The sequence below is a fragment of the Enhydra lutris genome, unplaced genomic scaffold, assembly GCF_002288905.1.
Source record: "Enhydra lutris kenyoni isolate GAN:26980312 unplaced genomic scaffold, ASM228890v2 scaffoldscaffold32, whole genome shotgun sequence".
Classification (NCBI taxonomy): Eukaryota; Metazoa; Chordata; class Mammalia; order Carnivora; family Mustelidae; genus Enhydra; species Enhydra lutris.
This window is the reverse complement of record NW_019154116.1, coordinates 4,874,948-4,945,366: the sequence shown is the minus strand read 5'-3', so window position 1 is coordinate 4,945,366 and position 70,419 is coordinate 4,874,948. Positions and strand designations below refer to the sequence as shown.

Here is a 70,419-nt window from a genome sequence, read left to right as displayed (position 1 = left end):
AGAGGTGGCTGGGAGTCTGTTCAAGCTCGGCTCTTCTCGCAGCAGGACACGCCCCCAGGGGAGTGCAGGGAATTGGGGGGGGGGTTTCTAACCCTGCCTGGAGCACATGCTCTAGCTAGTGGCAGCCCCTCCCCAAGAGAGGGGTCTGTAGCCTACCACGTGGCCTGTAGCAGTGCCCAAGGCCAGCTCCAGGACAGGGGGTGGCCTGTGACCCTTTGGAGGGAGGCTTTACCCTGCCTGGGGGAGGAAGACTAAATATGCAAACATGCCCCCAAGTGCACACACCAACTCAGGGGCCAAGCACGCCCAGCTCCACGGACTGGTCCTCTCCTTTTACTGTTTTAAAACAAATGAGCTATAATATCTCATCAGGTTAAAAATGTTCCCCACCTCTTATCATCTTTATTGGAAATTCCAGTTTCTAAAACCAACACAGTAAATTTAACAAGGGATAAAAATATTTAAAAGAAATTCAAAAGCAATTTCCTTGGGAAAGCACGGAATTACTTATTCCCTGAGAACCATTGCTGTTTAATTTACTGTGAGTATCCTGCATTCTAATTCACCTTATAATAAAATATGTCTTCCATGTCTTTTAAAATCCTTTTAGAAACGAAAAGTAAATTGAAGTTTTCCACTTAAGTGCAGGTATGAAATAATTCATAGTGAATTGATGCTTCAGACATATTATTAAATCCCAAAGTGGTTTTTAATTTTCTCTGAATGGTTATGGAGGGTCTGTGATGGCCAGTGAGTCATCTCATTTGTCGTTAATTTCATAGTCTGTCTACCATAGATCGGGGGTCAAAAGCTTTGGCCCTTGCCAGTTCCAGCCCTCTCTCTTTACAAATAAAGTTTTATTAATCCATGTCTATTTGGTCCATACTGTTTCTGGCTGCTTTTGAGTTATCACATCAGAGTTGAGTCATTGTGACTGAGACCCTAGGGCCCACAAAGCTGAAAATATTTACTATCTTGCTAGAAAAATCTTGCCAAACCCTGCTGTAGACAGAGTGTTCCTCTTTTCCCTCCATTTCATCTTCCTCTTTCATAATTATGCCAAACATCTCTTTGTATTTAATTTTCAGGGAATGCTCTCACTATTATCATGCATTACTCATCCTAAGATTGTCTTAGTATTATGCATAATATTTTAATATTTAATTATCACTTCTAAAACTCAGTGTTCTCAGCTATATAAATATTGCTGAGATTTGACTAGAGAAAAAAGTTTATTTCGGGCTTCAGTTCTGGTGGGTTTCTAGGTTTCAAATATACAGGCACACTGTTCAGGAATGAGCTGCACATAGACTTCAAGCATCGTGCGCACAGCAGGTAGTGTATAAAACACCAGACAAAGAGGAGGGTAAAAACCTGGAACCCTGCTTCTTCCTGGTGACTTCTCGGTTGTGCTTAAAGAAGAAACACCGTCGTTAAGATGCAGTGGCTGTTTGGTCAGTGATAGTCTTACATTCACTGACCAGGCAATGTATTTGCAGGAATCTGCATTTTACTCCTGGGGGACTTAAACCACTTTTCACTATGAATAGAAACTTGGATTGCATGAACCTTCGTACTTTTTCTGAACTGCTCTTCCTAAGATGGCGGAAGGGGGGGTTTCTTTTCACTGCTTTCTATCTTTTGAAGACATTGATTTGTTCTTCTCAAAAAGTGGAAAAAAATAACAAAAACTTCATTATTTACTTTTATGCTTAGAAGTGTTTGTCTTTAGTGACAGTTGACAAACGAAACACCATCTGACCTTCAAAATAAAATTCTTGCTCTCACAGATCCTGAGCTTTAGTGTTTGCTCTTAAGGCCTTCATCTGATTAGATGAGGCCCACCCACATTATCAAGGGTTCTCTCTTTGGCTTAAAAGTCAATTGACGATAAACACTCATGATATGTACAAAATATCTTCCTGTGAAGATATTTTGGGTGGGTAGGAACCCACCTGGAGGGATGGTGGGTAGAACCCACCGGAAGGGTTGGTGAAGGTAGCTGCAGAGCTGGGCCGAGGCGGGCAACGCCATGCATCGGCTTCCCTGGCTCTCCAGCGCCTGCCACCCATCTCCAGTCAGCCAGCACGGTTCCCGTGGGGCCTGAGGGCGCTGGGTGGGTTCTACACAGCACATGACGACCCTGGGATTGACACAAGATGGAAGTTTCTGAGACTTGTGATCCCTGACATCAGTTTTCTCAGCCCTGTCTGCGGACGCCGCCACAGTAATGGGTGAGCTGGAGGTGGCGTGTGGGGGCGTATAGATGTCTGTCTCCTGGTCTTGGCATCTGTCTGTGGCGGCCTCCTGACCCCTCCCCATCTCACACACAGGTAAATTTCACATATATGGACACACACACACACAAGTCGATCCTCCTTACACAAGGATTCCATATCGGTGATTCACCTGCTTGCTCAAATGTGTATTCTACCCCCACCCCAAAGTCTGCACCGGCAACACGGCCACGGTCAATCTCGGACACGTGCGGAGTCAGGGCAAAAGGAGTCACCCGGTGTGCACTTTCATTTCCAGCTGAGAGAGAACAAAGCAGCGCTCTGCCTTCTCGTTTCAAACCCCCTCCCCACCCCCACCACAACCAAGTCTCCTTTATGCAGTCTACAGAGTCCCATGTTTTCCTCGCTTTGGTGCCTTCTGTGGATTTCTCTGTCTCAAGTGGCCCCGACACAGTGCCCACACGCCGTCTAGCGATCCTGAGGGCAAGAAGGCTGTGATGGGCCCTGCAAAGAGGGTGCGGGTTTGGGCGCTCGCTGTGGCACTACTGACGGTGAATCAATGTTAACCGATCCACTATATACATATAAAATAAGGTGTCTTCAATAGTTGATTAATTAACAAGGAAACAGAATTATGTATTGATTGGTTGATAGAAACGTTATGACGAGAGGCTCAGAGGAAACTAACCCTGTATCTTCTTTAGGAGCCGTGGTCCATGCTTCGCTAATTTGGTGTGTGCTGCCGCTTTGCCAATGTAAACTGAGTATCGAGAACCGGCTGTATCTGATGTCACAGAAACCCGATGTGTATCATGTTCTGGACGTAGTTGGGCGTGGTGGTCCTGCTCCGGTGATAATGGGGGACATTGCCCAGCATCCTCTGCTCACCTGAATTCTCAACCTCAATTTTTGGAGCCCAAAATGAAGGGACTTAAACATTTCTCCTTTCATCTCTCATTTTTCATTTGTCCCGATTTGTTGGGAAATGCAGGATCATGGCAGGTCTCTAACACTCATTTTGTTCCATTTATTTTTGTAATTTACAAGTGTCCCAAGGTTGGAGTTAAGCCAAAGGACATGCATGGTTTGGTCTGTGCAGTGTTTTTTGAAACTTCCGAATCAGTTACATTTGGAAATCCAAAGATGCCACATAAAATGCTAAGAGTCCGAGCATGTACCTCTCCCTCCACCTCCTTGTTACCAATCTCCCAACCCTTCGCTTCTACGTCTCTGAGCAATGCCCACACCAGCAGCTGCACCTGTCCGTGAGGGCAGATCCGTCTGGTCCTTCTTAGTCCGGACAGAGTGGACGAGCTAGTGAACTCCTTGGCCCTCTGGCTTTTGTGGAGCTCTTCCTCCAGTATGGTCTTCCTGGATCTTTCTTGATGGGGTTGATATGCTACAGCAGACCACCTCCAGCTGGCTCCTCCACGTGATTCAAGACCACCCATAAAGCACACATGAGGCTTTTCTTCCCCAGTCAAGGAGACATGAAGAAACCCCCACAAGGAAAAAGAGGCAACACAGGGGGCACAGATGTCACACTCTGAACCACGTATTTATGCTACCCACTGGGGGCCAGTGATACAGACATAAGCCCCACCTGATGACGAATGGGGACACACTCACCCCAAGGTGGTTGGTCAGGCCGCACCACATCCATAATGGAAAGTTTGTGTTCTAGGTATTAGAATAGTGAATCTTGACCATATCTCAACTGGATACAGCCTTTTTTATTTCCCAACTTACCTCATTGTTCTCTACTTCTAGGCATATCCATGTCTCAGCTCCAAGGATGAATCTTGGCTGAGCACAGCAAGGATGGAAGGAGCACTACCAGCTCAATATCTGAGACGAGCATCAAGTCACTCTTGACATCCATTTGAGTCAGGACCCATGTGCCATCCACGGTCATGGGCATCTGGTATCAGAGTCCGAGGTGTTGAAATAATAACCCATGTGTGGCTGGCTGGGGGGTTCCATTTGCCTCCTTTGCCTACCTTACGTCCCTTACCAGCCCTCCTACCCCCACCACCTCTTGCCAGAGGCCCTTTAGACAGAACTCCTGAATTCCTGCTTAGCTGTTCAATCTGACACCATGTCTTACAATGTATTTTTTCATTCTTTCACTTTGTCATAGGTTTAGATGATCATAAAAAAGTTGCAAAACAGTAGAGTGTTCCCATACGCCCTTCATGCAATCATGAAACCACGAAATCAACACTGAACTACAGATCTTGTATAATTGTACCAGCTTTTCCTCGAAAGTCCTTTTACGGTCCAGGATCCCACATCATGGTTAATTTGTTGTGACCTTCGTCTCCTCAGCCTATGATGGATCCTCAGTCATGTCTTTCATGACCTCCGGCCTAGGCACCCTTCGGTGAACACACTTCAGCCTCTGTTCTCACTACAGCTGAACGCCCTGTTTCCTTCCCCTCACCTACCATGTGAACTCCTGATCAGTGTTCCAGACAGGATTATTTAGGCAAGTAATGCTAAGCCTCAGTCCCTCAACACAATGGCAGCTCACTCTCACTTACCCGAATCCACGTGGGTGTCCGCGGTTGGTTGGGTGGCTCTCCTGAGAAGCCCTCCTCCATGTGGTGGGAACATCTTAGGACACAGAAAAGAAGAAAGACAAGTGTGTATGGAAGCTTTCATCGTTTCTTTAAACAGCACAAGCCGACACAGGCTCGCATCATTTCTGCCCATATTACATGGGTCAGAGCAAATCTGGTTGTCCCCAGATGCAAGAGAAAGGGAAATGTCATTTACTGTAACCCAGGAGGGAAATGAAGCAGGGAAATCAAGTTAGAACATCATCTCTGCTTCTGGCCACTCTTCTAGTCACCAAACTGCTTTCATTTTCTCCCCATAGGATAGAGCTTGCTCACACTCTTCCTAAGAGAGAATGCACACAGCCGTTCAGCTACAGTAACCAACTCAGGGCCCAGGATCTCTGAGTGGATCTGGCCTCTCCGTGGAGAGCAGGAACAGGCCTTTTGGTCTGGTCCCCTGTGACCTGAGAAATACTTGACTTTCCACTGGTTTCCCTGATTTCCAATCCATAGTGGTGGATCGGGGTCTGGGAACACATGGAACCCGCCCTCTTGGAGAAAGGGAGTAGGGAAGGCTCACACCCATCACAGATGCACTTGAGTCCTACAGGACAGCTGTAGTGACCTTCTCTGCTCTGGAGGCTGACATCCTGCAGAGACCACCCAGACTTCACCTTCTGGGGGCTCCTCCTTGGTCCTTATTATGCATGGCCACAGGGGAATGGGCTTTGGGGTGTGTGTTCTCCTGGTGGCAATACAGCTTTGGGAGCTCACTTCCTGTTTAGCAAAGACTGGAGACTCAAAGTTTGTTTTTATGTCCCAAACAACTGAAGGATTTTTGGGGTCCAACTCATGGTATTCTTGGCAGTACAGTGGTCTCAAAAACTTAGTGGCTTCTGATCTAATTGTACCAGTAACCTCACCCCTTTCTTGGATGTCATTCTGGAACCTACTTCGTTTCACCACTTCCTCACTGCTCTGAATCTGTCTCAGCTCTCTGAGGCCACCGGGATGAGTGGGAAGTCCATGCACTTATTCACACCTTGGCCCTCAGTCACTTTAGGAACCTTAACTTAGGAGGTTCACCAGTACTTAACGAGGTCAAAATAGTTTTTATTCCATTACTTACTGGTTGGGGGCTAGACGCAAGTTACCTTTTACAACCCTACATGGCCCTGAATTGCTGGATCCTATTACCTTTCATTTTCTGCTTACAAAATAGCCAATTACTCCTTGAGCTCATCTCTTTCTTGCATTGCCTTTCCAAACAGATCCACTTCCAATTAAAACACATTTCTAATATTCCATTTTCCAGCAACTCCTCCTATGATCCTACAGTGATGAGGTCTGCCTTCCAAGTCTCTGCAGGCAGCCATCTTGCCATGTTTTGTCAAAACCTAAGCAGATGTTCAGCCATCCAATAAGCCAAGTGTCTTCCTTGCCTCCTGTCCAACTGCTAAGAGAATGGCTACATAGTTTTGTTACAGTAGCAACCTCCTCAAATTACCACTTTCCACACTACTCAATAAATCATGCTATCATGTTGCAATCATGTTGCAAACAACTCACAATTCCCCTGGCTCTACAAAATAAATTCATTTGCCACCTTCCCCACATCCACTGGGGATTTCCCAGGTAGGGCACTCTCCTTCAGACAATGACTCAGTGATCCAGTGCCTTCCATCTTGGGATGCTGCTGTTTCCAACATGGGGCTCCAACTTGCCATAGGAGAAGAGAGGAAAGATCAGGTGTCCAAGACTTTATGGGCCAACCTGGATGTTTCGTACATCACATCTGCCCACATTCCGTCAGTCAGAATTAGTTTTATGGCCCCACTCAGGTACAAAGGGATGTTTAATGTCATCTTCCTGGGCGTCCAGGAAGATAATTAAATGGTTGACAATAATTAGATTCCCGGCACAAAGACCGGTCTGAAATGTCACCTGGTATCTCTGCAGAATCAGGCATTTCTCCTCCACTGACACTGTGTCTTGTACATAATTTGCACCAGCCACTTCGATTAAAAATTATTTTATTGTCTGTAGAACTGGCAGGTAAGGAGTGCCTTGAGGTGAAGAACTGCCCCGGAGTGCTCGCTTTGGCAACACACGTACTAAAACAGGAATGATACAGAGAAGATGAGCAGAGCAAGGATGGCATAGAAATTCATGAAGTGCTCCACGTTAAAAAAGAAAAAGAAGAAAGAACTGTCCTGTATACATCTCCGTAGAACCTGAGCTTGGCACGTGCAGGTGCTGAGTGTTTGTCAAGAAAACAAGGAGCCCAGACGGAGGCCAGACTAGAGAAAATGTTGACTGTTCCTCCTTGCAGAGCAGAATGGGGTTTTTCTAGTAGAAAGGAAACAACTGGAGGCTATCATAAGACATGTTTTCTAATAAAAGTGAAAGTAACATCATGCTCCTTTTTATTTTTTCAAGTGGGCAACTTGTTTCCCCTTCTCTTTCTTGGTGTTTACTTGGTAATTTTGCATTTCCCACTGGACTAGTCCCGGCACAATGAAGCTCCCAGCAGGGGCTGTTATTCATATTTCTTTGAATAGTATCTCTTGTCCTGAACTAAACTGTTACTTACGATAGAAAAAAAAAAAAAAAAGTCCGTAAGATACAGGCATTGGATGTTCTTAGGATTTAAGTTGCCACTCAGTACTGGAGGGAGATGTGTGGGGAGGCTGTCCCCTGAAGACTTAGGACTGTGACCCAAGACTTCACTATTCAAGGAGCTCAGGACAGAAAACCTTCCCAGTCAGGCAGAACTGAATCCAATTAACTGACTGAAATACACACAAATGCGGAACAACAGCTCATTTGTTTGGTATTAATCTGAGAAACAAAGGGCGCCTGACGAGGCCACACAAAGGAATTCTGCCCATTATCTGAAATGTCTCTGGCTCCTAAGCTGGGGTGTGTGAGTGTGAGCCTGGGAGGAGGCTCCTCAGGGCCCTGGTCTGTCTTCAGGGAGCCCGTCACTAGGAGGGATGGGCCAGGAGCTGATGGGTGGTGGCTGTGTTGGGGTGCCACATTTAGGGGACGCCCTCAGGGGTGTGAATAGTACAGGTTTGTATTTCTCTAAACAGTTTTCTAGCAGATGGACGTGTCTTGTTCTGAAACGGTCAGCACCTAGTGACAATTTTATGACAGGTAGATGAGAAGAAGGGCACCTTTTTATAACTTGCCCCAAAGTGCCACCTGAGCTAGCTGTGGCCACATGGGGCAGGCTCGTCCCACCTGTCCTTAACTCTCCCTCCACAGTGTCTGGTTTGCAGAAGGGACTAGCTGTGCAAACAGGTGGCACACTTGTCCTGAAATCGACTGCTGGGAAGTTGGCCCCTGTTTGGGGTTTACACACCTGCCTTTGAGAAGTCCATCCAGCACGAGGGCTCTCTGGAGAGCTCAGAGTCACCCGTCCACTCTCCTGGGCGCCTTTTAACAGGAGGGCACTGGAGCACAGCCCCGTGAAAATCAGAGCATCAGAAATTGAGTGGACAGTAGAGTTCCCATCTACCTTTCTCTCTCCAGACATGGTTTCCTTATTATTAACATCTTCCATTAGTATGGTGCATTTGTAATAACTGGAGATATTAATAATACAGTAATAATTCAAATAGAGCAAAATGTAAACAGCATTTAAACTGAATAACTAAAATAGATGAACATTTAAATGACAAATACAAATGATTATAATGAAATAATATTATAATAATACATCATGATTAATTGAAGTCCACGGTTGACATTAAGTGGTCACTCTTGGCGTTGTACCCTCTATGGGTTTTGACAAATGCATAATAACGTGTAGCCATCGTTACAGTATCATACAGAGTAGTTTCGCTGTCCTAGAAATCCTTTGTGCTCCACCTGTCATCCCTTCCCCCACCCTGACAACCTCTGATCTTTTCACTATCTTCAAAGTTCGGCCTCTTCCAGAATGTCACATAGTTGGAATCATACAGCATGTGGACTTTTTGAATCCGTTCCTTCCACTGAGTGCTCTGCCTTCAAGTTTCTTCCTGGTCTGTTTGTGACTCCATAGCTCATTTCTTTTTAGCTCAGAATAATATCACACTGTCGGGATGGGCCACTGTTTCTTCACCCACTCGGCTATTGGAAGACACCTTGGTTGTGTCTAAGTTTTGGCGATTGTAAGTAAAGCTGCTACACACATTCATGTGCATGTTTTTGTGTGGACATAAATAAATGTTCAACTCATTTCAACCAGGTGAGCACACGTGTTAGATCATTTGGTTAAAAGTGAGTTTAACTCTGGGGCGCCTGGGTGGCTCAGTGGGTTAAGCCGCTGCCTTCGGCTCAGGTCATGATCTCAGGGTCCTGGGATCGAGTCCCACATCGGGCTCTCTTCTCAGCAAGAAGCCTGCTTCCCTCTCTCTCTCTCTGCCTGCCTCTCCGTCTACTTGTGATCTCTCTCTGTCAAATAAATAAAATCTTAAAAAAAAAAAAAGTGAGTTTAACTCTGTAAGAAACTGTCATGCTGCCTCCCAAAGTGACCACATTGCCCTCCACCCAGCGATGGAGGAGAGTTCCTTCTGCCCCACACCCTCACCAGTGTCTGGAGTCCTCAGTGTTCTGGATTTGACTACTCTGATAGGGGTGTGCCAGCATCTCATGGTGGTTTTAATTGGCGAGTCCCTGATGACATATGATACTGAGCATTTTCTCATATGCCTGTCGCATAGGTGTTTTTTCCCTCATGGGCCTAACACAGACATTTCTTCCTCCAAGCAAAAAGAACTGGCTTATGGTGACAAAGGAAACATGTTTCTAGATTGGTTGGGCTGAACATTCCTTCACCACATCTTTCAAAAGTGATGGATAAGGATACTCCTACCAAGTAACATTCCTTTTTTTTTTTTTTAATTTTTTTTTAAAGAATTTATTTATTTATTTATTTATTTATTTGACAGAGAGAGATCACAAGTAGGCAGAGAGGCAGGCAGAGAGAGAGAGAGGGAGAAGCAGGCTCCCTGCCGAGCAGAGAGCCTGACGTGGGACTCGATCCCAGGACCCTGAGATCATGACCCGAGCCGAAGGCAGAGGCTCAACCCACTGAGCCACCCAGGCGCCCCACATTCCTTTTTTTAAGGTGCTTTCAAATTTGGCAATCAGCGCTAAAATAGGGAATAAGTGGGGCCCTCCTTAGGGAATCCTGGTTGGGGATGGAGATTTCTCAGCCCCACAGATCCTTGGAGAACAGATTTTGCTGCTTTGCAATGGAGGGAAAGTAACCAATCCAGACTGTTGAATACTTTGCAAAGAGTAAGATACCAATAGATTTGAGATGTTTCTACATTCCTGCCTCCCACGTATGTATTTTAGGCCAGGGCCGCTGGATTTTACGAGAGAAAGAAAAGCATTATCTCTTTGACTCTTGCTTTTAATTCTATCAAACCGAAGATGTTTAGTGTCTGAGCTTGCCCTTGCACATTCTCCCTAGGCCGCTATTTCCTAGGACAGCAATACTGAAGACCACCCAGTCCGCTACAGTGCGGGAGGCACAGAGGGGCAGGCCTGTCCTCACCATCATGGGAACACATCAATAACATGCAGACATCAAGAGGGATAGCGAGCAGCTACAGATGAGAACGTGACGGCTGGGAGTATCGGTGTCCACCTTGACCATGACGCTTGGGCTCGTGCCAAGATTTCTAGGGGGACATTGGTGGTTGACACTGTCTGCTCTCAGGTGTGTCCCTTGAGATGGGACTGCCTGACAGCAGAGTGGCTGTTGGTCCAAGATGCTTAATGGGATCCTTCAACAGTCGGTGTGCAGACAGCCCTGGTCCTAGAGACTTCGATTATTTTCCTCCTTAAGCACTGGGAATAAATGAAGGCTTAGCTTTCTGAAATGCCTCTTTAATTCACGATGCCCAGGAGTCCAGGCTGACTATTCCTGGCTCCTCAGCACTTGGGCAGCTTGGCCATGACCTTCCTGGTCCTCAGCTCCATCCTGGCCAAGCTCTGATGAGCCTCACTCTGAGAAGCAAGATGAGGAAGTGGCAGGTCTTTTCACATCATCTGGGGTTTGTGTCTGGCCCACGGACAGTGCCTCCCAATCAGCTCTGAGCATCACACAAAGCTTTCCTACATATTCTCTTCAGAACACAGAGTTTTAACAATCTCAGTCATTCTTTCTCAACCAGCTCTATTGTAGGTGATGAAGACCCATTCTTCCAGTGTGACCCATAAAGCAACCCCGTTTCCGGCATCTTCCTAAACGAACTGTCAAGTTAGAGAGGTACCCTGGCAAAGGGCCGTCTGACGGCAGGGCTCCTCTCCTACTGGGAGGCCTGCATCAGCCTTTGAAGGATGTAAGGTCCGCCTCCCCTTTCCCACTTGGGGCAGAAACAATGCTCATCACAGGACCAGCTGTGCAGACAGTGTGGACGCACTGTCTCCCCAAGATGCTCCCTTAAACATCGAGGCTCCAAGCCAGGTGGGCAGTCTTGTCTCCTCCCTGGTGGAAGAAGGAGGCCCACCACCCTTCCAGAATGCAGGAGAATGGTGCCGAAGCCTTTATGCTCTGCCCCCGAGACAGGTACCCGTCCATCTGGCCGTAGACATCTAGACACAGCCCTGCGGAAGCACCGCTGTCCTGCCCCATTAGACATCTGCTCACTTCACAGACAGCTGACCGCTCTAGCAGAAGCAGGCATTGAAGAAGTAACAACATAGTATCTGGTTTACATTTGGATGCATTGAGGCTTTTATAATGAAAGGAGAATACTCTGAAGTAATGTTTTTGACGTCCATTGGTCGGAGGTGATAGAAACTGACGTTCCAGCCCTGCTTTCTTCAAGGAAAAGGGGAGAATGTCCAAAATAAATAAATAAGCCGGCCCCGGGAAAGCGGTCTACTTCCAGCCGATCCTCAGCTGGAGCACAGCTGACTGTGTTCATGAGGTCCTGGCCTTCAGGTGAGGCCCTGGGAGGACCGGGACATGGTTTTCCTGACTTAGCATTCCATTTATTTTCTTCTGACACTTCAGGTGTGGAAATGACCCCAAAGGCGCGCCTGGGTGGCTCCATCAGTTACACGGCTGCCTTTCACTCAGGTCCTGATCCCAGCCTCCTGGGATCCAGTCCCACACTGGGCTCCCTTCTCAGTGGGGACCCTGCTTTTCCCTCTCTCTCTGCCTCTCCCCTGCTTGTGCTCTCTCTCTCTCACTCTCTCTGTCAAGTAAATAAATAAAATCTTTGAAAAAAAAAGAAAAGAAAGAAATGACCCAAAACAGCTGGAAGAGGAAGCTCCTCTGACCGTGTTTGGTGCCCTCTGCCCTCAGTCCATAGTGCGGAAGGCACTCCTGACCCTGGGAAGCATCCTTTGAGGAAGGTGCAAGAAGTTTCTGCCTCAGCGCGCTTCCACTCTGAGCTGGATGGCCAGCGGGGAGAGTCTGCCCGCCGCCGGCTGCCCGCGAGTGTTCCCAGATCTCAAGTGAAGGAGGCTGTACCTGGCGGCCTTGCTGAGGGAGAAGCTGGGACGCAGATGGTTTGGGGAGAAAGCAAGTAGAAGGTGGGAGGGAAGTCACCGCCAGGAAGAGCGCCAGACGCCAGGAAGTCAAGTGGGGAGAAGCTTCAGCTCTGAGCCCTGGGGGTGCTGGAGGGGATTCTGAGCCCGTGGAGGAGAGGCTGTAGGGCCAGATGGAAACAACCTGCTGCTGGTGATGGTTAAGACGGTGACAGCCTCTGGAATGCCCCCTGAATTCAACCCCTTCCTGCCAGGCCAGCCCCTCCGTCTGCCCTGCAGCCTACGTGACACCCAAATCCCAAGGCTGAGGCCAGAGACAGGCGGGGGCAGGGGACAAGCATGGGAACCGCCTCTTCCAATGCGGGCGCCGCTGAAGTGGGGAAGGAGGTGCTCTCAGACCCTGGCTCCAAGTAGGGAGAGGGGCAGACGGGCCAGGAGAGCGCTGTGGGCAAGGGCTTTTGCCTCTGGCCCCAGCGTGGGGGCAGCTGCGAGAGGGTAACTGCAGCCACGGGAGGAGCTCACAAGGGACTCCGGACCTGAAGAGGTGGCTCCAAAGGGAGCAGTGAGCAGGGTGTCTGCACGTACCTGCTTCTCCGGGGATCCCCAGTTACAAGGGAGGGCCGCGGCCAGGCAGAGAGGGCCAGGGGCTACCCCCCTGACCAGTGACGGCCGGGACACGGGTTCCCCGAGGAGAGGCTGCGGCCCCAGCAGCAGATCTGTCTCCCTGCAGAGAGGCCACCTGCCCGGCAGGCACGGGCGGACGGGGCCGGGGTCCCAAGTTGAACCCTAGCTAAGAGCTGCCCACAGTGAGGTGGGGGACCCGTGTTCACACATGGGAAAAAACAGGCGGTGGGCGCTCCCCAGGAGCGCAGGAGGCTGGAGGGACCAGCATCCACAGACTGACACTTACCACAGCTTTTAAAGTCACGATTTGTTTGGCAATCTCGGACTTCGTGGTAGCCCAAGGACTCCCCAAAGCTCATCGTTGGTGAAGCTAGTCAGGGTTGAGTCAGGTCAAGTAACAGCCCAGAGGCAGATATAGGGGCTCGCACTGGCCTAGGGAGGGGCTGTAGTTTCTAGACGTTACTCCTGCCCTGCGACGGCCACCCCCTCTCCCTGTAGGTACCACTAACTTGCTTCCAAGGAGACAGGCTTCCAAGACTGAAAATACACGAGCCAGTGGTGTTTGGCAGCAGACTTGAAGGCCTCTAGCCAGGGGCAGTGCCAGGCACAGTACTCCAGACCGTCCTCCTGAGAGCCACCATCCCCCTGCACAACTCTTACTTAGGGATCCAGACCCCCGGGCTTCGGTGCGCTTCCCGGCTTCCACCGAAGCACGGGGCTCTCGTACCGTGACTTTCTGGCTCTGGTGAGAAGCAAAGTGAAAGTCGTTTTCTGTATTTAACAAGCGTTTTGAGCCCTATTATTCCAGGCTCCCTACTAGGTCTTCACGTTGGACTGCGGTGGACAGTGGGATGTGGTGTGAACCACCAAGGTCATGTGGTGCTCATCAGGGATCCTGCTGACCAACCCTAGTGAATGGAACACTCTGGGGTGTCTACCATTCAGGACGGCCGCTAGCAATAGCTTGGGGAAGTGGCAATGTTTTAGGTAAATAACTAGCATAAAACCAGTCAAAACTGGAACAATCTAACACGCTAACAACCAACCGGCTGCTTCTGTTGAATTTGTGTCTGATGGTCTCACACAGTGTTGTCACCGTAGCGCATCCCGCAGACGTGGGGCTGGTGCGTTACAGCGATGTTGTGAGGAACCCTAAGGCAGATAGTAGAAAAGAAAAGAGGAATCACTCATGTCTCTTTCACTGTGATTGGGCAAAGGTGCATCTTTATAGGATGAGGCCACTTTTGGACTAGTTGTTTGTTTTTTTTTAAGTGAGAAAATCAGGTTAAAATTTTGTGAATAAAAATGACATTTTTAGTTAATAATATTCACTTTTTTTCTGGTCCAACCAGTTTGCACTGTACCTGGAGAAACTCCACTTTGAGCAAACCTGTAGTTTTTATTTTTATTTTTTATTATTATTATTTTTTTAAGATTTTATTTATTTGACAGAGATCACAAGTAGGCAGAAAGGCAGGCAGAGAGAGAGGAAGGGAAGCAGGCTCCCTGCTGAGCAGAGAGCCCAATGCAGGGCTTGATCCCAGGACCCTGAGATCATGACCTGAGCCGAAGGCAAAGGCTTTGACCTACTGAGCCACCCAGGCGCCCCAAACCTGTAGTTTTTAAATATTTGATGTAAATGTGAAAATATTTAATAAAGTATTGTAACTCAGCATTGTATATATAACTAGCTACTGTATGTATATATATATATACAGGGTATAGTTGTATAACTTAGAGCATATATAGAACATATGTGCTATATACACAGTATAGTAGTATAACTTTATGACTCTTGAGTGTTACTGGGAAAATGTTCCTATTTTGGTGACTACCGTACTTCGAGTGAATTTTTATAGGCTTCAGCTTTTCACGTCGAAGAGCTCCGTGCAGCGCCGGCTGGTGTAGGCGCCTGTGAACTCTCGGGTTATGAATCATCCCGTGTCTTCAGGGCCTGATGTCTCCAGAGAGAGCCAAGTGGGGTAATAGTGTAGGAAGGTTCTCAGGTGTGCATTCCATTCTTTGCAGGGCTGAACCTTTGAAAATGAAATTATTATTTTATGAATGAAATTATTATGTGTTCACAAATGAATTTGGAAATGAAAATATTCATAGATATTTTCAAATGTATTTCAAATGTTTCAAAAATATTTTCAAATGTATCTCAAAAATATTACTCATAAATATGATATTCATGAAATATATGATGAATGAAAATATTTATTCGTGACTGAAATTATTATTTATTCAAATTGAAATTTTATGTGCTTTTTAAAGACAGAACTCTTAAGCCTGAATTATATTTTGCCTGCCAGCTGGAACTGGAATTTCTTACGGTATTACAGTCCACACTTAGTGTGTGATGAAGTGTCTCCAGATCCCCCAATAGCACACTTGTATTTCAGTCCATGGGATAAATACTTCTGAGCTTTGACAATAAAGCAAAGCTTTCAGTAATTTCAGTCCAGCGATGATGAATATCAGAAATGTAATTACTAAAATTTGCAATCATTCACGGATTAAACTCATACTGAATGTTCTTCAAGAGACATGTAAAAAAATTTTTTTTAATTCAATGTTTATGGCTAAAACTTCCTAAGTTTCGAGAGAAACTCAGCTAAACTTTGAAACTCACAGTTAAAAGATTAAGAAAATGCTGTGTTCTTGGGTGCAGGTAGATGACCCTTTGGAGACCAGCAGCGTTTGTGGTTCGTGATCAAGTCATGGTGAACTGTAAGACCGTGAGTTACTAGGGCTTTGATCAGCATTAAATATCCGATAATCAAAAAAAAAAAAAAAAGGTGAGAGGGAGAGAGAATAAGAGAATGAAAGGATGGGAAAGAGAAAAGAAGAATAAAGAAGGAAGTTGGAATCTGGAGATTGCCCCAAGCGGCCTCATGGCTTCACCCCCACCCCAGCCCCTCACTCCCCCTCCCCCTTGGCTTCCTCCACCCCCTCCACCCCTCCACCTCACCCCTGCAATGCAGGGTGAGAGTTCCCGGCCCTGGACGCCCTTGCCAGCACTTAGGTCGGGCCTTTTGATGCTGCCGTTCTGTCTGTGGTGTACGTCATGGTTTTAATTTGTGCCTCCCTGTGACTGAAGAGGTTAAACACCTTCCCACGTGCTTCTCTGTCTCCCGTGGAGCTTCTTTAGTATATGTCTCTTTGAATCTTACGCTTATTGAAAAGTCCAGCCTCGACTCCCGCTCCCAAATGCCGTTACTACTCTCCCCATCCTGTACTTCGTCCGTTCTGATCCTCATTTCCTCTTCTCCGAACTCCCTGCCTACCCCGCAGCCCCTCCCCGGCCCCACACGGCTCTCCACATCACTGCCCCAGAGTGATGGGGTCCTCCTGTCGTCCTGCAGTGGCCACGGGGCACCTTCTTGCTCTGCTCCTTCCCTGTCCGTCTCATCCTGCCCCGTCCCCCAACGCCCCACTCCCTCTTCTCACCTTATTTTCACCCACACCGGCCTAACTGGTGAGCCTCCTTGCTCCTCCACACGTCTGGTCCTACAGGTATGACTTGTGCCCAGGCTGTTTCTCCCCAAATCATACAAATACTGTCCTCCTTGAGCAGACTCGTGGGGCCCTCTGTCCTTTTAAGTTCCCATAATGCAAACATCAAGTTGTATTTTCATGGTACATCGGTCTCCACCCTGGCACACAGATCTCCTGAGGACGAAACTGTATTTTGCCTTTGATCCACCTTGTGTCATGCAGAGCTTGGCACAGTGGGCCGCAGGCGGCTTCAGGGACCACAGACTGAGTGACCTGTCCCTGCCATTCTCCCTCGGGCCCCAGGCCTCAGGGGATGTATATTTAACCTGTGAAACACCTCCCCACTCCCCTGCCCTGGCCAGTCTGCAGAGGGGTTCAAGAACTCCTTGTGTGGCCTTGAACCCCAAATTCTAACAACTAAGACAACAAAGCCATGTTGAAGACTCTGTCCTACGGATACGGAGGCAGCCGCAGGCCTGCGTGGGGCTCTCCAGGGTCCTGCCTGCCTTGTTGCCCCACATCTCCCTCCTGATTTACATACCCTGGCTTCACTCTCCTCACAATCTGGGCTCCATGGCCCTTTTCTATGTTCTCTTTTTTAAAATTAAGAAATAAACAATACATAAAGCTACAAAGTATAACATCACCCCCAGTATAACTAGTCATATTACATCACCCCAGTATAATAGTCACATCACATAACACCCCAGTGTAACTATCACATCACATAACCCACCAGTATAACTAGTCACATCACATAACCCCGCAGTATAACTAGTCACATCACATAACCCTGCAGTATAACTAGTCACATCAGAAAAAGTAGATTTGATATATTTGCTTTCGATTTCTCAAACCAGCAGGAAGAATTGCCTATCGCACAGCACTGTCGTCACCTAGACTCCCGCCTCAGCCCCCGTCTTCGAAGATAATCACAGTCATGGGCTTAACATGTGTCCAGCTCACATCTTCATACTTCTATTACACACGTGCTCCCCACAGATAGTGAGTTTGTTTTGTTTCCTCTCAAACCGCTAACACTGTGCTATTCTCTAGCGAACCACTCTGCCACTTGCTTCCTCCCTTCACCAGAAGGGTAACCGGGTCTGGCGGTTCTTTGTCTCATGGGTCACTGTGAAGCAAACCTCCGATCAGCTTTTGTGGAGAAAGTATCCAAAATCATCCCCATCACAGAAGTATGGAGAGAGCTTTTCTGTAACACCCACCAGCCAGACATCGGACCTCTTAACTGATCTTGTGTTTTTTGGTTCTTGGCCTTCTGTTATATTTCCTAGGATCTACTTGATTGTACCCTCTACCTCTTCTACCACATTTTTGTTTTCTTATTTCCTAGATTCACTGTTCTTGGGTAATTTTGTTTTCATGGCATCCTATTGCTGTATGGGTACGATAAACTCAGGTCTTTAAAACATCGAGGTGTGACGGACATTCAATGAACTGCATATATTTACGGTATAATTTGATGCAGACAGATGGGAAACCATCCCACTAGCAAGATAATGAGCATCAATCCCAAATGTTTCCTCTGGCCCTTCTGTAAACTGCCCCCTTGCCCCCGCCCACACGCAAACACTTACCTTACACAGTAGTCTGTGCTCTCTTCTGTCTAGCTTCTTTTGGCCGGCATGGCGCTCCGAGATGCTGTCACTTTGTTACTGCTGCTGAGTGTCCCTCTCACGGTGTGTTCCACTGTATGGACACAAGCAGCAAACGGTTAGTCATTCACCTGCTAAAGGACAGCAGGATTGTTTCTGGTTTGGGGCTGTTGCAAATAAAGCTGCTATGAACATTCATGTAAAAGTCTTTAATTAGATACATGCTTTCGCTCCTCCTGGGTAACTAATTACCTAGGATTGACATACTTGGGTCACCGCGGCGCTTCCCGCTGGCAGGGTGCATGTCTCAGAGCCTCTGCGTCCTCGCCAAGCCTCTGTTGGTCGTTTTCTTCAATGGAAGTTATTCCGAGAGGCCGATAGCTAGCGGTGTCCCCCTGCGGTTTGATGGGCGCTTCCCTCATGACCAAACAGAGCGAGCTTCTGCCTGTGCTTACTTGCCACGTGTGTGTATTCTGTAGGGAAGGATCCGTTCAAATCTTTTGTCCGTTAAAAAGATTGTTTTAAAATTTTTATTGTTGGAATTCGAGAGTTCCTTATGTATTCGGATGCAATTTGTCCGTCTTACGAGGGGCCCATTGCTGCACATTGCGGAAGCCCGTTCTGGGGCGCATGATGCTCTGCCCACACACCTACTGATGCCCAAGCTCCTCTACTTTTTTCCTAAAATATTTCCCTTTTGCTTCGGGAGTGATGTTTCTCCAGGGGCCTAGGCTTTCCTTTCATGACGTAGACTTCACTAGCTGGTGGTCCTTGGTCGTCAGTCCCATATTTGAAAAGGCTCCAGGAAAGCTGGGTAGAAACCTGTACCTGAGGAGACCCTGCCTGCCCGGGGCCCTGGTGCGACATGAGGCAGAAGGGGACCAGCTCCTACACCGGTGGCTCCCCAGGAACCCAAGGTGGGGAATGTTTCTTTCTGGGATGCCAACTTTGGTTCTTCTCAAATAGCTCATTTTTATTTATGAAAGGACCCGGCTCCCACTGTGTGTTTCCCAGAAGTGGGTGTGTACATAGCTTCTGGGTTTTCTGGGCTGTTGGTGGGGTGCTTGAGTGGAGGGGGCGCTGTTGTCTGCTCTGAGGAAGTCCAGTTGGCTTGCACCTTGCTGTGTGTGGCCCCTCCCTCTTCCATCAGCCCTGGCATTAGGACCTGCCATTTCCCCAGGGCAGACTGTGGGCCACTGTCGCCACAGCCCCCTCCCCGCCTGATCAGCGCCAGCCCTGTGCCCTTCAGTTCCCTCACAGTGATTCCAGCCGGTCGGGATCAGGAGGGGGAGTTCATCATAATGAATTGGGGACTTTTAAGTGTACTTCTAAAAAACATAAAAATCATTCCTAATGTGGCTTTTTTTTTTTTAAAGAAAATACCTTTCTAAATCACTGTAGAAAATGTAAAAAAGAAAGGAAGTTGCAAACAAATAATAAAAACAGAAAATATGATAAACGGCATCTCAGTATAGCAGTTAGAGAATTTGAGCCAACATATTCAATGGCAAAGTCTGCTTATCGTGTTGTTAAAGATAACCACACAAATGACATCTGAAGGCTTGGAAGGGCCAGGAAATGCTGGATGAATTTGCCAATAAGAGCAGCAGAGTGGTAGTTCCCACATGAGAGCTGGATCCCAGGCAAGCAGCATTCAGCAGGAAGATCACCTTACGCTGTTAGCAGGGAGAGAGAAAGTTTTGCAGAATGCCCGCATCAAAACACAAAGCACTGGGTGTTTCACACAACTGAGGAATTAGTGAACACTACTGCTGAAACTAATGATGTACTCTATGTAGGCTAATTGGATTTAAATAAAAAAAAAACACAAAGCAAAAAAAAAAAAAACTCTTAGAAATACAAGGAAAATCTGACACGGAAGAAAAATAAGGTTGCAGAGAATTTTAACAATATGATCAATATTCCTGAATAAACAAACTACAGAACAAACAGCATCAACTACAGAGAACGGCCTTATTCTCACTATAAAAGGCTCGAGGCTGCAAAAGGAGAGACTTCATAGCAAACAATCTCCACCACATCCACAAGTGTGAAAAAGAAAAAAGCCTTTCAATGAAATCTCCCAAATGACTGAAAAGGAAAAAAAAAAGCACCATTTCCAATAAACATTTCCTAGAAACACTGAGATCCACGTAAACCTAGGAAGTACAGCAGGAGACCATTGAGGATCCTAACTCTAGGAAAATGTGGTTGGTGTCACTTCGCAACACACAGGCTTAAAGGCTGAAAACAGCGCTGGGAAAGCAGCTGAACGAGGCACTCACCTAAGCAGTCACGAGCCCAATGACAAGATCTCCTCCTAGAACAGTGAACACAAGAGAAAAGCAGATACGAAGTTAGAAGATACAGGGGAAATCACCATAACACAAATTAGGTTAGAGTAAAACAAGATAAACGGAGACTGACTAATGAAGAAAACCACCCACCAGATCAGTGTCCAAGTGGACATGTTCCCAGGTCCTGCCCCCTCGCACCTGCTGGCAAGCCCTCCTCCTCATTTCTGATCTACGGAGTACCTGTGCAAATCTCAAAAGAAAGCCCACAGATTTTTTTAAGCAAAGAAATGATCCCATTGGCTAAAGGAGAAAACAGACCAATAAGTGTGCAAGAAAATAAAAGAATGCTCCAAATAGTTATCTCAAAGAAAAGCATTCCTGTTAAAATCCCACGTGAATCCTGATAATCCCTGCTTTTATTCAGTATTGTCTTCAAATGTCCTGCTACTGTAAGAAGGAGACAACAAAAGCAATAGCTTCAAATACTCCCAAACAAGAACGTGACATGTCTGCAAATGACTTGACTGCAAAGCAAGGGAACTGGGAGTAACCAAAGAAAATCGCTGGAACTCATAAAATACCTCCAGCAGCATGGCTGGATGGGGCAAATATGCAACCGTGGATAGCTCTGACTTATCCTAGTTACAGAATGTATATGGGGATGCACACGATGAACAAAACATCCAACACCTAGGAATGACCTTCCCGGAAGTGCAGGGATTCACACAGAAACTGTCTGTTGCACAGCTCTGCCAAGGCCTGGGAGTACGTGATGCTGCGAAATTGTTAACATTAGTGGAAAGCAGGTTTCAGGGCTCAAGATGCTGTTCTCGTCTGAACTTCTAGAGTGCAGCCGTGTGGATACACTGGAGTCATACTGAAGACAAAATGACTGGACTTTATATCATTTTATTAATCTACTTGTTGTAATTAACACAGTAATTGATGACAGTTTAGTAAGTTACAGTTTTTAGGAAATGGAGGGCAGGGAACCAAGATAGAACAGGGAACCTTCCTATTAATCGTGGACGCAGGGGGCCCGGCGAAACCAGGAAGGATGCATCAATCCTGAGTGAAGGCAGAGGTCCAGTGCCCCGGGGCAGCTCACACGAAGAAGGATACTCACGGAAGCTCCCCAGCTCTCAGACCAGCATCCCGCTCCCGCCCCGGGCACCTTCCGGAAGAACCTGGCGGCCCCGATCAATCCTAATGTGCTCAGCATTTTGTGGTCCTGAGGAGATCCAGAATACTTATTGCTTCATGTTTTCAAGTAATTGGAAAATGGTCAGAAAAAGGAATGGTGTTTTTTTTTTTTTTTAAATTTTATTTATTTGACAGAGAGAGATCACAAGTAGGCAGAGAGGCAGGCAGAGAGAGAGGGGAGAAAGCAGGCTCCCTGCGGAGCAGAGAGCCCAACGTGGGGCTCAATCCCAGGACCCTGGGATCATGACCTGAGCCGAAGGCAGAGGCTTTAACCCACTGAGCCACCCAGGTGCCCCGGAATGGTGTTCTTTTAATAACAAAGTTTCTCTTCAAAAATGTGCTCTTTCCAGTGAAAATGAAGCACAGTAGCATCGGGCAAGTTTTCTGTGAATTCTGAAGCCACAAGAGACTCTCAAAATCACAAACCCTGAGAACACGGCTTCTACATAAAACCTCGTGAGGACACCGACCCTGGTTGGGAAGGCCAGCCAGGAGAGGGTGCGGGGGCCCAGCCCTCTGGGTGCTCGGGACACCCACGCCCACAACCAGCAAACAGTGTCAGCGGGCCAGAGTGAACAGCCTGCTCTTTTCCCTGCTCCCGCGGTTTCTTGCTCTGTGGAGGTGGCCACCCCGGCACCGCTGTCCCAGGCCTGGAGGACACCACCGTTGGACCATCAGAGCTTCACAGAGTGTCTTCTAGGAGGTTTCTTTCCGGCAATGCGCAGTAAATATCATCACTGCCATTTATCTCCATGGGCCTTTCAAGTACATCTAGAGTAAGAAATTCTGTTTCAAGGTACCATTTTGTAATATTGAGGGCACTTTAAAAAGAGTGCCTTATAACATCCTCATTCTACCCAGAAGGAAAAAAAATCATCTTAGACCACAGACTACTGATGCCCCTGGCAATCAGCATAAGGAGGAACATAATCACGGGGCCTCTAAGAAGTCATCTGAGTGGAGGACAGAGCGGCCTACCCTTATGAGCACATCTGGCACCGTGCCCTGCAGTGCAGTCAGCTGGGGTGCCAGGCTGTAGAAAGTGCCAGATGACTTACGTCCAGGCATCAGCCAGGTCTCCTATGTCTCTTTCTCTGCCCCAAGTTCCCTGCCCAACAGCACGCACAGTGAGGGCTCAGGCATTTCCCTGGGTCTGTAACCCACCATGGGTGCCTCAGCCTCTCTGACCCAGTGGGATGAGAGGAACCAGAGAGGCAGTCCTGCCTTTATCAGGGGAGGGAGCAACGTCGCCTTTGGCCTTGAATTGATGGCTGGAATGGGTTGTATGAGGGGCAGTGATGGGTTTCAGCCCACAGAGGCCACCAGATACGGCTTGTCATTCTGGTCTTATGCACACTTAGCTGTAAGTAGTCAACAGGAGGCTCCGAAAGCAGATAAATGGTCCGCTGGGATGACCTGGAGTTCCAGATTCTCCACTCGGTATGCAGCCCAGTCTGTCAACCTGCATTTCAGTCTGATTAGTCTGTTATTAGGTAGCTTATAGACTCATAGGGAATAATTCCTACAGCAAATCTTGAAAAAGATCCAGTAGCAGGAAAATGACAGAGACATAATTCATTTATATAGTCATGAAATGCTTCAAGTCAAAGATCATTCCGTGGACAATGGACTTAAAACAAAAATGGGATTATAATTTTTCTGAATTTTGGATAATCTTCAAATTTCTCAAGATACCACCTAAAATAAGACAAAAAAGGAACAGTAAGAAAAAGAAATAATTTTGCTGCTTAAACATTTAGATGCTGACAAAATGGACAACACTTCATTATGCAGAAATACGGAGGTTTTTAGGAGTAACACTAAAAACTGTGGCATTTCAGATATGTAGTTTGATTTTGTCTCTATAATGAATAACTAAATATATTTTATTCTAAAGCATGATTCATAGGAAGAAACCCATTTAATTCACTCAGGAGGAGTGTCTCGAAGGTCTTCTTCTGGATGTTTTCTGGTTTTCCGCAGTCCCCAGGAGAGCTACGGCTCCAGCCCCCAGTCTGTGGAACAGTCACCTGGGTGCGTGCCAGGGGCTCTCAGACAAATCTGGGAAGACGCAGCCGGGCCTGGCATTCAGAACAAACACGCATTTTCCACTTTGATATAAATGACAAGTCCCCTCCATTCGTTTTGGGGTAGAGGCTAGCTGGGGAGGGAGGCAGCTACGTGGATGGAATGAACACTTACAATGACCTGACAAGATGGAGAAATTGCCCGAAACAAGGAGTTTCCATCAGCACAAAAGATAAACAGACGAAGCATCATGATGGGAAGCGACTATGAGCTCACATGGCAGAAACGCATCATGAAGGCAACCTGACAGGGAACTGACAAAATTTGTTGGTTTCTGCCATGTTTCACCCTGCGCTGGCGGACCCGACGGCGAACAGCAGCCCCTCAGATGGCTGTGGGTGCCTCCGCGCACTGCCCTGTCCTGAGCCTCCAGAGAACGCACATGCTGTCCTGGTCCCCTGGGGGGCCACACGCTGTCCTGTGCCCCCGGGGAGGCCACGCGCTGTCCTGAGCCCCTGGGGAGGGCATATGCTGTCCTGTGCCCTTGGGGGGGCCACGCGCTCTGAAGCTGGGCTGCGGGCCTCGGGTGCAAACATTACTTCCGATGCGGGGCTGTTCTCTTCCAGACTGTGAGGAGCCCGGACAGCGGAGCGCCCCCGTTGAGGTGGCTGCTGTGCCAGCAGCGTGGAGCAGATTGGCCAGTGCCACACTCAGCTCCTCTCTGCTCACAGAAAGTTCTTGAAGGCTGGCCCTAGTGTTCCCCCTGAGTAACCGCCCCAGATTCCTAGGCTAAGAACTTGATGCCTGAGGGGGTGGCGCTAGGAGGCAGAGCCTCTGGGAGGGGATTGGGTCATGGGGCGAAGCCTTCAGGAATGGGATCTGTGTCCTGATCCTCCAGAGCTCCATGGCCCTTCATCTCTGAGGGCAGTGCAGGAGGGGACTGGACTGTACAGCCAGCGGGGGCTGTCACTGGAGCTCCACCACACTGGCCCCTGACCTCAGACTTCTGCCCGCCACCCCCATCTACATGTTTCTGCTGCAGCCACCGGAAGGCACTCAGCCTGCTGGCACTGAGGACCTGGACCACAAGCAGGTTTCTCAGAGGCCGGGCACCAGCCCAGAAGCCAACGATACCTTCAGACCAGCAAGACCAGGCCGGTGATGCCCACACACCCCTCTGCGATGGTCAGAAGCAGCACAGGGCAGCACGGCTGGCCCCTCATGATGTCAGAGCGAGCCTGTATCAGATCGAAATGTTCTCACCCAATACAGAGGTTGGCCAAATACATTCGATTCATTTCACAGACACCATTCTATAGGAATAAAACTTTGCTAAAATGATGAAACTACTTTTCTCATCCATGTACATCATGACGTTTGTCGATCCAGCTCGAGAAATCATATCTCAAAATTTATAAATATGTGTATGTATATTATATACACACACACACACACACATTTTTAATAGGGCAGGCAGATTTTTCTCACGTGTTCTATCCCTAGAATCAAAGCTGTCACTTATGTGACACTGACCAGAGCTGGATACGGATTTTTTTGTCTTGATTTTATCACTGTGGAGCCCGAACTGAGGTCGAAACTAAGGCAACCCGTCACTGAAGGCTGCCCATGTCATCGCATGCGGTTTAGGCTGAATCGGACAGAGTTCTTCGAATTCTTCTTCAAAGCACCAGTGGTCTTTCCGGCCCACGAGCAGGTTCAGTGCCCTGTGCTCCTCTCCTGCGTGTCTCGTTCCTTCCAAGCGCTCACAGACCCCGCGCTCTGCTGTGAGAACAAGGATGTCCTTCACAGACTCGTTCTGGTGGGTCTTTATCTGTCTAGGTCATGACGCCATCTGTCATTGTGTCCCAAAGACACACGGACATCAGTTTTCTAAGTGACATTACACACAATTTTTTATTTCGACAGAGCCCCTCCTCCAAGGCTGTCCCCGAAGGCTGGCCTCACCTGCAGGACCCTGGTGTGAACAAGCACGCACCTGGGCTCAGACGACCCCTTGGCCAGGTGCCGCAGGAGCGCACCCAAGCCAGGGCAGCTCCCTTATGTGAGCGCGCGGCTTGAGGCTGGCAGTGGAGAGAACAGTCCGAAAACATTCCTCTTTCCTATTCCTTGACATTTTGGCCTCAAACCACTGTATCTGTTAGCAACTTGGCACAGCTGACCCAATGTTTCCGACCTAGCGCTTCATGGTCAGTATAATTCTCAACGAATTTAAACATTTCACATTCGGTTATGGAAATAAACTGAGTGTAATAAAACATTGGTTTGAGAACATCATAATACACCAAAAAGAGGGCTAGGAATAGCCCCATGGATTGTTTTCTGTAATCAGCTGGGTTTGTGGGATTAGTTAAAAAAAAAAAAAAAAAAAGATAGCTTTTCCTTTGTCCTCAGCTGGTAAATCAACATTTCCGAACATACTTCCACTAAGCTGAATTCATTAAATTTCCAGCAATTAAAATTGGTTTTGCAGTGACATCAGTATAAATAGCAAATGAATGAAAAAGAATCCTTTCAACTCGTGAAGCTTTCTGCAAAGAATACCTTTGGGTTTTTATTAACAGAGACGTTTATTCAAATTCAAATTTCAAAATGAAATTATTTATTTCTATTTCCTGTTCCAATGATAGAATTTGAATATTTCCCATTAGAAATTTGAATATCTCCTACTCAAATGTCAAGAGAGACTTTCCCATGCTCATTTGAGGAAGCGTCTTTACCACCGACTCGGCTCTTGTTCAATCTTCCTGTGATCCAACTTCTCAGCTACCAGTACCGTCTCGTTTCTCCATTACTAGAAACCAGCCAACAGCTGCTTCCTACTCCCTCACGGAACTAACGCACAAGAGTAGCTTGTTCCTCAGAGGCGATGTGATCGATGGGAAGGCGGTCTTGGTGGGGAGGCCCTGCCTGGGAAGGAGGAGGGAAGAGTGGATGGAAGGGAGGAATGGGGGCAGGAGGGGTCCCCAGGAACACAGGACAGCTGGGCTGGACCAAGATGCACTGGTATTGCTGTCACTGTTATTTTTTTCTCCAAAAGGCTTGGTCCCCACCCGGGCAGACGCATCCTGCAGCAGCATGAGCTCTGGGGACAGGCCGGCATGGTGTCATCCGGCAGGAGGAAGCGCAGGGCTCCAGAACTCACACATGTTGCCTTTGTCTTTCCTTACAGCCCAGCGGATTCTGGGTGGCTCAAAGGCCAGTGTCTTGGCTTCCTGGGGCTTCTGCAACAAAGGCCCACACGCTAGGGGCTTCCAAAGAGGCAGGAATTTATTCTCTCCCAGTTCCGGGGGTCAGAGGCCTGACCGTGCTGCCTCCTAAGCTCTCAGCGAGGCTCCTTCTCTGCCTCTCTCAGCTGCTGGCAGCCTCGGGGGTATGTGGCAGCGTCACCACATGGTCTGCCTCCGCACTTAACACGGCCATCTCTGTGTGTGTGTCTGCACGTGGTCTTCTTGTCCTTGTGTGCACATGTGCAGTTTCCCTCCTAAGAAAGTCACCAGTCCTGCTGGGTCAGAGGCTTGCTTACTCTAGCGTGACCTCCCTAACTAATTACATCTGCGATGGCGATAACCCCTATTGCCAAATAAGGTCACATTTGCAGGGTCAAGACTGCAACATCTTTTTTGGGGGGTGGGGGGAGAACGCAATTCAACCCATCATAGCAAATCGTCTCGTTTCCTGTCACCTTTGACGCTGTAACCTGTTTCCTGAGCCTTTCTTGGTGTGAGCTTTCCTTACCTCTGTCCCCCTCCGCAGCTCCGGCATAGGGACAGGTCCCAGCTCTCAGATCCCCCACTGTCTGGAGCAGAGTGGGGCACCTTAAAGCATGGAGCGCTGGAGGGTTCTTCTCCTGTGATCTCAATAATCTCGGGCTTTTGGCATATGGTCTACAAAACCTAGCTAACGAGACCTTCCAGCTCTGCCCGTTCTCCACAGTGTCTCTGGTAATAATCTTCTGCATCTTAAAATACATGGTGAGCCCAGAAAGAAACCTAGGAATTCTGACTCTGAAAAGTCTGTGTGCGTCCCACGATGCCATGACATCAGTCTGTCCTTCTGGGGGCTTCTCTCTGCCCCATTTCAAGAGATGACAGGCGCCGTGGAGTCAGATGATGCTCTGTGTCTATGTGTGCCTCCGAGAGTATGGGCGGCATTGGAGAGCTTCACGAAATGTGTTTGGGGCAATGCAGCCAGGGAAGGGGGGCAGCAGCGCCCTTTCTAGCTCAGGGGACACAAATGATCCCCATGGGCACTGGCGTGAGCCGCCCGCCCGGTTTCCATCATTGCTGTGGCCTCGGGGGACGGCCCGAGACCTCTCCCATCTGAAAAGCTAGGACTTTGTTCCCTGAGCCTCAGTCCCTTCATGCGTCGGACTGGGAGGGCGCTACCCTAGGTTCGCTTCAGCTTTGACAGCCTTGGATTGGTTTTTATGAGTTTGTACTGGTCTTCGAGATCACAGGCTGTTTGGAGGATCTGACACAGGCCGAGGCCCCTCGCCTTGGGAAACAATGTGATTTCGACAGTGCGCACAGCCTGGGAGTCCAGACAGTACCGCAGGTCTGCAGGGGTGCGGGGCGCTCATTTGCAGGGGCTGCGTGAGGGTCCAGCTGGGCTTCTTCCGCACTTGGCGTGCGCCTCCGGGCCCAGCTGTGGGCACTCGGCATCCTGCCGACGGCGTGCTCCTGGCCAGACCACGAGTCCCCTGCCCGAAGCTTCACGGGACCGTGGGCTCCAGCTGCGAACGTCTGAAGGGCTCAGACTCGGGTGCAGCAAATGACGACGCTGACGTGCACCCGGCGGTTCTCAGAGCAGGTTCCTCTCTGGACGTCTGCGCGGTTGTGGACTCGGTTAGCTAATGCCCGGTGTACCCTGCGATCCGGCAGTTCCAACAAATGTGAACATTTCGAGAATGGAACCTGAGAATGGTTATAGTAAGGCCAGAGCACAGAGCCAACATGTGGAGGGTGTTCGTGAACTTACTGGTGATGCTGCTGGGCCCGGGTGAAGAGGAAGCAGGCGGTGAAGAGCGCGAAGGCCCCGCCCTGGACGGACCAGCTGGCCAGGCCATAGCCGCTCCACTCCACCACCTCCCCGAAGTAGTTGGCTGCCGTCACGTACTCAAACAAGCCTCCTGCAAGGAAACACAGGCAAGGGGTGCATTTCCTACAGACGACACCTGGGAAACACTGACCGACGAGACAGCCGTGGGCGCTTACTTGGAGAGCACCAGCTCAGCCCTGGGAAACATGACTGGTCCAGAATTGTAATCAATGAAACATACCCAACGGTACTAGTTCTACCATTTCGTCTTACGATTTCTGGGAGTAACTACGTACCGTTCATCTGAATATAAAATGCTACAATTTTCGTGTACTTTACTATGTCACTTGACTAATCAGTGAATCCCACAGATGGAACCTAAGTAGGGACAGAGACCACAGAGTAACAGTGAAGGACTAGCTTAATCAGACGGACCTGCACAGAGGCCTAGACCCAAACTGGAAGAAAATAGTAATTTTCAAGGGCAGATTCATTCATTCAGTCATCCATTTTCACAGATCCTTCAAGTCCACATGACAGGAGGCCCTGCTCTAGGCACTGGGAGTGCACCGTGGACAACACCATGTCCCCTTCTGGAACACTAAACCCCGATGCAGCCCTTGAGGAAAGCACGGATCCCAGCACGTGGTGGGGAGTGCTGTGGAGCAGAGCATGGGGGAGGGCCCAGAAGTCGGGCTGTGGGCGGAGGGAGGGCTGGTGGTGGCCGTGGCTGGAAGGGGCCTCACTGGTAGGTGAGGTTTGGGTTGGTGTTGGGGTCTCCAGGCAGCAAAGGCTCTGAGGCTGGAGGGCAGAGGGGCGCGCTCTAAGGACCACCTTAGAGCCACAGTTTAAACAACCTGAGATTTGTAGGCTTTTTCCCATCCTTTGCTTGTCATGTTGTGTTTTCCCCTTGTAGGGTTCCCAGGACGATAAGGATCCATCTAAGCCCGGCCAAGTGATTTCCCGTTCCACTGATGTTTTAGTTCTACCCACTGAGTCTTAAATTTTTTTTTTTTTTTTAGTTTGAGGATCTCCCTTGCTTTCTATCTTGCATCTATTTAGTTCTTTCTATGGTATGTTACTCTTTTTTTCATAATTTCATCCCTTTTAATTATTTAAACAACTAGATATTCACTTCATGATCTGTTTCTATTAACTCTAAGATCTAAAATTTCCCAAGTTTAATTAGCTCTCACTCAAGGCACCATATGTCCTCGTGGGTTTTGTGGCTCTTATTTTGTGGCGTGTGGCCTGCTAGGCTCTCAGAGCCTAGAGTTGAAGACAGGTTTCTTTGGGGATCTGGGTCTGTGCGGACTGGATGCAGGAGGGCACTCCCTCCCTAGGACCACACGGATCCTAACTCGTGACTTGAGGTTTTCGGACTGTCCACGGTTGGCAAACATTTGGGCTACAAAGCTGAGGCAATGAGGGCAGCTAGCGGTTACGGACTCTTACGAGTTGGGTCCTGGACTCAAGCATTCACCCAGCCCTTGCTCTCTGATGACTGACTTCATTTCTGGACATCACACAGATGCATTTTAAAAGATAAAAACAACAACATGTATCCAACATTTTTAACTGTTTTCAGACAGAGGACCAGTCGTCTATTCCTGCTATGGCCAGAAATGAGGTATTGGGCACCCCTGGTAAACCATAAGTTGTTCCTCGTATTCTCTTTCCAAACAGATACAACTAGTTTCCTTTTTGCTTAATAGCCACTCAGTTAGCCAGAATCAGCTCTTCTGTCATTCTAAGAAAACAATAACCACAGTGATTGCTATCGTAATTGTGACTCACATCGAAAATTTGTGGCTGTGACTAGATATTAGTTATTGGATCGGATAAAACTGAAAGAGCAAGGCGTCCTGCCGATAGTGTGGCATCAAGTCTCCTGTTTTCAGTACATACCCCTCGGTATCTTATACCCAGTCTCCCCTGGTCTCCGGAGATTCCTCAGGATGTGGTCTGAATGGATGTTTACCAGCATGCCCATTAACCACAGGCAGAATCCTACAGAAAAGGCGATACAGAGCAGCATTAAGTCCATAAACCAGGAAACCCCCAGGCCCAAGCCGGAATGAATGGGATGACCCCAATCCGCCCTATTATAGTTACTAAGGAGCCAGGTCACCACAACTGATAATGAAGATCATTGTAATAAATATAATGCTTCCCTTAGAGACGTAAGTGCTGCACTCAGGTCTGCGAAAGAGGGCTTTGTTTTTCTAATAATACCAGTAAATCAACTAGTCTGCTCCAAATGTTCTGATGGGATGACTGGTGTGCTCGGAAGTAGGACTTAAGACTTCGCCCAGGCTCCTTTCCAGGAAGCACTAAACCAAGAGCCAAAGAGCCACGGGACTCTCTGAAACTCAGAAGAAACTTCCTCATCACCAGGAGACTTGAGGGGGTGTATTTTCTTTTTTTTACACTCTTGCATATATTTTTGACTACTGATGTTTTATTTTCATTTTTCCTCAGAACTTATAAGGCTTTAGTTAGAACTCAAAAATAATAAAGATTTTAAAAAAATCAAAAACTTCACAAGACCTAATAGCTTCTGCAAGTTAGCATAATCAGGAAACTCTAATGGCCTTGTTGGAAGGTGACCCAGTTGGACTTTTTCTCATTTTCCATTAGGAACAGTGGGAGCTTAATGACGGTCTTAGATTACACGGTTAGTAACAGAGCTCCTCAGTCTCCCTCTGTCGTCCGCTCTGCCGGAACCTGCTGCTACTCTGAGGTCTGCTTCAGGAACAGGTATTCATGCTTTCTGGGCCAAGTCAGGGGTGATGGCAGGCATGTGCGTCATATGCTGCTGCTGGGGCCGCGTGCCTCTCCCTCTGGTGCTCGGCCTGCTGCCACGAGGTCATGGACCAGCACCGCCTCCTCTCTCTCTCTCGAGGAGCATGGGCTTTCTAACCAGGAACTGTGGGGACCTGAAAACCCAGGTTCTGATGAGAACAACGGAGTGCATCCTTAGGGGGACACTCACCTACTAGAAATCGGGGATCTGTGACCCAATCGTCAGCATACATGGCGTACTGGCTCAGGTATCTGCTTTGCAAGTAGCCATTGTAGCCACAGAACATGAAGGCCGACGCAAACGTGTACAAGGGCATGGGCTTTCCGCTTCGGATCAGGAATGGGAAAATCAAGGACCTGAGGAAACATGAAACGGAAACACATTTAAATAAAACATAGATCAATGCTAAGGAATCTCATTTTTGCCATTCTGTTTCAAGTCTTGGGGTTTTAATCTTGTTTCCTTGTTCAGAAATCATTCTCAGTAATGCTCGTACTGATATACTCTGTTCAAAGCAGAATTTCTAGATAAAGAATTAACCATGTTTCAGTAATGTTCACCACAGTGCATAAACTCAGGATTCTAATTATATCAAATGTGAGACACACATGGAGAGAAAACTAAAGGCTTCAAGAGGCTCTCAATATTATCCTCCCTCGCTCTCGTCTGAGCAACATGACGTGGGGGACACCGTATAACATCCATCAACAAGGCAGCTGTGCTGGCTGAGCACTCAACACCCCACTTGTGGTACCTGGAGACACCCGCACAGGACGCCCCACGACACGTGCAGGACAGAGCACGAGATGGACTCGTGTGGGGAAGCCATCTGCTCAGCTCATGGCTGAGCTTTGGTGTAAAACCGGGTATCTCAAGGCTCACATTCTGTTCCACCACACGAGTGAAAGTTTAGGGAGAGAAAACAGAAGGACAAGAAAGTGGATCTTATGAAGAAAAGAGGACGTGACGTCGTACTCTGAATTTCCTCTGTAAAATCAGTACATGACACGCTGAGAGAGGGCTATCGCTACGTAGCCTATGGACCTTAAGGGGATAGTAAGGAATCACCATCTACAACTTCATGCCAATAAAGGTGACCCTGTGGACAACACGAACAAAAGCCTTAAGACACAGGTGACCAAAACTGACCCACAAGGAAATCGACAACTTGAACAGCCCTCTATGAATGAAAGTGACTGAAGCGACTTTTAACGTTCTAGAGAAGCTGCAGCTGGAGTTGGGGGAGGGGACTAGCTGCACAGAGGCATAGGGACATTTTAGGGGATGCAACCGTTCTGTATCTTGATTGTGGTGATGATTATATGCTGTAGGCAATCATCAACACTGACCAAACCACATTCTTAACAATGAGTGCATTTCATCCTCGTAAGTTATATCTTAAAACAGGGAAAATATAAAAGCTTGTTATTTGTTTCCATTCTGGCCATCTACCCAAGGGCAAAAACAGAACTGATCTTAGCAGCAGTAGTGAGAGCCTAACGCTGGCTACGTGTCCTCAAGGCATTCTCTTTCAACAGGCTCACTCAGGTCGTGGGAATAACATTCTTGCAATCAAAGGCAGTCTTCAAGGTTCTCTCTTATCCAGGCCAGCTCCCCCGAAGCAGACTTCATGTGGGTTTAGGGCAAAGCACCAGCTGAATGTAAGCCTGCGTCTGGCCCCAATGTGTGTCATCAGTGAGGTTAGTTGCTTGCCTGGAAACCAGTGTTGAGACGCACCTCAAAGAGAACAGAGAATTGCAGCCTTTTCTGCTTCGCGGAAGCACGGCTCATGCCTGAGCAGAGCTGGGACAGTGAGCAGGCATCTGGGATACAGGCCCACTGTGCACGTCCGTACCACAAGAGGCAGATCTGGGTGACTGGGTAACTGTGTCTTGGACCAGTGGGGGAGCCTTTAGAAACAAGCAGAAATTTTGACTCGCTGCGATCCAGCATCATGGTGATGGTGTTTGTTCCCCACCCCCATCCTGCTCCTTGGCAGGAGAGCCAGAAGCAAACAATCAGTTCTCACTCTCTCCCTGAGCGTCAAGGAAGCTGCCCCTTGTCTGCCGTCGCCTCAAAGGATGATTCTTTAGGCAGGGGAAAGCAGAAAAGGGCCAGAGGATGAGGAATTGAGAGAAAGCCTCCCTGGGAGTTACGGTCTCAGGGAATTTTCCAGGGGGCAAACCACAGGACAAAGCTGACAAAGTGTTAGAATTCTAAGTTTGAAGAACTAGGGGAAAAAAGAGCAGAAAGAACCACGGGAGGCGTGAAGGCTGGACTCAGTTAGAAAGAAGGCTGCGAACGTGTGGAGTGCTCAGCTCCCCAGAGCCCGAAACTGGGGACCTGAACAAACCCACGTAAATTCAACACAGGATAATAGGGACCCAGGGTCAGGAAGGGGAAAGGACAAAGTGTGAAAGCTTGAAATACACAGAATCGTTACTGAAGGACAGTGGTATGGGAAGATGTCTGGGCGAGATGTCACAAATGTCTACATCATAGATGAAAGACGTCTTCTAGAAGCAACACTGAGCAAACCAGTCTGCAAACACGGTAGACATTTCCCTCCAGAATGTACAAAAAAAAAAAAAAAGTTGTAGACTTTCCAAATGAGAATCATGCCCAGCAAACTTTTGATTCGTTTCTCCCAATTCAGTTTCAAGTTCAGGGCTGAATTGTGAACGACTGGCAAACAGGGGCTGGCACCTTCTCGAGGTGAAACCCAAACCTGTCCCATGTGGTAGTCACGCTCCCTCCTCATCTGTCACCAGTACCCGTGACACCAGTGCACGTGCCCGTGATGGCAGAGGCATCTTGATCGGGAGTCCGCAAACATGGCCCCTGGCCCAATTCCAGTTCACCACTGGAATTGTACATTGTACCACATCGTACAGCCTGAGAATAAGAACAGTTTTTACCTTTTCAAACAGTAGGGGACACGATCAAAAGGATATTGCAGGACGCATGGGAATCACACGAAGTGCAAATGTCCGCGTCCACAAATAGAGTAGCGCTGTGACATGGCCCCGGTCACTCATTTGGGTCCGTTCTGTGGCTGCTCGGGAGCTGGGGCTGAGCTGCGCAGGAGTGACACGGCGCGTGGTGTGGTGGTCTAATGTGTCCACGTCCCTGTGCGGTGTGCACACATCCGTGGCAAGCAGCGTTCTGAGTGCACGTCACTCTGTTCTCTCCTCAGTGCACATGTGTCCCGTGAAGACGGGGAACGCAGGCTCCGTGTGCTCTGCAGACCCAGTGGGGTGTGGCTCACTCTCCATCCTGGCAGGTGGCTCAGCACTCTGGGATGCAAGGTCACCGCGGCTGTGTCGCAAGACTGGGCTAGAGGTCGATGTTACCAGACAAGCAGTTCTTGTGATGTTGTCCCCCACTTGCAGGAAAGCAACGGTCAGGGCAAAGCAAGAATTTCAACAGAATCCAGTTCTAGAATTTTACAAAAGAAAGGAAAAGAAGGCTACAACCACTGGAAGTTCCTGGGGGCCGCCTCCTGTTACACCCAGCAAGGAGGGCCATCTGCCAACGGTGAGCTCACTCCCTGTAGCAAACATCCAGAGGATAGAAGCTCGTGGAACACGATGAGCCCCTCGGGGAGGACGGCTGCTCGTGGAGTCAGGATGCCAAAAGCGAAGTCCGCGGACAGTTGAAAAGCAAGGCCAGCGTCTGAGTGAGAAGTCTTCTGGGCTCCTGGGTCACCGAGGTCCCTGACATGGAACTAAGCTGGGACCGAGTTTGAAGTGGCAGAGAAATCAGGCTCCAACGGGTCCTCACACAACAAGCAGCGGCGACAGCGTGTGCACAGAAGCTGAGGAGACACTAACGCAGTACAACCCGAGGGGAGACCCGCTAAGATCGTGTAAATGCTGGTGGTAAACACACACACATGACAGATTTACACAGCCTGTGAGATAGAAGGTGTTTAAAGCTCTTCTCCATATGGCAGGTACTTTGCCAAAAAACAAAATGAAACAAAACAAAACAAACCAAACCACAACACCACCAAATTGATTATTGCCTGTGACTGAACCGTGTCAACAGTGAACTTGACCTTCTGTCCATGGACTTAACCACTGCTCTGAGTTCAAAGCCAAGACTGAAATTTTTCTTTATAAGAAAAAGTACCTCAACCACTATTACTGAGGTTTAAAGGGCTCTGGAAATTAGCTTTTGCTGCAGACTTGATAATGTTTCTCAGTGAATTCAACCTAAAATTATAGGCAAAAATATCCCCTATGTGCAAAACATACACGGCGTTAGCCTCCTCAGCAACAAGTGACATTGTCAGAACCACAAGTCACATCAAACTCCTTCCCTGGCTTTCCGTGCGGTTAGAATCAAGAGCAGCAGCGAGATCTGCCTTCTCACGTAAACTTGCACTGGTACGATTTCTAAGCTCCAGAAGGAGTTCCTCCAGTGGTGTCTGAACTGTTCAAGACCTATTTAACTGTAACTGAGGAGCCTCCACCTGTCAACCAGAAGACACTCATCTACACTGCAGGAACATACTAAAGGACAAATACCAACAGAAGAATCCAACAGAATTCCATAAATGTCTTCCAAGTAATGAACATGTTAAACTACAATCAGAAACTTGTGGACTGAAACCAAAATCTGGCAGTACCAATGCATATGAAAAGATACTTTCAAAGAGAAAATCTTGATGTGCCTGGGGGTTCAGTCGGTGAACGTCTGCCTTCAGCTGAGGTCATGATCCAAGAGTGCTGGGATCGAGTCCCACCTCGGGCTTCCTGCTCAGCGGGGAGTCTGCTTCTTTTCCCCCACTCTGCCCCGCTACCCCCTTGCTTATGCTCCCTCTCTCTCAAATAAATAAAATCTTTAAAATTAAAAAAAAAGAGAGAAAAATCTCATTGCCCATCAATCAGCATCAAGGGGTGAACACTTGCCATGGATCTTGGTCATGGGGAACGCTGACTCTGAAGCCCAATGAAGTGAATGCTCTCCCCACCAAATAAAGAATTCTACTCTTCTTGTTACATCTGTTACAGAAATTACGGTATTAGAATTAGAATTTTCTCAATAGAAATCTTTGTGAAATATCTCTTTCACTACATCGCTAATTTCGTCCCTTGTACCACAGAGCTTAAAAGAAGCACTATATGGCCCTTTCCAAAAAGTTTTGACCCTTGACCTAGGTTAAAATAGGAGTTACACTCTGGAAACCTCTTTGTGACTTTCTTAGCAAATGCCCTTGCTCAAGGCCCCAGTACTTAGGTTGCAGGAGGTCTCTCGGGACAGGGGTGCACCTGGTCTGCCGGATGGGGTCTGTGCATCTGGGTCCTCAGCTAGGCATGGAACAGAGAATCACAGTGATCTGCTCCAGGGTATGCCCTGTGAGAGCCTGGAAAAGACATGCCTAGAGGAGCCGGGAAAAGATGCACTTCTCTCTGGTCTCACATGAACGTCAGAAGTGAGGCAAGGACTGGAAACAGGGCTTTAGAAAGGTGGATGCAGACCTCTTCTGTTCCTTTCTTATCTCGACCCCTGAAAGGACAGCCATGCCCCTGACGTCCACAGGCCTAGACATAAAGTCACTGAGGGCAGGAGGGGATCAAGCTGGCTCAGGCAATGTCACTTATGACTTTAGACCCTGACGACGGCTCCTGGGGGAGTCCTTATTCCCCAGCTGCTCCTTCCCCACAAGCTGAGGGCACCGATATGAACCAAGCCCTCCTGGCTCTGGGGTCTTCAGCAAGCCAGATGGCCAGATGCAATGCACCTTCCAGGGGGGAGCACTCTGCTCCCTCTTGCTATTTTGGGGATTGCCTTTCTTCTTTTAAGTTATTCCCTTCAGCTTTACTTCTTTTCCTTGGAAGTCCATGCCACAGTTGGGGAAAGGGCTTCCTTTGAATTGGGCCAATTAGGAACCAAAATGGGGCAGATGCGGCTTCTGGGCGTGACTTTCATCTGAGCCTTCATCTAGACACTAGAGGGACAAGGGGACCCAAGGGTTACAGTGGACCCAGGCTGCTTATGGTGAAAGATCTACTTCAAGACACGAGGCCAGGCTCTGTGAGGAAGGTAGACTCGGCCGCTGGACCCACACAGCACTAGTCCCGACCTGGGGGACCCAGGCCGTCTCAGTTCAAAAGCCTTTCTCACGTGGTGTCTCATCTGCGCTAACAAACACCCTTCCACATGGAACTGTGGGAAATGGGTATTATCCCTCTTTGAGAAAACGTATGAAGCTGGAAGTTGAATATCCCTTAATGTGGAAATCATCTGTAAGGTAAACCATGACGAGCTTGCATTTAAAAATACCTTATTGGGGTGCCCAGGTGGCTCAGTGGGTTAAGCCTCTGCCTTTAGCTCGGGTCATGATCTCAGGGTCCTGGGATCGAGCCCCGAGTCAGGCTCTCTGCTCAGCAGGGAGTCTGCTTCCCTTCCTCTCTCTGCCTGCCTCTCTGCCTGCTTGTGATCTCTGTCTGTCAAATAAATAAATAAAATCTTAAAAAAAATACATTATTTAGGTAATGAGTTATATAAATCTATGCTCGGTTCCGATAATGAGCTAAAGGACATCCAACTGTCAGGACCCAGGCAGCTACAAAGGGATTCTGTTTTCTACCTCCTCAGATGGAGTGTGGGACTGAATTTGACACTTTGTTTTCTACCATGTTACAATATCCCATTTCCCCCACTTCTCTTCCCCTTAAAGAAACAGAACTTACTTTTCATCAAGTCGTTACTACTCGCGAAACTTGCCCATCTCTGTGGCTGTGAAGCACCCAGGACTGCGGGACACACTGATGAGGGGCTGAACTGAAGCTTTCAGAACCTGAATCTCTGGGACCTTCGATGGCCGGGCAGCCTGCTGTCTGCCTCCTGCACGCATCAGTGTACAAGCCTGGGGACGGTGTGAGTGTTTCTTACAGTTCCTGATGTAATGTGTCCAGTAATTCCTAATCCTATATAACATGCCTTTTTTTTTTTTTTTAAACATTTCACAACTGTTACTATTAACCTATGTAACAGATGGGGACCGGAGGCTCAGAGGAGCCTGATGACAGAGGCTCAGAAGTGGCAGCTCCAGGGCCATGTCCTCATCCCACAGGTTCTCCCAACAAACTGGAACAACATCCAGTAATTTTACAATGAGAAACTGCATATTCATTCAACAAATGATTTGGCACTCAAAATAAAACCAATTGGAAATAGTGTCCCAGGTACAATGAAACATCCAATCTGGTGAATTGGCAGCAAATCTAACAGTAGAGTTAATCATTTTTAAACATTTAAAACTGAAAGTGGTTGTTATAATTTTAATAACTATATTACTTTTTCTCAACAATTTGACATCTTTGGAATCTATAGCACTTCCAAGATGTCGATTAGTTCCTGTTACTTTTTTTCCCTTCTGAAATGTTCTTTTGCAACAAAGGCACAGATTATTATAAAGCCACACACTTACATAAGCTCTGTGTGCTTTTAAGGCAAGGTTACCAATGCAATGAATATTTTACTACATGTCACTCTATACTTTTGAATGAAAGTTTTTTTTTTTTCCAAATTATTTGAATCCACAAGGCAAGGGTCAAGGGTTTAGAGTGGCCTTCACCTTCTCCAGTTCCCTGATGTGTTTTAATATTACACATGCCCTATGGCACATTTAAAAGTGGGGCTAGGGCCAGGCTCTCCCCATGGGACCACAAGTAAAAGAGAGCAGGAGAAACGAGGAATCCAGGCAGGTATGATTCTTTGAGGATCACCATCAGGGGTAACAACAGAATCAAGGTCCTGCAAGCTCAGGGAGCTGGCTGAGCCCTGCCCTTGGGGAGGGTGTTAGGAAGAGGAGGCCCTGTGGGCATGTCAAAGTCTGCATTCAGCACTCTCCCTCTGCTTCATGGTCAAGGTGGTCCCTGGGGCCCCGGTGGTAATTAGGACCATGTGCTTAAGGGGGACTTTGTAACAACTGCTAAATGGACAAGCAAACTGAATAAGCCCAATGACTCATTCACTAACCTACCAAGTGGCAAGAGAAAATTCATGAGCAAAGGCAGCCTGCGCTCAGTGAATACTGAAAAAAAATTGGTTGGCAAGAGAGAAAGCAGCAGAACAGGAGGTCCGACTTGAGTTTAGGGGCCCATTAGAAGGGCCTCTGACACATGCAGAACGGCTCTGCACCGATGCTGGGGACCACAGGAAACTACCCCCCACAGTTAACGTGCACTCGCCTGAGGGAGGTCAGATGCTGCTCCACGCATAGCAAAATCGAAGGTGGCAAGACAAGACACCTGAGCCCTCTAGAACTCAGAAGCCCTCATGAGACACTCCAGTGCAGACAGGATTCAGGCAAACACTGTAACTGTCGAGGGCTGCGGAAGACTATGTTGTTTGTCGTGGATTACAAACGTTCCTACAAATGTCCTTCACTACCTAAGGGGGAGCCACCTGACTCCTTGGGATGTTCTCTCCCATAGCTATCCCTTCTTCCCTTCCATGACAGCCTTCCCTACTTTATCAGACTCTTCTGCCAGAAAGATCCTGCACGTGTTTTGGTCTTGCATTTCTGCATTCCTTAAGAGAGTATCTTTTTTTATTTTTTTAAAGATTTTCATTCATTTCAGAGAGAGAGAGAGAATGCAGTGAGAAGAGTAGAGGGAGAGAGAGAAACTCAAGTAGACCATTTAATAAATAAGCTATTTGGGTAGAATGGAAAATGTTTATCTCTTCTATATGGAAAATGTTGAGTCCCAAAACCATATAGGCTATGTGTGTGGTCACAAGTACAACCTGAAACAGAATAGCCCAGCAGGTTGAAAAGCTACACCTGACCTAGCCAATCCTCTGGAGTATGTTTCTAAAGCCTCTGCTCTTGGAATCAGGGGTTTAGTCCCAACCACCCCATTGAATAGCCTTGGGTAAAACACCTGAATTCTGAGTCTCAGAGGCCTCCCCAATGTGAAGGGTCAAATTCTGGCACTCTCCAGGGGACTCTGGCCCAGGGGGTGCTGTATTCACCAGTGAATTCCCCACAGTGAGTGGAAACAATGAAACAGAATGTTTTAAGTTAAAAGGCTAAACTCAGGCTTTCCAAGCTCAGCGGACTGTTCCCGTTACACATTTCCAATGTCACCTGTAAGAAGTTTCTTACTGGCACTTGAGACCGTCAGCAGTGTGTTAACTACCTTCGGGGCACATACGTGGCTGTGCCCCCCTGCACAGTGACCTAGAATGGTCTTGGTCATCATCTCCCGAACATTTGGATTTGCCAGCCCTGTGCAAGCATTTTATGGAGTTATCTTTATTTTTTTTTCAAGATTTTATTTGTCAGAGAGAGAGAGAGAGAGAGAGAGAGACGCAGGCAGAGCAGGCAGAGGGACAAGCAAACTCTGCTGAGCAAGGAGTCTGAGGCAGGACTCCATCCCCCGCGATCATGCCCCATGCTTAACAGACTGAGCCACCCAGGCCTCCCTGCAACTGTCTTTTTTTAAATGCACGCTATCCTGTGGGCTGGCGCCACCACGGTACCCATCCCACTGCTGTGGAAACATGCTGCACAGCAGCTCAGGAACTGACCCCATGTCCTTAGTGACGTGGCTGGGATGCCACCTAGCAGTCTGACTGCAGAGCTTGCTTTTGGCCACTAGAGAAACAGAGAGACACAGGTTCTAGCATATTTATGAAGAAATGTACACAGACATGAAAATTCTACTGACATTCAAATTACATCAATGCTTGACAACGTTACAAAATACAAAAACAAAAAACCAAAACCAGCAAAACGCTAGCAGCCTGACAACAATTTTGTTCACTGGAATAATCTTGAAGAGTCAGGAATACAGGATCCGGAAAACCTTTGTTGAGCATTTGACTGTGCCTGTTTAATGTGCCTGCATACTGCTCCAACGGATTCTGTATTTTCTTTTTTAAGATTTTGTTTATTTTAGAAAGAAAGAGCACAAGAGGAGAGGGGGAAGAAGAGGGAGGGGGAAAGAAGCTCAAGCAGAGTCTGCACTGAGCAGGGAGCCCTACTCAAGCCTCAGTCTCACAACCCAAGATCATGACCCGAGCCATAATCAAGAGTTACACTTAACCCAGCCACCCAGGTGCCCCTGATTCTGTGTTCCCAGTGTCCCCCGTGCTCGAGTAGACTCTTGGCCCACATGCTAACCCTTTCACTGCTTGTCCTGGAGGCATCCTGTGGGTTATTTGCTTCTCAGGAGTCAGTTCAAGTTTCATTCCAGTGAGGGCAGTCCCACATGTCCTGTAAAACACCTGGACTACTCAAACACAAACTATAGAGGCCCCAAGCCCTGGGTTAATTTATAAACTTAAAAATCATTAAAGTGAACTGTTACAGTTCCACATTTCAGATGATCAACTCTGAGGCACTGAGAGTTCTCACAACACAAGGATTTTAAATGATCACTATAAAAAGGTGAATTTAACCAGCACTTTCTGAAAACTCTTTTGAGATTTTGGTTATTCACGTGTATGATACTCTCTTTCCTTTCCAGATGCCCTTTGGTGGTCACAAACCAAGGTCAGGTTTTTCATTAATCATGAGTTATAGCTTTGCTTTTCTTTCTACCATCAGTCATTTGGATTTTCAGCGGCCCCATCACAGAGCTACACAGCATACCCATTCTGAGTAGAGGCTGAATGGCCAAATGCTAAAGTCAGTGTTCAGCTGAGCTCAAGAGCAGACGTCACCATAGTAAAACACATTTCTGGGATACAAGAATAAATCCACAATTTTCAGCCCCCCAAAATTGCACAATGGTTTATCAGACATTTTAGTCAGATTGTCAAAGCTGCACATTCTGATGGAGGGAGGGCACTCAGGTGGTTACCGATCGCACGCCCACTGTATGGAGGTCACTAAGAATGGAAATGTTTTTCTCGCTGCTGTACCTCTGACAGCGCTGAGCGAGCGAGCCTTCGCATCATCAAGCTTCCTCTCTTCTCGCAGTTGCCACTTAACCGGTGGTTTGGAGATTTGACTGGTGGTACTGGTGTTTGAAGCAGGGGCCGTCTGATACTTTCAAAAGAAGTGGGCTTAAGGTCACCTTTGTGCACATTTCAAACTGTCTTGCATGCCGGCTGCTGCATAATCACCAGAAGACTTTGTTCCTTAAACCTTGTGTTTAGAAATGCAGGTTTTCAGGTGAGGAAGTCTGACAGGCCAGTAGAGAGCTGAAAAGCTTGCATCCTGTAGGAAAGAAGTGCCTCTGGGTGGGTCATTGTGGGCATTTTTTTCTGCAGGTTCCAACAGATACATGAGAATTTCTTGTTCTTTGCAAACTGCACTTAAACTTCTGTTAGACCTTATAACATTTAACAGGTGCTTTTCCATCTTGATAACAGTGGCAAGGGATCCATGAATAGGCAATTCTCCAACATCTGAGAAAGGCCCTGCAGGTTGTCTGGTTGTAGAAGGAATAGGAGTCAGGCTCTAGTAACTACTGGTGATTCTCACATTGCTGTTTGCTGGAACTTTCTGAGCACAGCTGAAGGGTGTGAACAACATACTGTGTGATTTGGGTTCCTAACACTTGGTTTTTCCATTATCAGGGACAGTTGCCTAACAGATTTTATTGTACCAGCATTCAGTCCAATTTGCGGGTCAGGTATGGGCTACCCGTAAGTCTCTTCAGAAGCAAGCAGAGCAGAAACTTCCCAAAGCTTGGGGTGGTTTTCTGTATTGTTCAAAAAACAGAGATAAATTGTGTAATATTCTTAACCTTTTGGTACATAGTGGAATTAAATTTAGGGAAGTGTTTTTGGGACTCATGTTTTATAGAAGGAATATTAAGTGTAGGACTCATGGCTTGGGCAGTTTTATTTTTATTTTTTTCCTTTTTGTAGGCTCAGAACTGTAAGGCGTTATCCCAAAGCATTCTTATAAAAGCCTCATTTTGACACTTGGTTGTGGAGAGTGTACTTTTATTGTCATTCTGTTGATGTTCTTTTTAACACGTGGATTGAAGACGACTTATCATAAATGAGTATTCATGTGTTTTTTTCCTGTAAGAATTTTTGAGGTATAAAGATGACAGTGGTGCTTTTAATTCATCCTCAGAAAACACGACAGGTTTCCAAGTAGGACTTTAAAGACCCAAGAGCTACATTCAAATTACACAAATAAAAATTAAATTTAGTTCTTCAAGATAATTTATTTGATATTAAAAGCTACAAAAATTTTAATAAACATTTGTTGTCTCCACTGAAAAAAATGGTTCCTAAGCTGTAGAAGACTTATACTTTTTCATTTTATTTTATTTATTTGACAGATAGAGATCACAAGTAGGCAGAGAGGCAGGCAGAGAGAGAGAGGGGGAAGCAGGCTCCCTGCTGAGTAGAGAGCCTGCTGCAGGGCTTGATCCCATAACCTTGGGATCATGACCTGAGCTGAAGGCAGAGGCTTTAACCCACTGAGCCCCCAGGCGCCCCTATTTTTTATTTTATTTTATTTTACTGTTTATCAGAGAGAGAGCGAATGAGCGGGAGTACAAGCGGGGGGAGCAGCAGGGTGAGGAAGAAGTGGACTCCCCGCTGAGCAGGGAGCCAGATGCGGGACTTGATCCCAAGACCCGGGGATCATGACCCAAGCTAAAGGCAGACACCTAATTGACTGAGCCACCCAGGCATCCCACTTTTTCATTTTAACTGTCAGTTTTTATATTTAATGATTTGAAAGTTAAGTATTTTTTTCAAAAGGTTAATAGCTTTCACAGTCTTAATTACTTGCCATGGAATTTCCATCCTAGTAAATTTATATTTTTTAAATGGAAATTCAGTCTGAAAGGTGCATAAGGAAGTATTTGCTCAGATTATATCTAGGCTGCTTATCTTTATTTGAAAATGAAAACTCAGCTCTTAACGTTTGAGAGCTCAGTTGAGCAGTTCATGGTTGATTGCATGCCTGAGGCGTTCAGCTTCATGATGTTTTGGTGATTTGGCGAGGTGGTAACTTGGCATAATTCACTGTCATTGATCACATACAGTTCAGGGTTAGAAGGAGTTTTGTAAAAGTCATTGATCACACACAGTTCAGGTTTGCAAGAAATTTCAAAAAGTAGGTGTTTGGCTCCCCAGTCTTGCAGGGCTCGCACTGAAACAGCAGATTTTGCCAAATATTGCAGATGAAGGCAAATCCGAGTGTGTTCTGTTTTAGCTTTAAGGAGGCCAAAGGAAATATTTGAGACTAAACTCTTTTTTAATGGCCTTGTAAGTATGGTTGTGTTTTGATTTAGATTTTTGAATCAGGTTAAATACTGAAGGCGGCACTGGGCATAGGGAGTAGAGACGGTGTGGGGACAGCTGGAGGGCGGCTGTGAACAGATCAACCAGCTTCATATTTTTGGTAGAAAGTACTTCCCAGATATATCTCGTAATAGCATCATAGTAAAGTGCTGTCTTGAAATCTCAAGACCTGAGTTTGTTTCAACTAATCACCCTTTCAAAGCAGTCATGGGTATCCTGCAACAGTTATGGGTTCATTTTCGTGGCTGTCACCTTAGCTGCAGTCTGATGCTTGGAGATACTGAGGAACACGTCCTAAGTCTGCAGTGAGACTTAACACTGAGTACCAAGCAGTGCATCCCTTGGCGCTGGGCTGGGTTTGAGTGTGGCTCTGTGTTGTAGCAGTGTGCCGACTGGAGCCGTTGGAGCTCAGGGATCCGTGTGAGCCACGTTTAAAGAGACCTGTTTCCTCATCAGTGATGTCATCGTTCTAGAAAGCTTAAATACAGAAATGGCAGGAGACGCTTCTTCATTCTTAGGTGTGTATAAGTAACAGCCTAGGCACGCAGGCCAATGCCGCTGTGATCCCAGGGGTTTTGGTGTGTAATGTATTTCGGTACATTATCGGGCTGTTTGTTTTAGACATAGTGAAAAATTTCGTTAAGATTGCAGTTAAATGTCAGACGTTTTGACAGCTCTTCAGGTGTGTTATTTTGATTGATCTACATTTTTTTAATTTGTTATGTCTTTTTCTTTTTTTTTTTAATTTATTTGAGAGAGAATGTGGGGAAGGGTGGAGGGAGAGGGAGAACCTCAAGCAGACTGCCCTCTGAGTGCAGAGCCCAGCTTGGGGCTTGATCCCGGGATCCTGAGCCTGTGACTGGGCCTGAAATCAAGAGTCAGATGCTTAAGTGACTTTTTCTGATGGTCTCTGTCCCATCGTTAGCACACATGGGGAAGAGCACCTGAGTCCCCATTTTCTCATCTAGTCTTCAACACTCATCATTGTAGTTTCGTGGTAGCATCATAAGTATATCTCTTCAAGCTGTGTGGCTCTCCTGTTTCTACCTGGGCTGTGATACAGTTAGACATCCCACAGTGTTGGCCGGGTGGGTGAAGAGGGTCGTGGATGTGAGCAAGTAGAGGAAAATTGGATGTCTCATTGGTGTATGGTCTGTAAAAGGAGGAAGTTGTTAAGAGGGCACTTTAATATATATAATCCGTGGATGCTTTATTTTCTTTTTGGTCAGGTATCCTGAAGAACTTGCCTGGCACACAAATTTAAGTCGAAAAATCTTGAGAAAGTCTCCACAGTTGGAAAAGTTTCACCAGTTTCTGGTTAGCGAAACCGAATCTGTGAGTAGATTTCTTTGGATTTGTTGCTTCCCTTGAAGCCTGAAATGCGCATTAGTATCTTGGTTGTATTTTGTCCACACCCGTCAGCGACCCGGTAGAGACGGCATACATACGGAGAAGTGTGTCTATCCCCTTTAATTTCTGAGGACTCCCACAGCTGCCCTCTTCTTTGGCACGTCCTGTCCAGGTGTGGAATTCGGGGAGGATCTCAGCCACAGTTGTCCCCTGGATGTGTCATTTCTTTGCCCCTCGTGGGTCTGGCTGGCCAGGGTGCTGGGGAGAGCCGCGCACTGCGCAATGAGACCTCACGTGGCGACTCCCGCCTTCTTGTGCTTCAGCCCGTTTTTTCTGGGCTCCTTCTAGTCCACCTTTGCCACCCAAAAACAGCAAAACCTGAATCTGACAGCTTTGGTTCTGCACGACCCTGTGTCTTCATCCTGTCTTTTCGCCATCCCGAGTTCCCCAGTTCGGTTCCGTCCCTGAGCTGCTTAGCTTTCCCCTGGCTCCTCCTCTCAGCGCTGTTCCTCCTGCCCCACTGGGTGAAACCAGGTGCCCACGGATTTCACTGGTGAACTTTTGGGTTTTTTTTTGGAATTGTCACTCGTATTTAAAATCCAAGTTCCCCTTTCCTGTTCTCTAGTCTCCTTTTCTAGCCAAGGACACCTTTGTGTTCGCCCAGATGGCGGTGGCGTCTTGTCATCCTGAGCCCCCGGGCGGGCTTACAGGATACCTGCCGTTCCAGGGCGTCTCCCCTCGAGACCCTCAGCCCTGCCCCGTTCTCTCCTGCCATGGGGGCGCTCTGTCCCTTTAGGTGACCCGGTAAATGGCCTCCTCCCGGCCGGCTCCCCCCCCCCCCCCAGCAAGGGAGAAGCGAGCCGGCTGCTGCCCCGCTCCTCATTGTCTGGGCGTCAGGACGAGAAGGGGCTCCCGGGCGCTGCTTTCCGTCCGGCGGAGGTCGGGGAGGGTGGACTGAGAGCGGTGAGGTTTGACCTTCAGCAGAGCAGAGGGTCTGCGGGAGCGAGTCCGGCGTTGCTGGGCGGCTGGGCGAGCCGGGTTTCGGTGGAGGAGCCGGGCGTGAGCGTCGGTGGCCCGCGCTGCGGGGCCTCGCGCGGGTTCGCGATGGGCGTCGGCAGGGGAGGTGCCGTGCGCGGTGCGGGAAGCGGAGTGTTGGCTGCGAGGCCCCTCGGGCACGTGCGTGTGAAGGAAGCGACTGCCGCCCGCTTGTCGGGTCAGGGACCCCCGGCCCCGAGCAGCTCGGAGGCTTTGGTCAAACACTTGGGTGATTGCGGGAGGCGGGCTTTTCGGGATGATACGCGTAACCTGGAGCTCGGGCTCAGCGTGCCTGGGGAGTGGGTGCGGATTCAGCCGGTCTCCACGGCCGGTCTCCGCAGACTCCTCGCCGCCGCCGGAGCCGGTGAGCTGCGCATGAGCCGGTGAGCTGCGCATGCGCCGGCTCGCCTGGGGCTCCGTCGGGTTCCCACGGGCGCGGGTGTGCGCGGAGCGGCGGCTGCGGGCCGGTCGGGTTCAGACGAGCAGGCGGCCGCGCGGCAGAGTCTCCGCGGCTGGCGGCCTCTAGCTCTTCCACTGCCGAGTGTTTCTCAGGCGTGCGGTCTTCCGGCTGTGGAGCTCGAGCCGTGGTGGGGCGCGCGCGGGAGCCGGTCCGGGGCGCCGTGTGTGCGCCGGCGTGTGTGTCGGCAGAGCCGAGCGCGGCTGGCTGCGCGGGGCTGCGGACACGTGGGGGCCGTGGCCGGGGTCTTCGTCTGGCGACGGGCAGTTCTCGGGAGGAGAAAGCAGGCTGGGCTCTTCTACAGACAGACGAGGACTGAAATAGAAGTTTCAGTTCGGCCGAGCGGGGAGGCCTTGCGGGCAGCGGCTTTCTGTCCTGCGCTCGTGGCCGTCGCTCCCTGCCGCCCAGGGTCCCGCAGGGGCCGTGTCGCCCCGAGAGCAGCTGCCCCAGCTTCCGTTCTGTCTCAGGGCGGGTGGGGCGGCGTAAGCTCACACTGCCCTTTCTTCCAGAACATCCAGGATTATACCTGGGTTCCTCATGTCTGACCGTGAGTTTTGCCGTGAATGGTCATTCTTCTTTAGCCTTTTAGGTGGCAACCATTTACCCGCTAGTATAAAAGCCTGTCGTATTTACGTAGGTCTTGTGTGATAGTATTAACTGTTTTATGTGAGTATTAACTGTTTTGTGTGAGGATTATGCGGTCTTTTTCTGTTGTGTATGAAATAATGCCCAATATTGAAAATTTCTGCCTTTTTAAATATTGTTCCTGATTTTTTTTAAAATTTTACTTTCTAAGGGAAATATCAGTCGTCAAGAAGCCGTTAGCATGATTCCACCGCTGTTACTCAACGCTCATCCTCACCATAAGGTATTGTGTATTAAACTGGGAGTGGCTTTGTTTGTTGACACCTTTTTTCTTAATATTATTCTTAGGGTTTTGTGTGTGTTTTTTTTTTCATGCCTTTGATAAAGAATGCTGTTTTTTTTAGTATTTGTATATTTATTTATTTTTGAGAATGCTCTGTTTTATTTTAGGTTCTGTTTTTTGAATTTTTGTTTTATTTAAGTTTTACAGCCTGTAACTGGGTTTCTTCTCAAGTTTGCTCACTAATGTGTTTACTGCACAGACTATCCTCAGTGGTCTTGACTGGCTCAGATAGATTGAAAATCACGATGAGCACGTCCTGAGAACTTGTTACATGCCAAGCATCACTTTGTGCTCTTCTCGTGCGTTAATGCATTTGGTTATCCACACAAGCGCGTGAGGGCAGATGCTGTCCCTGTCCCTGGTTTTCCAGATGAGGGAAAGGAGGCAAAGAAGACGAGAAGCAGCTAGCTCAGGGTTTGGGGCCAGCAAGTGGCTGTTCGAGGCCTGGGAGCAGGCTGCTTACGTTGCTGCTGCTGGCAGTGCCCTTGCTCGTCCTCCCCTGAACTGCGGGCTTCCCCTGGCCTTTGGGTCAGTCTGTTCTTGTGGAGAGTTTTTCTCCTGAGCTCCCAGAAGTTAAATCTATCATGTTGTAGAGTCCTTCTGTAAAGAAATGTGTTTAAGTGTGCAGAACGAAATACAAGAATGACTCATAAAATTGTTTTAAATTAAATGTTGAATGATTTCTTAAAACATCAAACATTTCTTGCTTTTTAATAGATCTTAGATATGTGTGCAGCGCCTGGATCAAAGACCACACAATTAATTGAAATGTTACATGCCGACATGAATGTCCCTTTCCCAGGTATGCGTTGGACTGCTCTGTGGAAGGCCAGAATGCCACTTGTCTGGGTGTAGATGGCAAAGAGGTGGTGTCACACTGCCCATGGGCTGGATCTCGAAGCCTTCTGCGGCAGGCGCTTGGGTTTCTGCCCCTGAGAGCAGGACTGGGCATTTAGCACGCCACTGTGACTAGTTCCCAAACCAAGGTGTTTGTACGTCGCGGCGGGAGGGTGGCTTCATTTTAGAATTATGTGGGTCTTCTGTGAAAGCCGGTGGTGTTTATTAAGCCAGAGTACATAGACTTCAGTTTGAATCTTCAGTAGTACATTGTCAGGCTGGGTTTCTGTGTTGGTTGGTTCCGTGGTGACTCTCAGCCCACGCGAGAGGCAGTAGAGCGTCCTGAAGAGCTGCTGGCAGGCCTGCCGGCTTCACATCCCGCCGCGGTGGGCGGCAGTATTGGGCGTCACCTATGAAATGGGCACCAGTCCTGGACTTAAACGGGTGTTCTGAGCCTGCAGAGGGCTCAGGCCATGGCAGTGATCCAAGTGTCGCCGGTGCTCCTTTCTGGGGGTTCTCTGAAATGCCTGTCTGTGGGGGGTCTTACTCTTCGAATGTTTTACCTGCGTCTGTTCCCCCTTCCTCCATTCAAGCCACCTGCTCTCCTTCTGTTCTAATGGGCGTGCTAGTAGCTTAGTTCTAAGTTGGGTTTTGGGTTTTTTTTTTTTTTTGTGACAAATAACTTTGTTTAAAAGCCTTCTTTATTTTCTATTTTTAATTATTTTTCCCAAATCAGTGGTAAAGAGCCTCTTTTTATTTTCATTGTTTTGCATTTCATGTTTTTTAAAGAGCAGTCTTGACTGTAAAATGTTTTTAGGCCATATGATCCTTTTTGCCGGTGCTAGAACCAGGAGCGAGATGGGGTGGCACCCAGGTCTTAGCCAGAGGTGAGACCAGCATCTTCCAGGCGGCCTTCAGAAGGAGCCTGGGCCCCAGCCCAGAAACGCGACTCACAGAGTCGAGAATGGAGGCCCAGCCTGTATGTGCCGTAGTTTAAACACTTGTCAGGGGATGCTGTTGTTTTCTACCCCTTTCTTTTTCCCCCCCTCAGTCTCCGTTTTGTTACTAATAGAAAAGATGTTTTTGTCCTAGTAATTGTTACAAAGTGAATAATTCAGTTATTGAAAAAATAAGTCTTGTAGTTTTAGAATTTTATGGGATCATAAAAATCTGTGCTGAGCCGTGTTTTTGGACTGCTCCGCTTATTCTGGCTAATCTGATGCTTGGATCTTACGTTTGCTGGATTCCTGCTTCTCACCTGCCAACCAGGAGCTTACGTGTTTCAGAAAATTATTCTGCTTTTGCTGTGTTTCACCTGACGCTATAATTTTATGTTCTCAGAGGGGTTCGTCATCGCGAACGACGTGGACAACAAGCGTTGCTATCTGCTTGTTCATCAGGCCAAAAGGCTGAGCAGCCCCTGCATCATGGTGGTCAACCACGATGCGTCCAGCATACCTAGACTCAAAATAGATGTGGACGGGAGGAAGGAGATTCTCTTCTACGATCGCATCTTATGTGATGTCCCCTGCAGGTATTTATGTCATTCGGAGACCAAAAAGCCTACAATCCGCTAAGAAGTCAGGTCAAATGTAGACTAATGTGAATTGGTGCGCAAATACCCACAGAGCTGTACGCATCGTTCTTGCGGCAGCCGGTGTCAAGACACGGACTCTGTGACTTTAAATTAGGAGACAGACGCTCAGAACTTTAATGCCACCGAGCACAGCAGAACGAGGGTACGGCACGAAGAGACACAAGGTGGGATGGTTCTGTAGTCTTCCCGAGGGTCAAGGAGATCCCCGAGAGGGTGGTACTGTCATAAGCTCTTAACTGTAGTCATTCTAGGAGGAGGTGATCGTTGGGAATGACGGTTCCTGCCAGGCGCCCGCATTCCTGATTCCGCCTCCTTACGGAGTGGTGGGGAGGCACATTGGGTTTTCATGACGAGTCTCTGTTCCTCAGCACAGTGCAGTTCAGGAGTTCATACCTTGAGAAACTCACTGTGCCTGTATTTGTACACATACATTTCTTCCAATTTTACGTGTGTACGTATCCCTGTAAGAGAATTTTGTGGATTAACTGAGTAACTTGAGTTTTTCTAAAAAGAAAAGGAGAAAACTTATGATCTCACTAAGTTCCCAGAGACAGTGACGTAGGCCATGGTCACCTAGCGAGCACATGGATTTGTTGAGCTCGGAGTGTAGAAATCGCCATAAAGCTCAGCACAGAATGCAGTGCTTAACGTGAGACGTCCAATACCACACTCCATCGCATTTAAACTCAGTGAGAGAGCTGTAAGTCGTTAGTATGAATGGGATGGCGCTTTAAAATTCCTGCAGGAACGCCCTGTGAAATAAAACTTAAAGTGGGTCATGAGCCACTGTTGTCTGGTTCTCCTTTAGATCAGATGTTTTCCCATTCCTGTGCTCCTTTGACCAGAAACCTGTAACTTCTCGTGTCATCTTGGAGAGTGCAGGAAACTTCTGAGCACGGAGCTGTAAGCTGAGGACATGCTGACCATTATGGTAGAACTCTCAGCCACCACTGTACCCGCATGGGAGGTCACTGAAAGCCGTTGTATCTCATAGGGCGTTTTCCTCCTGCAGCCCCTTCCCCTCAAGACAGTTAACTAGACCACCCAGGGAGATTAAACGCTACAGAAAGCCAGCAGATACAGGAATTACCCCAGAAAAAAATGGGTGGGTAAAGTCAGACGTGGACAGAAAGATGAATCGGTCAAGTCCGTATTATAAAATTTACATGGAAATAATTTCCATCAAGTGAAAGTAGAAAATCAAGTGTTTAACTGATGCATAGAAAAATCTTGATAAAGAAGTTAAATTGGCTTAATTGAATTTGCTGTGGAAAATCCCTTATGAGTGTAAGTTTATCATTATTCACGTGACTCTGATTAAATGCCACCGTTGATTAACCAAGTTGTTAAGTAACAGGATCCAAATGTCTTCACGGTTCTGTGTCCTAGGTCTGAAAATTAGTTTTGCTGGTATTTCTTTCAAATGGAAGCAAATTGATACCTCTGTAATTCTTGAATGAGATTATCTGTTGAGTTCTGTTATTTCCTTATCTAATTGAAAATTAAAGCACAATTTAAAAGTTTAATGTCATTAGTGTCCCCAGAGCAGAAATAGAAAGTTGATGGTAGTTTGTGAGAATTTAGATGGTGTCCTAATTAGCGTTTATAGTAATAAAAATACCCATTTTGTAATTAGCTTGTATATGACATAATTGTTAAACTCTGATCGGTCTACCTGGACAGAGTTAAGTTCTGAAATACCTTACTTTCTAGTGGGGATGGCACTATGAGAAAGAACATCGATGTCTGGAAGAAGTGGACAACCTTGAATAGCTTGCAGCTGCATGGGTGAGTCGGGCGGGATCTGGCAGGCTGTCCCATGTGGAGCAGGGGAGGGCGCTGCATTTGGGGACAGCATTGGAGCCGGGGTTGTTAACGGTCACCGTGGTGAGAGTTTGCATATGTATCAGAGGGAGTTGTTTTTAGAACCTCTTCGGAGTGGTAAACTGAACACTGTATACATTTCAGGTACACGTTAATTAAAAATGTCTTTTTATGACAGTTTCCTATAACATTTCAGGATGTCTGTTTTCCGTGAAATGACCACTTAACCTTTTACTATCTTACTCATCTTTCTTCTCTTGTTTTCTGTTCCTTTGCGTTGACTTATGTTGCTTGACATTTTGATCTCCAATACTGTGTTTAAAGACAATTTGGAAAATTCTTAGAAGTAGAAGGAAAAGAAGATCTCATAAATCAGATAACTTCTGTAATGTCTGGGGCACTGTGGGTGGGTTTCTGCGCATCGGGACGGTAGCACACCAGTCTCGAGTGTGTGGTCTACACAGCTGTGGATTTTTTCATTTGACATCAGTGTTAGGCATTCTTAATTACAGACTTGCGGGTGGTCTATACTGTGCTCATGAATGTTCACCATAAACAACTGCAGCAGCAGATTTTGTTTTTCCATTAAATACTTTTTAACTGTTTGTTTGTGAAATAGATACTAGGATTAGAATGTACGAAGGGACCTAAGTTGTTTATAGAATGAAAAGTCAAATATGTGTACAGGTGTGGGGGCTTTGTCATGGTGAGACTCACATAATACGTTGACTTCAGTCACTAACCCGTTTGTGTTCTGCTTGCGGCTTGTGAGGAAGGCCTGGTAGAGCAGTGAATGTGTTTGCGTCGACACTGTTTTGGTCGATAGGAGACACCTCATGTGGCTTTATTGTAACATCACTGAAGACCTTAAGGAGTTGTTTTTGTGGGAGTTGTTGATTTTGTATTTTATTGTAAGCATGTCGTAAGAACTTGCAGTAAGCGTGGCCGAACGGGTGGTGTGTGTGCTGCGTGGGTGTGTTTGGTCTCGGGGTGACCGAGAGTCTGACCCTTAGCTTACAGCTGCGGATCGCGACGCGGGGTGCTGAGCAGCTGGTGGAAGGCGGTAGGATGGTGTATTCCACGTGTTCCCTCAACCCCATTGAGGATGAAGCCGTCATAGCCTCTTTGCTGGAAAAAAGTGAAGGTAAGCGTGTGGGACACATCAAGTATGAGATTCGCAAACACGTCGTTTACTGCTGCAGTATATATGCACGTAGACCTTTTCTGGGCACTTGCTAGTGTGATTACCGGTAAGCCCTGAAGTGAGCCGCCCTTGCGTACGGCGTGCTTATGCAGTGGGTTTGTCGTCGTCGCTGAACTACGAGGATTGCCTCCTTGGTACCTCTTACGTTTGAAAGATTAGGTCAGTCCTATCACAGTGGTTTTTTGAAAAAAAATCTTAGTTATAAAACACTTGTAACTTGAAGTTTACCGTTGTTTTAACTATTCTCAAATGTGCGTTTTGGGAGTGTTGAGAACGCTCACATTGTCGTGTAGCCAATCTCTAGAGCGCTTTACTTGCCAAGCTGAAATTATGGACCCATCACAACTTCCTGTTTTCCCACCCCATTGTCCTCTTTTTCTTTTTAATTAATTTATTTTATTTATTTATTTTTTAAGATTTTGTTTATTTGACACACAGAGATCACAAGCAGGCAGAGAGGCAGGCTGAGCAGAGAGCCCGATGTGGGACTCGATTCCAGGACCCTGAGATCATGACCTGAGCTGAAGGCAGAGGCTTAACCCCCTGAGCCACCCAGGTGCCCCCCCCCCCCGCATCGTCCTCTTTGCTGTCTCTGGAGTTTGATCACTCTTAGGACCCCACAGGTGGAATCAGAGTGTAGGTGTCTTTTTGTTGACTGGCTTATTCCACTGAGCATCCTGTCCTGATGTTTCCTCCGTGTTGTAGCGGGGATCAGGGTCTCCTTCCTCCAGCCCTAAGGGCTGAAAACGCCAGCTGTGTGCATGCGCCGCATTCTGTCTACCCACTCTTCTCTCCATGGACACTTGAGGTGTTCCCTGTTTTAGTTCTTGTGACCAGTGCTGCAATGACTGTGGCTGCACAGGTAGCTCTTCAGGACCCTGCTTTCAGGTTTTGGGATGTATATCTCGTGGAATTGTCGGTGATACGATAATTCTGTTTCATTTTTGAGGTTCCCCCATTTTACGTTCCCAGAACCCAGGGGTTCCCACTTCTTCCCGTCCTTGCCGGCGGGGCCCTTGTTACCTTCTGCTTTCTTGAGAGTAGCTGTCCTAACGGGTGGGACGTCCTAGCGCATGGTTTCGTACGAGAAACTGGACAGATGGTATGAAATGTTTTCAAATGACAGTTTCCATAATGGTTTGATGTAAATGATTTCTTCTTACATAAATTTTCACTGACATGTTAACTTTTCCCATCACACTCTCCTTAAAGCCAATAATGAGGGATTTCAAACTAGGATTCCAGAGTAGAATGTTTCCACATTCGCTACACACGTGTGTATGAAGGAAGCTGGAACATAAACACCGAGACCAGTATCCCCAGCTGTCCCGGCTTCCAGTTACCTTGTTTGCAGTGCTGACTGACCGGTGCTGTGCAGTTTGCTCTCTAGTTGTTCTCACTCCCGGAGTCCTTGAGATTGAAATTGAGTACATTGTGTTTGTTTGGCTATGCTTAAGTTGGCCTGTGTAAAGGTGTGATTTCTAAACAGGGTCATAGTCCTCTGTGTTTGTGGTGGGACTTCATTTCAGAGGCATGTGAGGAGAAGGTGGATGGCATTGAGTGGTGACTGAAACCGCAGGTGTCCTGTGCTGCATCATTTTCTTACTGGGCTGGTGGGGTTTCACTCTGGATTTGCTGTGACGGTCTTCAGGCCACAGTGTGGTCTCCATCTTTGTCTCTCAGAGGCTTCACGTGTCAGCAGGGCTTCATGGCAGAGTTGTCCTTTGCCGAACCTTGCACTTGACGGTGACTGAGGATCTGGGAGCAGTGAGGTCCCTGCCTGAAGGAGCTCAGACCTGGCTCCAGGCAGGGTGGCTGACGAGCATTCGGTCTGCACACGCTGGGCCAGCGTTCCATCTCCTGACCCCCACGCGGGCGGGGAGTCCGTCACTGCTGAGCCCTGCCTGGGTAGGGGTGCGGGACAAAGCCAGCTTCTGCAAACCTGCGCTATTAGTGTTTGCTTTTAGAAGGAAGACAGTTCAGGTAGAGTAGTGCCAAGTCCGCACGATGCTTTTGTCAGAGATTTCTTAGGAGGACGCTTCTGCCTTGAGGGCTCTCTTGCGTTGTGTTTATACTCGTCCGAGTGTCTGGTAGCTTCCGTGGGGCTTTGTTCGATTTTCCTCTTCCGTGAGGCTGTCCAGTCTCTGATCTGCGGCTGGAGGTGTGTGTGGAGGGTCCCACTGGGGCCCCATCTTGCAGCCTCTCATGATGTTGTTACTGTGGACGCGTGTTTTTAAAGCTGGACTATTGCCCTGCTGGACAAGTTTTGAAAACTTAACTTGGACCTGGAACAGAAGGTTTACAAATTTTCACAGTTCACTATAAATGTTACTATTTGGCTGTTTACTAGATGGGAAAGCATGAAGACCCACGGCCTCTAACTGTGTGTGTGTCTAGAAGCCAGGAGTGGGTGGAACGCTCGGATCCTCCTGGCCTTGTGGTGTGTTCGCCGGTGGGTGGGGGGGGGGGCGTGTGCCACTGCCCCGGGGCTCATGTCGGGCATGCCGCATGCCTTGGGACTCCATAGCTGCTCTGTGGCTTCGCTGGTAGTAACTCACGTGCCACAGTGTCACTTGTTTTAAGGGTACGACTAGTGACCTTTATGGAGTGTCTGTGCACAGCCGTCCCCCCCGCCCCGGGCCCCGGCGTGGACCGTTTCTGACCCCCACGAAGCACCTGTGTGTGCTCCTGGCCTGTGCCGTCCCTGCCCCAGGAACCAGTGCCTGCTTGCTGTCGTATGGAATTGCTCTCCCTGGGCATTTTGTAGAAATCAAGCTACATGGTATATGATCTTCTGCATCTGGTATTTTGCATTGGGCAAAATGTGGACTTTTTTTTGGTCCGTAGGTGCTTTGGAGCTTGCTGATGTGTCATCTGAGTTGCCGGGACTGAAATGGATGCCTGGAATTGCACATTGGAAGGTAATCTTTCTGGGAGGACTCTGGCTCCTAAAAGCAGGTACAGCTGGCTAGGCTTGTCCAAGTCGTGCACATTTTAAAGCACCCACTCTGGGGTAACGTCAGTAAATACTACTGCTGGCTGTGCCGTCAGTTTGGCTTAGAATTAATTTCAAAATTCTATTGAACGACAAATGGTACGATTGCACAGATACTTTTCTCTGGTTTGGAAAAGCTTCCCTGCCTTTATTTTGCAATTAGAAATCAGCTTTGTGTATTTTCATCCTTATAAGTATAGCTGTGCTGTTTTTTTATTACTGGCTGGGATTCAAGCTTCATTTCCAATATGAAACTATTTACTTTTCAGTTTTAAACCAGCAACAACCTGAGACTTGTTTTAAAAAAAAAATCCTACGTGGAAAATGCTCTTTTACAAAACGACTGTTCTGTTTGATAGAATATGGGATCATCTCACTTTTCGCTCCCCACACAGTCCCAGCTTTGGAGAGCAGTGAGAGCTGGCGTTTACCACGTCTGAGAGCCTTTACCTGTGATTTTCTTCTTCGGGAGTGTGGTGATGTGGAGTTCTGCCCTCTCCTCTTCCAGGTCATGACGAAAGACGGACAGTGGTTTTCGGAGTGGGAACAGGTGCCTCACAGCAGACACACCCAGATCCGGCCCACCATGTTCCCACCAAAGGACCCGGAGAAGTTACAGGCGATGCACCTCGAGCGTTGGTGAGTCTGTGGGGCTCGCAGAGGTTTGGGGAGGCATGGGGAGGGGCCTCCAGCATTCCTGCAAGGCCTGGGCCGTGGGTGTGGCCGACCTCAGGTGTGCGAACTTGCCGGAAAGAAAAGTTCACATTTCCTGTTCACTGCTGGCACTGAGCGTTCATAAATACGGCAGGTGGGGAGGATCTAAAGGCTTGAACTTCGCCTGCTCCCTTAACTGTGTGCACAGCGTGCGCCGGCCGTCCCGTGAGGGCTCCCTGAGTGCTGACCAGAAGACAGGATGTCTCTGTCATAGGTCTTCTTGCCAGTTTTTGTCTTAATACTAAAAGGATGTATTTTGAATCAGTTAAAACATGTGCATTGTGGGGTTTTTTTTGTTTTTTTTTTTCCTCAGTCTTAGGATATTACCACATCATCAGAATACCGGAGGGTTCTTTGTGGCAGTGTTAGTGAAGAAGTCGTCAATGCCGTGGAATAAACGTCCTCCAAAGGTGAGCATCTTCTGAAATAACGCGGCATATCACAAGCTTTCTGTGCGTTTGAGGCAGACACTGGCAGAAGTTGGCGGAACCGTTTTTGAAGGGTGGAGAGCAGCTGAGCGTGAACGTGTGTCGCGGGGGCAGGGATTCATTTAAATTTTGAGTTTTTCAAAAAGCAGCAGTGTCTTAAAGGGATAGATCCATGAAAAAGGCAGACTTGGGAGATCACGTTCCTTCTGCATCTCAAGTCCAGTTCTTTAATAAAAATTGAAAAGACATAATGACGGCCCTGTGGCCCAGAGTCGAGCCCCATGCTGACTTCTGTGCTCCGTGCCCTGGGGCTCACTGGAGCCCATTGCAGATGGACAGAACTCGCCGGCCTCAGGCCATCCTGTCTTCCCCTTGGCCGTGAGGGACAGTGACAGGGACTTTGTCCAGGCCTGGCCTAAAAGGAGGCAGAGAAGACCCAAGCCGTCCTCATGGGTTGTTGTAGGAGGCCCTGGAGCAGGGAGGGTGGGTAGGAGAGCAGCCTTTGAGCTTTCCCATGTGATGTCTGCTGGCCTCCTCGGTATCAGCATGACATTTCTTTCGCTAGTTCCTACCTCAGCCTTTCCATAATGTCGGAACATGGCTGGGATCACAGTCTGAAGGTCAGTATTTCTTTCAGACGAATGCTTACAAGGGAGCACAAAGAATGCTTAGACTTTGGAGAGGCAGAAAGGAGGCTGTTCCTGGGATCTGGCCAACCCACACGAACGTGTCCGTGTTGGCCTCACAGTGGCCCAGGAGTGGACCCAGCACGTCCGCGCGGGCACCGTGCTGGTTGTGGGAGGCCGGAGAGGGCTCAGCTGTGCCTGGTGGTCTGGCGGCTCCTTGGCCCCGGACTCCAGGGTCGGGAGCTCCCAGCAGCACTGTCGCTGACACGTGTCAGCCCCATGTGTCACTTCCGCGGGCTTGCAGTCACTTTTTTAAAGCGCACACGGGGGGCGCCTGGGTGGCTCAGGTGGTTAAGCCTCTGCCTTTGGCTCAGGTCATGATCCCAGGGTCCTGGGATTGAGCCCCACGTCGAGCTCCCTGCTCAGCAGGGATCTGCTGCTTCTGCCTCTCCCTACCGCTCCGTGCTCACGTGTTACCTCTATCTCAGATAAATAAATCTTTAAAAGGTAAAAATGAAAAAAAGCACAAGGAAACAAGCGAAATTAATTTCATTACCTGGTTTGTCCCAATATACGTAGAAGTTTACTCTGTGGTCATCGTGCACGTTGCTAATAAGTCATCTTCTGGGTCTCACACGGAGTGTTGGAAGCCACGTGAGGGCACAGCCGAGATCACTCTTCCTTGCGCTGGTCCCGTGGCCGTGGTGACAAAGCTCGCCCTGGGTGTGGCTCCAGCACCACGCGGCACAGGGGTCAAGCCGATTGTGTGTGTGCACTGTAGGTTGCGCGGACCTGTCTGTTGCGGGACTGCCTGCAAGGACGAGCGTCCGACTGTTCCCAGAGGCTGCCCGCTCCCTGCTGCGGTGTGCGTGTGGCTACGGAGAAGGGCTTGCTGTCACGTGCTCCTTCCGTGATGATCAGCCTCGCCTTTCCTGTTGCTGCTCCGGCTCCTCGTTCCTCCCACGGAGGGACTGGGTGTGGGTCGCCTGCCCTGCACGCGGGCACGGCTCCGCGCTCCTGGGCTGCGCGGCTGACCGAGGCGTGTGCCTCGACGTAGAAGTGAGGGGACCTGCAGGCGCAGAGCTGGCCCAGAGGGCACCGGGGTGGGGGGGTTTGCACTGGAGCTGCACTGGGAGGAACCGGGAGTAGCATTTCTAGGATCTGAGAGGCGGGCAGGGTGTTTGGGTGACTGTTTTGTGTTTTCCTTTAAATAAAAGGTATTTTCTGGGAGGCAGTGTTGCATAGCATGGGGTCCCAGCAGCTCGTCTGCCTTTGGGCTTTGTGACCTTGGGGAGCGTGTTTTACTGTTCTTGCCCAAGTGTCCTAATTGCACCAACCCTGTGACTTGTTAGGACATGTCATTTTGAATAAGTTTTTGTATAATATCTTGTATAAAGTGCATCCGAAGCAGTTTCCGTAAGTCAGCCGTTTTGCTCTCTCTGCCAGCCGGAGCGATCCTGTGGCCCCGGTTCCAAAGTTGGTTCCCAGTGTTCCCTGGGGCACGCCGTGTCTGCTTCCCGTTCCTGGGGGCCTGTACCCGGGCGGCGGCATGGGCCATCGCAGGCTGCAGTTACTTACGCCCATGTGCCGGCCCCGCCTGCTGTTGCCGGGATCGTGCCTGACACAGGGCAGGTGCGCGCTCAGCTCTGAGTGGAGTTGAACTGGCTGTGTCCTCGGCCTGTACTGGGAAATGGCCTCATGTGCTCTTTATGGGAGGAAGGTAGAAACTGTGCCGACGACTTCCGCACATAACAGCAAATAGGCTTAAGATATTTCCAGAACTTTCTGTAGCCGTCTATGTGTGCAATGCCGTAGAGAACTAGGATGGGTCTTGTGTAGTGAGTGTTCATTTTTTTGCAGCATGTGAAGTGGGTTGTGCTTGGAGTGTAGACGCACTTGTCCCCTGTTGCAGATACAGGGTGAGCCGCTGGTGGAGCCCAGAGAGCCTGTGCGGTCCAGGCCTGCACACCCTGCGGAAGGAGCAGCTGTGGACCCCGCCGAGCCAGAGAGTAAACCTGCCAGTGGGATGGATGACACAGACATCACAGAAAGATCTGAGAACGTAGAGAACAGTGGAAGTAAGAAGGACGGAGTGTGCGGGTAAGAGAAGGGGTTCTGTGCTCCCTTGTGTCTTCCAGCCCCTTAGCTTGCAGGAACGGGGGGCCGTCCTGCAGCAGGTGGGTGCCGCTGTATGCAGCGGGTCGGATGCGTGTGGAGAGCCTGGGCCGCGTGGGGCTGAGCAGGAGGGCTGGCGGGCAGGGGGAGTGTGCTGCTGGCCTGTTGCCTGAGGACCGATGCATGTTTCTTGCCCTGATTCCCTCCTCAGTCCTCCTCCATCTAAGAAAATGAAGTTGTTTGGATTTAAAGAAGATCCGTTTGTATTTATTCCTGAAGATGATCCGTTATTTCCACCCATCCAGTAAGGATTAATTCGTCGTGCTAAATTGTTCAAGTTTGCGTACCTGGTAGCATTTGGCCATATGTTTTCATTTGGTTGTGTAGCACCTGTTTTCCGTTCATAACAGCTTGGTGGAGCTGGGTGACACTTTGGAGTGTATGGAGCTGTCGGAGTCTGTAAGGTGCTCGGGGCTGGGTTGGGGTAGTGGTGGGGGCTCGACAGTGGCCCCCGAATGTTCCCGGCGGAGCTTCTAGACCCATGGCCACAGCCACCTGCCCAGGTCCTGTGTGGGACTTGGAGAGTGGGTCTCGGTGGGAGGTTGGGGACCCCAGCTGGAAACTGGTCGGTGGAGCAGAGGGGAAAGGCGCTTAAGTTAACAGGCTCCGACTTCTTTCTTCCTGCTTAGTTAAGTTTCAGTACCCAGTTACCACGGCGGCACGCGTGCTGCCCTGTGGCTCGTTACCTGTCTCAGTGGGCAGAGGGGTTGTCAGGTCACCAGAGTAACAGGTGAGAGAGCGGAGGCGTACTTGTCCGTGAAGGTTCCCACTCTAGTTGTTCCTGGGGAACTTGATCAAGTGTGGACAGTGGGTGTGTGCGGCAGAGCGCGAGCGCCCTGAGCCACAGATGAGACACCGAGCTCTGTCCGAGGAGAGCCCGTGCGGGGGGCTCCTGTCACGTGTGAACCAAACTCGTAAACAGCTCTGTCTCGTTTGTAGGAAGTTTTATGCGTTGGATCCTTCATTCCCAAAGATGAATTTGTTGACTAGGACTACGGAAGGGAAGAAGAGGCAGCTCTACATGGTCTCCAAGGAGCTGAGGAACGTGCTGGTGAACAACAGCGAGCGGATGAAGGTGCGCGCGGCGGGGCTGCGGGGGCGCAGGCAGACCCGGGCGCCGGCTCTGTGTTCGGAGCGGCAGGGGACCCCGGCTCTCCTGGTCTGACGCCTGCCGTGCGGATCATTAGTCCTCTTCGGCTGCTCTAGGCCGGCCTCAGCGGAGAGCATCAGTGAGGCTGTGGGAACCCCTGCTCCGGTCAGACTTCTAAAGCTTTTCGTTTTCTTTTTCTTCTTCTTCCCTTCCCGGCTCACAGCTGTGCCTCCTTGGTGTAGAAGGGCTTATTTTAATTGATTATTCAGCTCTTACTTATATGTGTGTGTCTTCTTACTGTCTTACGTGCAGGTTATAAACACGGGGATAAAAGTGTGGTGTCGGAATAACAGCGGTGAAGAGTTTGATTGCGCTTTTCGGTTGGCACAGGAGGTAATTTGGGACGCGGACTTGGTAGCAGCAGCCGGTGGTGGATCCGTGGGCGTGGGTGCCGTGCAGCTGGGCTGGTGCCCGTGGGGAGGTGGGGGTTGGACGAGGTGTGTGCCAAGGCCTCGGGGACAGCGGGTGATGGTTCTTACTCATAATGGTGGACTCTCTTTATTCACACAGGGAATATACACGCTGTATCCATTTATTAATTCAAGAATTATCACTGTATCCATAGAAGATATCAAAATTCTATTAACCCAGGAAAATCCATTTTTTAGAAAACTTAGCAGTGAGACCTACAGCCAAGCCAAGGACTTGGGTAAGCCGTTGGACTTGCATAGAGGCATGACCTGTCCTCGTAAAGACACCGAAGACGTGGGTGTGCAGGCTTCTTAGAGTCTCTCAGTCTTAGATTTTAATACGTCGTGGCTTTCTTTCTGCTGAGACTTGTCAGCTTTCAGAGGGCCTCGTGGAGACAGAAGGCACATCGGAGTGTACCCAGGCACAGAGGCACCCCATGGGTTGCCCTCCTTCCCCAGGCCACGGTGGAGGGCTGTGCCGCCCACCAGCCTGTGGGTGTCTGCAGCTGTTGGGCCCTGGCCGTCCCATGAGCCAGAGCCCCGAGTGCCTCTGGCCAAGGGGACAGCCAGGGCAGGTCCCCACAGGGATGCAGGGCATGTCCTGGTGCTCGGGCTTGTCTGCATCCCGTCACGAGGTGCGGGACGCTGACTGACGCAGGTCTTTGGCATTTCATCAGCTGGGTTGAAGCCGGATGCGAGTGTTGCCAGCTCCTGCCGTGGCCTGGCCAGCCCCCCAAAGTAGATCCTTGGTCACGTTGTTGTTTACGCATTTTATAAACTTCCACTTCAAGTTATTCTAGTGATATTTTCACCTAAGAACAAAAGTAATTCCACCAAGAATTCTAATCTTGTTTTTTTTTTTTTATTCTTGTTTATTTTTATAACTTTATTCACTGTTTCTGACTCAGCTGGTCCAAAAACTGCACAAATCAGGTTACTGCAATTACAGGGTTGCACGTTTTATCCTGAAACCGAAGGATACAAAACATGCTGGGTGGGATCTGGCTCCTGGTGGCTGAGGCAGGAGCTGCATTTAAAGTAGAGATTAGTTTGTACTTGGCTGCTGCTTTGTCTTAATCCCATGTTGAGATGATTGTGGTATAATTTTTGTCAGTTTTTATGTGTGTTTCATGCTGTTTCTGGAAGTTGGAGCAACTGTTTGTTTAATTTCCAATTTTGAGAATTAACTAGTAGTTATAAGTCCCACTGCTGGGAGAGACTTTCTGAGCCGCTCCACCGACACCCCCGAGCGGTCTCACGCAGTCCGCCACGTGGCCGGGACCGCCCCGCTCGCTGGTGGTTCTGTGTTTTTAGGAAGAAAATGCTCTTCTCCATGGAGACTCTGCAGGTCATTTGCTGCTTTCTCCACAATGCCGGACACACGAGCAGCATCGATGACCAGCAGGCTTTGCCAACACGCGTCTGTTTCTCTTCCAGCCAAGGGGAGCATTGTCCTGAAGTACGAGCCAGACCCTGCGTAAGTGTGGGCGCCCCTGCCGGTGGGGGAACTGGGGTTGGTCACGGGAGCCTTTGACGAACGTTGTCTTAAACGTAGCGTCGTAGAAATTTTAGGACGAATATTAATATATATCTTCACCAGAGTACTTTTCTTCTAGGACATTCAGCTCAGACCAAACATATTTTCACTGAGATAATAGAATGTGCAGTACTTCTCTATGGCTGAGAAATCTGGTTCTGATTTCTGTCTTAAACAGAATGAATGGAAAGGTTGAACAGTTGAGAGCGGTCAAGGCTTTCTGTCTCTACCATGGGTTCAGCCCCGGTCTGTGGCTTCCCGATCACGCTTGCATCGGGCAGTGTTGTTCCAATGTGGGGTGTGGGGGTTCCCTCCTGCCTGACCGCCGTCCGTGGTGCTCACAAGTGCCCATGCAGCCCTCAGGAGTCTGTGGAGAGTAGGTGCTGAAGGTCAGCGCTGTCCAGAGCGGGGCGAAGAGCTTGGGCGGCATGCCCAGCATGCCTCAGCTAGGGAGTGCCAGAGGCAGGATTTGTACCCAGGACATCTCACGTGTCACAGCCACCTCTTTGTAACAAAGTAAAATACCACTTCCAAGGGGAGGAAGGAAAATGGGGCACAGGGCTGGAGAGGGATTTGGGGGAGAGTTTAGTTGGAGCTATGGGCAGTTCTGTGGGAGGTGGTGTTTGGCCAGACTCTGAATGGCAAAAGGGAAGCAGAGAAGCACCAGCCTGAGGAAGGAATGAGCTCAAAGGCAGCCTGGGTAGAGCTGGCAGAGGGGGGCAGGCCCAAGCTCCCTGCATGGTCTACACGGCCTCCAGCTGCAGTGAAGACAGTAGCCCGGGTGTGATCCTGAGTGTGCTTGTGGGAGACAAGGTGCACAGCAAGAGGGGGCAGCATGGGAGATGGGAGGCGGGTGCCAGGGGCCTAGTGTTGGAGAGAGGTGCACGTGGGGTCCTGTGGGGCTGCGTTTGCAGGTCATGCAGACCAGGGGGGCTGTGAGTGCAAAGGTGCAGGAGAGCTCAGGGTCGGCTTCAGGTTTGAGTGGTGCAGATACCCTCCAGTAAGGGGAAAGGTGGGGGAGAACGGATACACTGAATCTGAAAATGCAGGACTAGACCGCAGGAGACGGGCAGGCCGCTCTACGGAAGTGTTGGGAATTGAGGGGAGAGGTCATTCCAGGTGTGGATCTTCAGGGTTCATGAGTGTGTCAGTGTTGCGTCAGCCGCGGGCTTGATGCCAGAGCTCCTGAGGGCGGTGTAGATGGGAACCAGGGTTTGTAGGCTCTCGTGCCAGTATCGGGGTCCGGGTCTGCGAGATGTGAGCAGCCAAGGAGGGGGGACAAGGCAGGAGAGAGAATGCAAAGAGCGGGGGAGGCGGGCCAGTATCTGAGCTGGGGGAGCTGGTGTGGACTGTGCCTGCCAGGCATCTGTGGGGCGGAACAGCGAATGGGGCTTTCCTGGGCCAGTGGCTGGGTCAGAGGAGGTCTAAGTGGGGGAGCCCTCAGCCTGCTTCTGTACACGTGGAAAACCCAAGAAAAGGAAAACGGGCTGTGGGTTGCCGGGAATGAGGGGCAGTGTCGCAGAAGCATTTCGACCGGGACCCAGAAGTGGGTTTGGAAGGTCTGGATACCGTGTGCTCTTCCACTGTCCCTAGTTCTGTGAGCTGGCGCTCACTGGTACAGGCAGGTGCCACAGCCCTGAGATGGAGCGACAGCAAGGGTTGGGCGGTGGGGACTCTTGTCTTTTCCTGTCATCGTGTCTTCTCAGTGTACCATCCAGGCTTTACCCAGGGAATATGGAAAGGTACTGAGGTGTTTCCCTCTGTGTCGTGGTTTATTTCTCTCATTGGTTCAACCCCTTCTTTTTCGCTGGGTATATTTTCTTTAAATCTGGTGGGTACCCTCCTGTGTTCCTTCCTCTGCCCGTGACCCTGCTGCCTGGCATTGAGCAGCATAGAATGGGACGTAGAGTTAATTGGACGGGGCTCTAGGGGCCAAAATGCTAGAGCGGAGTCACTCCTGAAGGGAAACGATGATTTGCATGGTCCTCGGGAGGGGGCACGTGAGTTACACAGTAACTGGCGTCTTATCCAAGGGACGGGGACTTGAAGCCTCCTGGTGAGCAGGTGGGCATGTCTGTGTGGCAGGATTGAGCAGAGTCAAGGAGGTAGGGGTGCTTTGGGCCCCAGTAACACTGCATGCTGGAAACGGGCGAGCATGGTGTGCCAGGGCCTGTCTTGTCATGTGGGTGGGTAACCGAGAGGAGTTGGGGTCACCCAGTCGGAAGGCGCGGAAGCACGGAGTGCGGACAGCGTGGGCGGTCTCTGGCTCTCGGATGGCTCTGCACAGCTGAGGCCTCCCAGCTGGGTCTTCACCTTGGAGAAGATGGAGGTGTTTGGAAATTCTCACGCTGAAAGTGTGTATAAACTCTGGATGTGGGAGTTATTCCTTTAGGAGCTTTTAGAAAGAAAAACTGGCCAACGTGAGCATGTTGGGAATATTTAGGATTTGCTGCAGGAGCCAGTTTTCATTTGAGGGAACTCCGTAGGATCACAGAGTGAGTTGGCCCCCAGTGCTCTGGGCATACTGTTCTTGGAAGGTCGCCTCTTTATCCTTCAGTGGCTAGGAAGGCACTTGATACTCACACACAACCACTTTTTTGTAGGAAACCAGACACCCTTCAGTGTCCCATTGTGTTATGTGGATGGCGGGGAAAGGCCTCCATTCGGACTTTTGTGCCCAAGAACGAGCGGCTTCATTATCTCAGGATGATGGGGCTGGAGGGGTTGGCAGAAAAGAAGAAGGAAGGGACTGTCGTGGCTCAGGAGAGTACCGACAGCTCTGGGCTGCCGGAGGACGAGGTGAGTGCCGAGCACGGAGCGGAGCAGGCCACCAGCGCGGATGCCAGCGAGGACACCAGCGCGGACACCAGTGAGGACGCCGGTGTGGACCCCGCCTCGGATCCCTCAGGCCCTGCCCCCGGGGAGGCCGTCCTGCCACGATGAGGAGGTCCCTGCGAGGAGGCCCCGGGACCGTGTGGGCAGCCCAGTGTTCCTCTGCGGTGTCCCAGGCCAGACCCAGAACTTCTGACCTGTAAAGTACAGGACGTGGAGGCTGGAGACGGATGGAATGGTGGAAGAGTCGCGAACGATCTCAGTACTGCTTTCGTATATTTTTTAGCTTTGTTAGAAGTTGCTCATTATACTGTTTGTTTTGCGAATCTGGGCCCGTTTTGTCTGTGGCCAGCGGTAGACTATTGCCGTTAGTCTTACTTACTCTTAAGAAACAAAACTGCCCTTGCGGGAATGTTCAGGTTCCTTTTGTTATGCCTTTATTGGTCTGTGGTCTGGTGTTTCTTTTAATTATTATTTATAGAGAGAATCTATAACTCATTGTGGGCCGTTGGAAGACATCCTGTAAACGTTAACAATTGTGTGAAGTTGCACATTAGTGGTGCGACATTAACACGCGGTGGGTTAGCATCTGAGGTCTCAGATGGCTTCTGTGCCTTTGTAACAAAAGGTAAAATAAACTCTTTTTTCTCGGAGTAAGAGCTGTCTTGTGATAGTGTGAGGTTTTGTGTCTTTTTATTGAAGGGAGTGCTTTGCGATTCTAGCTTTTAAATGGGGTTGGGATCCTTGGAACAGTGAAATAAATTATTAATGATGGGGTATGTGTGTGTGTGTGTGTGTGTTTACTCTCTGTGAGGTGGAAAGAACAAACTTATTTTTGGAAAAATGGAAATGTTAGTTTCCCAGCGTTCTCGGCTCCTAAGAGGAATATTAATGTAAAGGTTGCTCTCGAGGGAGTAGACCGGACGTGAAGCCCTTCTCCTGGGCTCCCCGTTGTTCCGCAGATGGCAGCGCTCACGCCCCTGCTGCTGGGAGGGTCAGGTGGACGCGGGCCGGGTGGGCAGGAGGGTCGGCAGATGCAGGCCTGATGGGCCGGGTGAGAAGCGTCTGCAGCCCTAGCGGGGCTGCCTCAGGCACCATCGTGGGGCCCCAGAGGGGATGCTCATCAGGCGGGGCCGCAGGGCATGTCCCCGCATCACTTACGGAGTCCTTGCTGGGTGCCAGGCAGGGTCCCAGGGGCCAGGGACGCGGCTCAGCGTCAAGGGCAGTTTCAGCGTCGCCAGGAGAGAGTGGCGTGGTGAACCTGTGTGTCCCCACCCGCCGCCGGCACAGTTGCTGGCAGTGGTGTTTAGTCAGTGCCCTAGCTTTCTGAAATACCTGGGAGTCAGCTGGGCCCCTGGAGCTCCCGCTCCCCTTCACGGAGCCTGCTGGTTAGAAACTCAGATCTGGAGTTAGGTGTGTTCATCGCTACGAGGTGTCATTTCTTACAGACCAGACAGAGCCGGGAATTAAGTGTCTCTGAGCACACACACAGCGAACATAGAAACACGTGCCTGTTAGTTTGTCGTCTAAACCCCGTCACAGCCAGACATCTGATTCTGGCCCGTGCCCTGGGTTCTGCTGTCACTTCTCCACCTGTACGGGTCACTCCCTTCTGAAGCCGATGGCCCCGATTTTCCCCACTGCATTGACGTATCTATCTGGCCTTTGCATTTGTTGCCCTGTTTGGCTGGCTGTGGAACGCAGGTCCAGACCCTCCTGCGCCCCACGGCTCTGGCAAGACCACGCTTGACCATCCTTCATCCGCTTCGCGGGAGACCGTGACTGATTAGGGCCTGCATGGCCTTCAGCGCCAGCTAAAGGGATGGGCAGTCTCTGCGCCCTCCTGCAGTTTCCCCTCCAGAGCTCCGGGGCGCTGTGGCCCTACTTGGTAGAGATTCTCCTGCGTGTGGCTGCGTGGAGTCTAGTCCCCATGTGGTTGTGCTGTGGCCAGGTCCAGGGACCCTGGTTTGAGGAACTAGCTCATCTACTAAGTGGTCCCCGAATGAAAGATTAGAACCACTAGGGTTTTCTTTGCGGTAAAGGTGGCGAACGCTTGTCCGGTCGAGGTGCTTTACAGTCGTTCAGTGCCGTTCTACTCCACAGACGTGCTTGCATTGTCCACCAGATGCTGCGCGACAGAGCCAAGGTGGGAGGCCAGCTATGTCCGCACCGCCTCCTGATGGCCAGGGCCTCACTGGGACAACAGACACAGATCTCTTCACTCTTTGTCATGTATGCAAACGGAGGCCTAGGTGGTGACAGCCATCTGACCGGACAGTGCCTGGCCGTCACAGATACAATCTAAGTGGTCTGCTTTCGGGAGGAGCCACAGTGGTTCACACAGGGACGGTTCACCAGCGCTGCTAACGCATGGGTTGGAGTGTTGAGGGGTTGGCTGGTAAACAGCGGATGCCGAGCAGTAGAGGACCGACAGGCGGAGCAGCTGTTGCGCCAAGGGAGACCGCGCCTGTCGCGCCTGCCACCCTCCCGGGGCTAGTTGGGGGGGCTGGATAGCGGAGAAGTTGCTGCCGCTTCGTATCAGACGAATTTGCTAGAAATCGGCCATCTAGGCTGCTAGGGAAATCCTTCCCGACGGAGGCGCCTTGCTAGAGAGCATGGTGGCTCTGGGGACAGCGGCTGCGCGCTGTGCACTGCGGCAGCCAGGCTCGGGGAAGCCAGGGGCATGAGCACCTCGGGGGTCCAGGGCACCGTGGCCAAGCAGCGGGAAACCTGCTTCCTGGAGTGTCTCTCCGGGGCCCCTGCAGACGGCGGCACGTGGCGCCAGCGGCCAAACACATTTTAGGGGCCCAGATGGGTTGAGATAGAGGGTGACGGCTGGTGACTGTGGAGGCCAGAGGCGGTCCGCTGATGACCTGTGACTCATTTAGCCCAGCAACCTCGGAGGCGGAGGAGGGAGAGGTGTTGCCATCCTGTGCACAGATAAGAAAATCCAGTGATAATCTGTCACAGAGTAAGTGACAAAGCCAGGAGCCCAGTTTTTAAAAAAAAAGTCTTGACCAGCAGGAGCAGAGCCGGCTCAGATGTATCTGGGGGTCCCTGGCCCGGAGTGATCCCCTTTCATGGACAGGCCCTGCAGCTGTTCTGACGTGATCTATTTTCAAGGTTTTAGCAGCTTTCCAAATTGGCCACAAATGAATGAAGCTACAGAGGGATAAAGATCATATTTAAGTGGATGTCTCTTTTCTTTTCTTTTTTTTTAATTAGGGCTACTTAAAATCTCTAAGCTCTTTTGTCAAATGTAAACTTGAACTTTGACCACAGCAGAGGATAATTAGGGTTGGCCTGGGTTGCGATAGGAGTTGAATCCGCACGTAGAATTTTACTGCCTCCCAAACCCGAGTGACACTGCAGTCGCAAAACTTGAACAAGAACAGTGAAAGGGAGCGCCGGCACAGCCCAGTTCGGGAAGCTGGGACGCAAATGGAAAGACAGGGAAGCAAGAGAGCAAAGCCCCATCCTGCGGGGGCACAGCTGAGAAGCTGTCCTTGTGCCCCACAGAAGTCTTAAGTGTCAGACACGGCTGGGTTCACAGAGCAGGGGGTTCACTGCTGGCCTGGGGGTGCCGGACACAGTGGAGGGCAGGGGGGTTAGCGGCTGTCTGCTCACCTCCCTTCCCTCGGCTCCCGGAA

The 70,419-nt window shown here is 49.1% G+C and overlaps 2 protein-coding genes and 1 long non-coding RNA gene across 3 annotated transcripts; 1 reads left to right on the top strand and 2 right to left on the bottom strand.

Annotated features, from left to right (window-relative positions):
• Positions 1 to 18,272: 18,272 nt before the first annotated feature.
• On the bottom strand, positions 18,273 to 21,636 carry LOC111153447. Its single transcript, XR_002641000.1, has 3 exons — positions 20,487 to 21,636; positions 20,325 to 20,359; positions 18,273 to 18,512 (listed from the first exon to the last, which is right to left on the bottom strand). It is a non-coding gene; the product is annotated as an uncharacterized LOC111153447 (long non-coding RNA).
• A 174-nt stretch (positions 21,637 to 21,810) lies between these two features.
• Positions 21,811 to 34,308, bottom strand: LOC111153410 (steroid 5 alpha-reductase 1). The gene is made up of 6 exons (XM_022512426.1): positions 34,206 to 34,308; positions 33,169 to 33,217; positions 31,621 to 31,787; positions 30,534 to 30,635; positions 28,566 to 28,716; positions 21,811 to 23,237 (listed from the first exon to the last, which is right to left on the bottom strand). Exons 1-6 carry the CDS (start codon positions 34,306 to 34,308, stop codon positions 23,171 to 23,173), a joined length of 639 nt encoding a protein of 212 aa, XP_022368134.1. The 3' UTR covers positions 21,811 to 23,170.
• Positions 34,309 to 45,132: 10,824 nt separating this feature from the next.
• Positions 45,133 to 67,428, top strand: LOC111153408 (NOP2/Sun RNA methyltransferase family member 2; the record flags this gene model as incomplete). Its single annotated transcript, XM_022512424.1, has 17 exons — positions 45,133 to 45,188; positions 45,900 to 46,005; positions 48,309 to 48,380; positions 49,158 to 49,242; positions 50,619 to 50,811; positions 52,588 to 52,662; positions 53,712 to 53,842; positions 56,750 to 56,823; positions 57,406 to 57,536; positions 57,925 to 58,021; positions 60,578 to 60,765; positions 60,992 to 61,084; positions 61,780 to 61,915; positions 62,243 to 62,323; positions 62,501 to 62,639; positions 63,838 to 63,877; positions 66,541 to 67,428. Coding segments are annotated over 17 exons (2,037 nt in total), but the record flags the coding sequence as incomplete, so codon positions are not given.
• Positions 67,429 to 70,419: the final 2,991 nt, after the last annotated feature.

Bases quoted from the DNA above. Each gene is read 5' to 3' on its own strand.
- LOC111153410 (XM_022512426.1), bottom strand. From the start codon at position 34,308: ATGTACAATTCCAGTGGTGAACTGGAATTGGGCCAGGGGCCATGTTTG. The intron at 30,636-31,620 runs GTGAGTGTCCCC...CCTTTTCTGTAG, and splicing joins AGATCCCCGATTTCTAGTAG to GATTCTGCCTGTGGTTAATG. The intron at 23,238-28,565 runs GTAAGTTCACGA...GTCTTATTTTAG, and splicing joins CGGGCCCAGCAGCATCACCA to GTGGTATCTTGAGAAATTTG.